General features: G+C 34.7%; 2 protein-coding genes and 1 pseudogene across 2 annotated transcripts; 2 read left to right on the top strand and 1 right to left on the bottom strand.

The window, feature by feature from the left end:
* The first annotated feature begins 6,461 nt into the window (after positions 1-6,461).
* LOC101697566 (olfactory receptor 6C2) lies at positions 6,462-7,409 on the top strand. The gene has a single exon (XM_004861407.4). It carries the CDS (start codon positions 6,462-6,464, stop codon positions 7,407-7,409), a length of 948 nt encoding a protein of 315 aa, XP_004861464.3.
* A 2,954-nt stretch (positions 7,410-10,363) lies between these two features.
* Positions 10,364-13,235, bottom strand: LOC101697202 (protein bicaudal C homolog 1 pseudogene; annotated as a pseudogene).
* A 6,801-nt stretch (positions 13,236-20,036) lies between these two features.
* On the top strand, positions 20,037-26,571 carry LOC101705237 (olfactory receptor 6C2-like). Its single transcript, XM_004861387.2, has 3 exons — positions 20,037-20,046; positions 20,817-20,828; positions 25,631-26,571. Exons 1-3 carry the CDS (start codon positions 20,037-20,039, stop codon positions 26,569-26,571), a joined length of 963 nt encoding a protein of 320 aa, XP_004861444.2.
* The last annotated feature ends 45,518 nt before the right edge of the window (positions 26,572-72,089 follow it).

Below are 72,089 nucleotides of genomic sequence, written 5' to 3' on the forward strand. Positions count from 1 at the left end.
TGATTGGGATAAAAGAAAATATTTCCAAAGTTTAAAATAAGAGAATCTCTAAAGATACAAACACAAGATGCCAATATGAGAAAGAAGGAAAACTCAAAACTTCTCAGCAGAGTAAGCTTAAATATTTGCATTAGGCTGGCAACATCGTCTTTAATACAACACAGCTCAACTCACTAAGGAGCTGTCAGCCAAAATCATGAAGAATTAGGAAAATTGTAAGTACTGCTGGGAAGATATGAAAATTACTTGCCTTTTGATAAATGTTTGTTTGGGAATTATTTTGCAATTTTGTAAGTTTCTTTCAATGTTTTAATATGGAAAATTGTAGTTAACCTATAATTAAATAGTTACACTATTCAGCAGCTCTTTGACAATACTGAAATCATATCCAGAGCATCTATATGCTTCCACATGTAGTCACACACATGCAGCAATTTGTAGTTACCCCTACAGTATAACTTAAAGTACATGCAAAAATAAACCTGGAATATATGCCAGAAAAGAATACTACATTGTTTAAAGTGGCAAATTTTCCTAATTTGTAAAGATTCTTTCATGATGAAAAATTTAAGCAGAAATGATTTGATCTCTCCCACATGTTAGTTCAGTGAAATTGTTCCCTTGATATCTAAGTGAGACAAATTACTTGCTGTTCTGAGGACTCCTTACTGTTGTTCATAGTACACTGCACAAAACCTGTTGATACAGAGATTTTAACCAAGACACTGTTCAGAGAGGGAAGCGTGAAAAATGACACAGTAGAAAGGATTGAGAGCTTGTTCTGCTGAATATGTTTTATATGACCCTGAAGCAGCAGGGAGAGAATTTGTTCTTAGTAAGCCAAAATTAAAGAACAAGGTATAGTAAATTATTAAACACTATTTTACTCATAGAAAAGAGAAAACATAAATAAATTGATGTGGAAAAGTCAAATTTAAATTTTGTATAAAATACAAGGGACTGAGGAGATATGGAATACTTGATATAATTTGAAAACAAGGGATTCTGTTTTTCTTTCCTTGAATAAGCTGTTGATTAGCCTGGCAAGCTTGCAAAGAAACCAGTCCATTTACTGGGGTTAGAGGGTGGTGGTGGGTGTGGTCGTTAATGGTAATGTCTCAGTTTTACAGATTTCTTGAAAAATCTTGAAACTCTTTAGGAAGTAAATACATGTGACAAGCTGACACTGTATGACAATGGCCAATACGCTTTGTGAGTGTATTCATCCTAGTTATGCCAGGTCTGCAACATTCCCCTAGTTTTCTGCCCAAGTAAGTGTCTCTTGAGCACAAACTGAGCCTTGCTGTCATCATCTCATGGGATTTTATAAGACATGGGTTCATAAAAAGAAAGAATGTATTTTTTCAGAACAGAGGAGTAATATTTACAGGAATTTTTATAAGCAAACTGAGCTAACAATCATTCCTATAATAAACAAATTGTTATCTCCTAGAAATGTCATTTCAGTCAATAATGGAGAAATATCAAGTAATCTAGAGACTGTTTCAGACAGCACATATGTCCATTACAACCATTAAAAATAACTAATGCTGGCTGAAGAATCAGAGTAGTTATTGCTCTATGAACAGAAGCATAGATTTTCTCTTGCACAAAAATACATGTGAATCTCTGGGATGACATCAACGAAATAAGACTTTCAATACCAATAAAAGGTGCTGGCTTTGGCAGCACATATAATAATACCAATAAAAGAAGGAAATTATCTTAGTCATCCTTCAGTGTCTAAATTATAATGCAAATACAGAAATTGGGTGACAGCTTCTGGAATAAAGAACAGCATTGATGGGTTTTCTATTTATATATGATAATTTCACTGTGGAACAACAAACTTCATTAACTGCCTAGGTGATTTTTCAAATATTAATATGTATATGAAACTCTGGAGTATCATAGTATAACAATTTTAATTTCTAATTCCTCCACTAGACTCTGATCTTATAACTCAACTATTTCCAGGTGAAAATGTATTACCTGGCTGATTCCGAGGAACCTGTATTTGCAGCAAATAATTTTGATAATTCTATCTCAGAAAATTACACACATTAAATAACCTAGTCAAATAAAAGTATTTCTGGAAAATGAAGTTAGAGCATTACAAAAAATTACTGTGAGGGTTTTAATTTAAATCAAATGAGTGTTATGGTATGGAACCTATCCTGGGCCCTGGCAAACAGTAGACACAGATGGAATAGTTCCATCTCAAATAGCTTACTTCATATTTCCCAATAACCAGATGGAAACAATTCCTAATATACAATTAATTGAATGGTGTTAATTAAAAGGAGGGAGATTGAAGGATCCAGAATGCTTCATTTCTTGGGAAGAGCAGTTCTAAGAAAATATCAGAGTGGAGCACACTGCGAAATAAATGCACACCACCTATAAACTCAAGGAGTCAGAGAAAAGCAAGTTTGGAGTTTAGAGAAATGATTATGGAGAATGAAGATTATAAAGTCAACATTACATTCTCACAACTTTACCTAGCCTGCATTTGTGGAAACATTACTGAGAGAAAAAGGCCTAGATAAATTAGGAGAATGAGAAGATTTTTTTTTGAGAAAAAAATATGTATCTCCTTACTCAAAAACTTATGAAAGATTTAGTAATTGATGTACAATAACTGCACATGTCTTAATATTTAATTTGATGAGCTTGGACATATGCATACACCCATGTAACCATAATGATATTCAAAGTAATCATACACAGCACCTCTAAAAATTCATTATACTTCTTCTTAGTTTTAGGCTTTTCTCTGTTTTTCTTTTCACTTTGTTTTCTTGTTTTAGAGAAAATATTTAGCATGATATACTTTCTCAGATTTCTTCACTTCACAGTACACTATTGGTAATTGTAAGCACCATTTGTACAGTGGATCTCTAGACTAACTCATATTCCATACTGAAAATTCACATCCATTGAAGAAGTCTTGATTTTTCCATCTTTCAGCTGTGGAAATCACTGCTCTCTGTGCTTCAGAATATGACTATTTTATATTGCCTATGAAATAAGTGTAGTCATACAGTCTTTGTCCTTTTGTAACTGACTCTTTTCACTTGGCTTACTGGGTTTCAGGTTTATTCATGTTGTTTTATATTACCAGATTGTTGTATATTCCAACGTATGCATATGTCACATTTTCATTAAATCAATTTTTCTGTTGATGGACATTTAGATCATTGCTATATCTTGAATATTGTGAATTATACTGTTATGAACATGTGAATGCAGACATTTATGATGCACTTATTTCTATTCTTTTAAATATAGAGTACATTTAGAAGTGTATTACTAGATGATATATTTGTTCTATTGTAATTTTGGATAGAAACCTTATATTGTTTTCTATAGTTATTGTACCAGTTTACATTCCCAACAGTGTGAAAGGTTTCCATTTTGTCTACTTCTTCAGGAAAACGTATTTTATGTTGTTTTTAGCCATCCTCAGAGGTTTAAGTTAATATCTCATTGTGGTTCTCATTGGCATTTTCTGATGATTAGTGTTGTTGAACATCTTTGTACATCCTGTTGGACATTTTTATGGCTTCTTAGGAGAAATGTTAAAGTGTTTTGCCCTTTTAAATTGCTTTACTTCATGTTTTTGTTTCTGTTGTTTTGTTTTGTTTTTTAGTTATAGGAGTTCCTTAAGTATTTTTAAGATCAACATTTTTTTCAGACATATGGTATGCACATATTTTCTCCCATTGCATAGATTGGAGAAACTCTGAAAATTATTAGTGTTAATTTCTTCATTTTAGATAATATAACTATCATAACTATTTTTAAATTAATATTGGTACATTTTAGATATACATAATGATCACATTCATCATAGGGAATTTGTACCTGAACATAATATATCTTTTTTTTTCCAGTTCCAGGGATTGAACTTAGGACCTTGCACTTGTGAGGCAGGCACTGTGCCATTGAGCTAAATCCCCAGCCCCTGAACATAATGTATCTTGATTCTTCTTTTTTCCCATTTCTCTTCCTTTCCTCCTGCTTATTAGAAAATTGAATAACATTTTTTAATTTTTTCTAATTTTAAACATTTAAATTTTTCACTATAATAAGGATTCATAACAATGATCCCACTTGCTGGAGAAGAGTAGAATCACCAGAAAAGAGAAGTTTATTTAAAAACTTTGAGCTAATGACCAGAGTAGACACAAAATAGTGTAACTTTCTGTTGGTATATAGAAAGCTTTGCTTTTTTTTAGAATATATATATATAATATATATATATATATATATATATATATATATATATATATATATATATATATGATTGTATTGGGCAAATTAATCTAGTTTTAAACTTGACTGATTGAGAGATTCCTGGAGAGAAGATTGGATCATGGAAGTCCTGTATTCATCATTGGATTAATCCACTGCCTCAAAGCTGAATATGCTCAGAAGGTAGGCCCCAGGGGGAGGTGGGTCACTACAGATAAATGTTGGACTGTGCATCTTTCATGGAAGTGCTTTCTGACCCAGTCTGCTTCTAGATCTTATGAGGTGAGCAGCATTTCTCTGTCAAGTGTTTCCACCAGGATATTTTTGCTTTGGAGCCAGCTAACCATAGGCTGAGCACTTTGAAACCATAAGCCACATGGGTGTTAGGTACTTTATCCAGTATTAGGAGTGCTAATACATATATAAAATGATGCCTCTACATAGGACAGTTTATAAAAACATATAGAAGAATAAGATTACAATGCATAGCATAATACAATGTGATATATTCCAAGGCAAGGTAAGCAACAGATATTTGAGAGATGACAATAGAATCATTTCACACTTTCTAGGTGGTCAAATGAAGACTTTGTTGAAGAGCTGACAGCTAACTGGAATTGTAAAGTACTAACAGGCATTAATTAATTAAAAGATTAGCTTGTACAGAAGAAAGAGAAAGTAGAAATACGAAGAACTGCAAGTGGTCAACAGTAGTGAAATTCAAGGCACTCAAGAAGAAAGGAGAGAATAGGGCATGTGCTGAAATAGAAAAATCAAAGAAAGTACTTGCCATAAAGAGCCTCGTAGATCATACAAAAAAGATTAATTTATACCAAGAAGTGGCACCAGAAAAAGGTAAACATTGGAGGCAGAGAACGTCTTCATCTAGAGCATATGGTAAGTGAGGTATGCATGGAACATTTAACTTGCAATCCATGGACTATCCCAGATTTTTGCATCTTTCCAAGGCCCTCAATAAACTCTGCAGGTACCAAGAAATGACCTCTATGGTTATCAATATATGGTTATAGAAAGTAGATACGGTCTTTGGGGCACATCTTATTAATTAAAAATAATTGGACTAAGTGTAAACACTCCCAGAGAATATGGACTAAAGAGAATAACAAGAAAACAAGAACATGTCTTCTCAAGTGTGTGAGAACAAGAACACGTGTGAACAAGTGTTGGAGGACACTAATACCTCACATATAAATAGATAATAAAGAAGACAGGAAGAGAAACATTAAAAAATAAAAATCTAACACTGAAAGGAAAATCTTGTAGAATCTAAAAAATAATTAGAAAGAATAAAAATGTAGAAGGGTGACTATTAGAGAATGGAGATCAGGATAAGTGGAAGGGGACAGAGAAAGGAAAAGGTTATAACATGGTGAAAATGATCAAGGTACTATGTGCATGTACAAATATGCCAAATGAAACTCACTATTCTCACTATTTGGTATAACTCATCAGAAATAATTTTAAAAGTACATGTAAGACAACCTAGAAAACTGATTGAGTAATATTAAATATAGATTAGCTTCTGGGGCTTTGAGTGCAAATTGGTCAAAATAAAATGAATAAACATAAATGACAGGGAATGAAACTCTTCCTTTTGCAAATATCTTGACCTTTATATTTTCTCACACTTAAAAATAATTGTGCATCAAACTATACATAAATATTATATTTTTCCAAACAAAGAATATTATTGTTGTCACTGTTTTTTGTTTTCCAACAAAAATACATCTAACTTTAAAAACAATAATCAGATAGAAATAATGGAGAGAATTCATGTTCTTAATTACCTGGCTGTGTGTTACATACAAAGTTTGTCTTGGAAAAGAACATATAATGACCTATGAAATGACAACATCATTCTATAATCCATTTGTAAATTCAATCCATGTAATACATAATAACCAACTACATTTGTAACTTTAGAGGCCAAAAAAATTATTTAAAAAATTGGATTGTTTTACAGTAACAGGAAGCCTTAAAGAATTCTTCACTTCTCATCCATGTAAAATTCAGGAAGGCCATTGAGTAATGGTAATATTGATCCTGATGTAAAAGGGAAAAATAAATGCAAATTGACTTTGACTTTATTTGAACAGCTTTTTTTCCTTCAGAATTTGAATATCTATCTCTTCATAAAAATCTTGATTTTTACAAGAGGATTCTTTAAAGATCAAAGGTCAATGATGAGAAACCACACAGCAATAAAAACTTTCATCTTGCTGGGACTGACTGATGACCCACAACTACAAGTTCTGCTTTTTATCTTTCTGTTTCTCACCTATGTGTTGAGTATAATTGGAAATCTGACTATCATCATCCTCACAGTGATGGATCCTCAACTTAAAATTCCTATGTACTTTTTTCTGAGAAATTTTTCCTTCTTAGAAGTTTCATTTACCACTGTCTGTATTCCTAGATTCCTGTACAGTTTATCAACTGGGGATAATACCATCACATACAATGCTTGTGCATGTCAAATATTCTTTGTTATTCTCTTTGGAGCAACAGAATTTTTCCTCTTGGCTGCCATGTCCTATGATCGCTATGTGGCCATCTGTAAACCTCTTCACTACATGACCATCATGAACAACAGAGTATGTACCTTATTAGTTTGCTCTTGTTGGGTATGTGGCTTGATGATTATAGTCCCACCCCTTAGTTTGGGCCTCCAGCTTGAATTCTGTGACTCCAATGTTATTGATCATTTTAGCTGTGACGCAAGTCCCCTTCTAAAGATCTCATGCTCAGATACATGGGTAATTGAACAGATGATTATCCTTGTTGCAGTATTTGCACTAATTATTACATTATTCTGTGTGATTCTGTCATACATACACATCATCAGGACAATAGTGAGATTCCCTTCGGCACAGCAAAGGAAAAAGGCCTTTTCCACCTGCTCCTCCCACATGATTGTGGTTTCCATGACCTATGGCAGTTGCATCTTCATCTATATGAAGCCATCACCAAAGGAAGAGGTGGCCATAAATAAAGGAGTTTCAGTTCTCACAACTTCTGTTGCACCCTTGTTAAATCCCTTCATATACACCTTAAGGAATAAGCAAGTGAAACAAGCTTTCAGTCACTCTATCAAAAAGATTACATTTCTTTCAAAGAAGCAGAAGTTTTGATCAAAGAAAATTTGTACACCTGCTTAACTAGGGCTTCTAACATCACTTTTTTCCTCTATACAATTATTTCAGATAAGCTTTCTCAATGACATTTAATGTTTCATAAAGATCTCACTTTTATGAAACTTTTTGTTCTATCAAATAAAACTCCCAGTATTTTCCCTCATAAAAATGTATTTCCAAGAAATTAAGGTTTTCTTCGTTTTCCTTATTGCTGTAGAGAAGAAAGAAAACCAGTAATATTTTTCTACAGATTTTTAAAAAGACATTTAATCTAGCAAGAACAATACAAAGGGGTTATATAAATTTATTTCTCATGTAACAACTGATTAGAAAAATTCCCGTTTTCAATGTTAACTCCATCTTTCATTTTTTTGAAAAATCCCTAAAAGGACCAAAACTCACAGAAAAATACAATCTGTATATGTTCTATATTTACAGATAACCAGTCACTATTAAGGCGCAGATTGATTAAAAGCTAACATATATTCAAATAATCCAACATTCTGTGCATCATATAACACTGACAACTCTGTATACTGTAGTGTCATATTCTCTTTATTCCATCAAGTGAGAAAAATAACTTCCATTGTTTTTATTTATTTTTAGCCACCCTATTTTATCTATTTTAAGTGCAACTGTTTTCTCTTTGGCATAATAACACATTGTTAATAAAACCTGTATCAACTTGATACTGCATATTCATTCTGTTGTTCTCTAATTTGCAAATACACAGTAGAAAGGTAAGAGAAGAGCTCCAAATGATTATTTTTTTATTTGAGGAAGGTCTTATAAAAGAAATAATCAAATTTCAAGAATTGAGCTGTCGAACAGAAAACAAAGTTGGAACTGTTTCCTGTGCTTGAATGCTTAGCATAACACATTCACATAGTGAGAGAACTCGGGGAGCATCACATGGCCCTCCATCATGTGCATGGGAAGATGGCACTCCACATGCAAATGGACGGACTTGGTTCTGTATCTTTAAGCAGATAAGATTGCGTTTAATTCTGCATTTTATAACAGATGCGTTGTCTATGCCTTCAAGGTCACCAAGGTTCATTTTAAAAAGTGAACATTTTTTTCTATGTGCAAAATATATTTTCAATTCTTGTTCTCATTTTAATTGAAAGAGTCAGTCATGGAAAAAGGTTTGGGCAAATATTTCTTATTCCACATTTGTATAATTTCCCAAAGGTTGTATACGTTTATATAATACCTTCTACTAAGAGCACGTGACAGTGGTTTATATCCACATAGAAAGACTTGAATATTGAACATAAATAAGTCATTACAGGTAATTTACAACATTTCCTATGGGAAAGTTTTGGAAATAATATTGCTTTGAATAAAGAAAGGCACTTTAGTGATTTTCTTCATGAATTGAAAATCTTCATAAATCCACAACAAGACATCTGAAAAGACCCAAGAAACAATGTTGCCCGATTTCTTGGACTTTCACAGTATAAGATTGTAATAATAAATCTAGACTTAGAAAACAGTCCCTTTTTTTCCTTCAGAATTTAACTATCATTATAAATTGTCATCCTGGAGACTTAAATAAAAGCCTTTCCAGGGGCCAAGGATTTAGCTCAGTGGTTTTGCCACCTGCTGCGCAAGCGCAAGAACCCGAGTTTGATCCCCGGTACTGAAAAAAATAAAAAATAAAAGCCTTTCCATTCTCAAGCCTACTTGAAGCAGACAATTTTAGGAAAGTCCTGTGACCATATGGAGCACAGTTAATGTGTACATCATGAGGATGTAATCTTTTTCTTTTCATAATGGCAACAGTGCTGTCTTGTCAGATGGTTATTCGTCTTTTTAAATAAAGTGACAATCTAGGGCTCCAGTTATTGAATGTCATCCATTCTGTACCATAAATCTCTAGCAAATATCAATTTCATCAATTATGCCTTGTATGCTTATAATGTCTAAAAATAAAAGTTTGATATAAATAAATGTCCTTTAGTGACAGTATACTAAATTAAAACAGCCCTTTGCCTTCAAACAACCATTAAAATCATTTTAGCAATACAAGCAGCAGCTAAATATGATGACTGCAAGGGGTTAATATTGAAAACTCCACTTGGTCTGTCTTTGCACCTGTTACAATGAGCTAGGTTCATTGCTAAGTGTTTCTGGGATGCTGACATACATGAACAGAATTGGTCCGTAACCAAGTGGACTCACATTTCCCAAAGTCACAGAATAATCTGCAGAGAAACTAATATCTAGTAACATTTCAAATAAAAATTTGATGCAGTCAGAAAAATGACTAAATCTGATCTGTACCAATATGAAATCAAGAGAAAGAAAAAGAGAAAAATTCCACAGGACAAGAAATCAGAATATGTAAAGTGCTGAAAGGTCTCAATAATTCTTTTAAAGCAGTACCAGAAATTCCACTTTGATTATTTTTTTAAGTTCCCAAGTACCAAAACAAACAAAATAACTTCTAAGTTTTCTGGCATCCCAGATGTCAATTTATCCTTCATTTTAAGTACACACACAAAAAAAAAATCAGTGCATATGTTATATAGGTTAAAAAAAATAAAGCTCTATTTTCATATTGTAAATTCTGTCCCAATGCCATTTTTAAAAAGTAATCCACTCATCCATATTTGGTGTTTGTATGGTAACATAAAAAACATCTTCTCTGTTGTCTTCCTTTCTGCCACAAAGTACAGGTGCGAGTAGATGCTTTGGTCCTGGTACCAGACGCCCAGAGCGGTGAGAACGATGTGTAGTGAAGACTGCTCACAGATCACCCATGTCTAGCTTTACAATCAGGGGCGGGCGTGTGGCTAGAGGGTATCGCTACAAGTGCCCACTGACACTAGCAGTGTCTGAGTGATACTGACAGGGCAGCCTCTCACTTGCTCCACCTTCCAGGAAAGAGATGTGTGCATTTGGTGGTTCAAAAAGCTTTCTTCGGTTTTATTTAGAAGTTCTTTGAAATCCCAAGGTTCACACAATCCTGGCAGCTCTCAGGATCTTGTTGCGGATCTGAACAGAGTCACAAACTGAGACTGTAAGCAGCATTTTCCTTCTGGCACCAAAAGTAGTAATTTCCAGCTCTTTCAGATCCTGATCTGTGAGAGTGAGGAATGTCTGAAGATCAATCTCTTTTTGCTGGAAGACATCTGTGTATTTGCCCAGGCCAAGTTTGCTGAAGAGTTCAGGAAGATCAGAGCCTTTGAAAGAGCTGTTCAAGTTACAGCCATTGCTTCATGTTAGCAAGGAAATGCAGTCCATGTAATTGCTGCTACTGAGATAGTGTTCCATTGATTTGTTTTGTTTATACTTGGGACTGCCAATAGAAGCTGCAAATTCACTGGCACTTGCAGTTCCTATTCCATTTCGGTCTCTCCAGTTGTCAGATTTACTTCCACTTCCCAAATGCTCATGACTGTTAGACCGTGAAAGGAACTCTGATGAGCCCTCATAAGTAGTTGTCATGGTGGGTTTATAGGATACATGATTGGCCCTTCCCAGCTCCTTGATAATTTCAGCTGGCATAGACTTAGAAAACCCCAGGCCACTCCAGATAGGTGTTCTGACCTCCAACACCATTGGTTTCTTTAGCATAGCTTTGGTTACTAATAGCTTCTTTTGTTCATAGTCAAATCTTGCATGTTGACATATGATAGTCGTGAGCCAAGGCGGGCCCTTTCAGAGTTTTGCTGGGCAGTTGCAGCCCTCTCTGCAGCGCATTTGCACTGTCATCCAAAGGGCTTTCTACAGCACTCAGTTCAGGGTCTGAGAGCAACCTGTCAGTGCTGTGTAAGCAAGAGTTTTTGTGTCTTGCAATAGTTCTACTGTCTGTCTCTTGGCACAGGAGACTTTGGAAGGACCCATCATCATCTGTTTCACATCACCAGCATTTCCAGAATGAGAAGGACTTCGAGGCATGCCTACTTCAACAAAAGCATCATTACAACCTTCTGCAGGGCTTGATTTAGAAGCCTGTTCTGTCCCAGTTGTCTGGATGGATGGATCACCATGATTTGCACTTAACACTTTTCTCCAAGTGATGTAGTGGATATTGCACCATATTTTATATTTGGAGACTGTGAGTGTTCATTTAAAGAAGCAGAGATTTTTTTGCCTTCTGTCTTTATACCGTTGACATGGACATAAACAGGAGTCAAGCCATGATGGGGAGATGGTGCTGTGTGCCCATAGGTGTGCACTCCAGATAACAAAATATTGATTAATGTGTCTTGGGCAGTAGATGGAATCATAAGGTGTGGAATAGCAGAAAAACCTGTGGCACTTGAAGTATTAGCAAGTGGTGGTGCCCATAAAGGGGGGCTAGGGGTGCCAGAACTTGGACTTTGCAAAGCATTGACTGAGCTATTCAGAGCATTCAAGAGTGAGTTTGGGGTTGTTGACGGGTTCAGCGATAAGGTGGTGGGCCCCAAGAGACCTAGTGAGTCCAGTGAGTCCGAGGCCTGCAGAAGCTAAGATATCCAGGTTGCAATGTGCCAGGCCAGCAGGGCATGATGCTGGGGTTGGACTGGTTGCTACGGTAACCCCACTGCTTTCAAGTTCGAGTAGACATTTTCTTGTTTCATACATATTTAAGGCATTTCGCTCAACACTTTTCACAATCACAGACTTACTTGGCTATTTTGGCTTTCGTTTAATACTGATGAAGACATCCAGCTGTTCCATCAACTGAGCAATGAATTGTAGATCTACTTCAATTTCTTCCTTCATATCAAACATCAGCACAAGAGGAAGACAACCCATGAGATATTGCCTTGCAAGATAGACAGACTCAATGGTGCCCTGGAGGAAGACGGTGGATTTCTTCTGTGCGTTACTGGGATCGGGAAAGTGGATCTGAGCACCTGTTCTCTGCATGATATGCTTGATGTTGTTCCCATTTCAACCCATCATAAAAAGATGATGCTGAGTTGCTATGTCCAGCTGGGTGCTCACAGGAATAGCTGATGCTAAGCTGCCAGCAAGATGTTCTAACAGCATGGCCAATCCTTCCTTCACAGCACTAGTGTTATTCTGAGACCCCCATACAATTACTGTAGCACCATACATTTGGGAATGCTGTTGAAATGACACTGAAATGTTGTATGTTTGGGATATGTGCTGAATAGAGGGGGAACTAGGATTGGAAACTGGTTGAAGAATTCCAGCAATTGGTAACTCAAACATCAGCACCAAAGGAAGCAGCTCCCGAATCCTAACACGGGCAGATTCTATTCCTGCCAGTTGTCCTGCTATAGATACCTGGTTGCTTTTTTATGGTTGGTTATTTCTGTTGGAGTCTGGAAAGTGGATGTGGCATCCTATTTCTTCCATCACTTTTTTAATATCGTTGCCACTTTTGCCAATTACATGTGAGTGCTCTGTGTGTGAAACGTCCATCTTCAATGTGACTTGATTGCTTTTTGTGTCTAAGACAGACATGATCATTTCCTTGGCTTCCTTAACATCTTATTTCCTTCAAGAAACCTTAATATGGGGATCTTTCTTGGATTTGGCTCCAATATTTAGTTTAGATGGCCAGGCAATCTGTGTATTTGTTTCCTCCATGATCTTTTGAAAAAAGTCTTCCCCACTTCTGCCTTTCCCTTGATCTGCAGCTTGTAATACAGCTTCAAGTTTCTTTCTGTCCACACGGAAGTACTCCTCGCTCCACTCAGGGCTGTGCAGGGGTGCTCCCGCACCCAGGTCATCTTCAGAGCCAGGCATGGGCGAGTGGTGCTGCACTCGCTGTAGGAGCCCAGTCGGACTGTGCCGCTGGGTAGCCAGGCCCATCCTGGGGGACCATGGTGGGCGTGCAGTCCTCAGGCTCTGCATGCGCAGCCGCAGCCGCCACTCAACCACCTGGCTGCACTGGGTAGCCACACCAAGACCCTAGCTCTTATCAAAAGTTATCAGTTGAGAATGAGGGTTCCATTAAAAATTGTACTACAGGACATATGTGTTACACTTTGATAAAATAGCGTTTGTCAAAAATGACATTTTGTCTGTATCCTGAGACTTTGGAGGAGACTGAGATTAATGGGAGTAGATAGATTGATCTCTCAAAGACAATTTTAAGGCAGGCAGCACATTCCAGTTATGGCATGGAGACTACTAGCCAACAAGATTTATAGTAAAAAATCAGGGACAAAGGTAGACCAGATTAATTTGAAAAAAATTAAACTTTGGCTCAAAAAGAACCACATGTAAAGTTGGCAGCAAATGGCATGTAGCTGCTAAGAAGAATAGCAACATCAAAAAGAAACCAAATACATTGTACAGGAGCAAGAAGAAAGATAACTTGAGAGCATCTCAGAAATCAGCAAGACCCCACCCATTACCAACTCATGTAAAAATAATTTAATGTGTAACTTTTTGTATGTTATCCTCAGAGCTTTTACTCTATGTGGGATACAATGGAAAACAAATAATTCTTTAATTTCATTTAGCTGGTCCATTATTATTGGTGATCCTGGAAGAATTATTCTGTTTATTTTATGTTAATTTTAGCACTGTTCAAATAAGAAAGTATATTGATGTGGAGAAATAACAATTTCACTTTACAGGAAAAAAAGGGAATCAAATATGAATGAGAAAATAATTTTTTGGTGTTGAAGTGAAATTAGAGACAAAAGTGTGTTTCTTAATGTGGTTTTTTCTTAGCTTTGTTTTTCTAAAGATTTTGTGAAGCAATTCTATGCTAATAGCATCCTCAAAAAAACAGTGAGGAAATTTCAAAATAACATGGAAACCTGTTTGAAGGCTAAAATTTCAAAGTAATGACTACCAAAGAGAAAAATATTGTCAAAACTTATAGATGTCCTTGAATTATACTGGGGTTATGTCCTGACAAGACATCATAAGTTGAAAATACATTAAGTCAAAACTGATTTTTTGTACTAACCTATTGAACATCGTAGCCTATCAACACCATATTCTAAGGAGTACTGTGTATGGATACTTACCTCATAATTCCATAACTAGATTAGAGTATTTGACAATACAGCACTACCCCAGAAAAAAATCAAAATTCAAGATCAGAAGTATAGTTTTTGCAAAACACTTATTCCTTTCATACTTTGTAAATTTGATAAAATTATTAGTCAAATCATAGTAAATCCAGCACTATAGTTATCACAATAAATATAAACAAATCTGCAACATAATTATAAATAAGGATATGAGTATAGATATTGATGTGAATATGAATATACAGAGAATCATGGAAACTTTGTAAAATTTGAATGCCAAATTATTCAAGAATAATGAGTCAAAGACTTTAAAATGTCCACTTTTAAAACATAATGTTATGAATGAATGCTAAAATTATTAAGTGACATATTGTCAAATTGAGTCTCAAACTATCATTATAATTGAAATTTTTTTTTAACCACAATGGAATCTAATCAATCTATTCAAATAAGTGATCGATATTACCATTGCCAATTACTCTGTAATATTATTGAAAGATGTAATTAATCTGAATACAATCATGAGAAAATAAGCAAAAATGGCTATCATAAACTCTTTTTTTTTTTTTTTGCACTGGGGATCAAATGCGGATCCTTCAACTTGCAAGGCAGGCAGAAGAACCACTGAGCTAAATCCCCGGCCCCTATCATAAACTCTTAAAAAATTATGACTGTACCCTTCAAAATTATCAGCTGTATGAAAGAAAAATAAAAAATCTGTTTTCTATCAGAAATGAATTGTTAAATGTAATATAGATTAATTATGACAACCAAGAAAAATAACCCTAAACTTCATTATTGGCACAATTGAGAAAATTTAAATATGAAATATAATTTTTTCAAATAATAATATTTAACCAATAGTGTTTTGAAATAGTTCAATATGTGTCCAATAAACAAACACTTTATTTAAAAATCATTATGCCGAGTCCCAGCACCCAGAAGGAATCTCCCCCGCCGCCATCCCAAGCTCTTAGGGCAGAGAAAGTCAGCAGTGCGGCCACCAGAAGCACCCTGCCACCCCGCCCGGTGGAAATGAGAAGACACATAAACAAGCCTCAAAAACAGACTTTTGGATCACCTAGAGCAACCCCAAAGGGAAACAAGATGGAACAATATGATAATCAACTACCTAGACTCTCTGAACTGGCAACAAAAGAGGATCTGGGAAAAAATGAAATCAGAAATAATTACTCAGATAACAGCAAAGATTGTGCTCATGGTGCAAGACATGATTAACAAATCTAGAGAGGACACAGATAAAAAAAAATAAAGGATCTGAGGAACATGATGGAATCCCAACATAGGAAACAAATGGAATCCATAAAACAAATGCAAACAAATTTCCAGGAGATTAAAAACTCCATCAAAAGTCTGCACAGCAGAATGAACCAATGTGAGGATAGAATTTCAGATATAGAAGAAAAGATTGCAATTAGTGACCAGGAAAAGAAAAATTGCTTTAAAATTGTAAAGGAACTCGAGAAATCAATCCAGCAGCTGCTAGATGATGCAAAGAAGAATAACATAAGACTGATTGGAGTCAATGAAGAAAGAGGAGAGAGTGCAGATGACATAAAAAAACTGTTCACAGAAGTGATGGCAGAAAACTTCCCAAGGAGGGGGAAAGAACTTGACATACAGATAAGTGAGGCATATAGGACTCCAGCTAGCCTTGATCAAAAAAATCTACACATAGGCATATAATAGTTAGGATTCCAGAAATCCAACAGAAGAACAAAATTCTACAAGCAGTGAGAGAAAAGAAGCAAATCACATTCAAAGGGAAGCCCATCAGAATCACAGCAGACTTCTCAATGCAAACCCTCAAGGCAAGAAGAGCTTGGAGTGATGTATTTCAAGCCCTAAATGAAAACAGCCTCCAACCCAGATTGATGTACCCTGCAAAACTATCTTTCAAAATTGATGGAGAAATAAGATACTTTCATGATAAAGAGCACCTCAGGAACTTCAAGAATATCAAACTGGCACACCAAAAAATTTTAGCCAATACCCTAGGAAAAGACAATGAGGATCACAACCCCAGGAAACCCAGCAGAATGAATCCATTGGGTGTGACAAATTAAAAGCAAGGGGGGAGAATCCAACAAAAAGAAAAAGTCATGACAAGGCTTTTAAAACTTTTAACTTCATCTCCCTAATGAGGGTATAATTCAATCTTGTTATTGTACTGATCAGTATTTTTCTGATTCTAGAGTTGCACACCTTTCCTTGTGCTATACTGGCTATTTATCATCTTCTTATGTCTACTTTTTAATTGGGTTGTCTATTAATGAGCTCCAAGAATTCTTTATATATTCTGGTCATAGGTTATATGCATTGTAAATATGGCCTGTTTAAGGACTACTTTTCATTTTAATGATGTCATTTAAAGTGCTAAATTTTGATGGAATCTCATTTATCAATTTTTTTCTTTTATACATCATGTCTTTTGTATCCTAGGGAGTTCTTGCCTACCCTGAATTCATAAACATTTTCCCTTATAATTTCTTCTTAAAGTTTTATACTTTTAGGCTTTCTTATTTAGGTTCATAGATCCCTTCAGGTTATTTTCATGTATGGAAATAAAGGGTTGAGGTTAATTTTTTATATGTGGATACCAGGGATTCTAGTGCTGTTTGCTGAAAACACTATCTCTTCCTTGGTTCTTGAATTGAGTTTATATTCTATAAAATGCTAATGTTAAATAATCTTTCAAAACTCAGTGGACCATATATGTGTAGTTCTATTTCTAGATTCTTTGTTTTATTCCAATGATCTATATGTCTTTCCTTATACCAACACTGCCTTAATTACTGTAGCTTTAGAAGTCTTAAAATTAGGTACTAAACATCTTCCAACACTATTTTTGTTTTTGGTTTTTTGTGTTTTTTTAAACTTTTCTAGGTCCTTTGTACTCCTACATAACTTTTAAATTTCAATATCCAATTCTTCATTTATAGCACGTATACATAGACCTGAATTTTTATATATGCCTTGTGCTTTCTAATCCTGCCAAATTCAAACACAAGTTCTAGGGGCTCCTAGAGATTTCTTAGTATTTTCTCTGTAGATGATCATTTCATCTACATATAAAGATTTTGCTTCTACCTTGCCAATCCTATCCTAATTGTGTCCTTTTATTGCCGGACTATTTTGGTGGGGCCTAGGTTTCAAAGTTTAATGAACAGATAAGGAGTATGCATATCTGCCTTTTTCCCCACCTTAAGGAGAAAGCATTATATCTTCTCCATTCATATAAGGCATTCTCACTGGAAGTATGCAGTACATGTCTTTAATCTGTTGAGAAGGTTCTGTTCTACTTCTAGTCTCCTGATAGCTTTTACCCTGAACAGCTGTAAAATTTAGTCCAGTACTTTTTCTCCAACTAGTGACAAGATCATATGGCTTTTTCCTTTCCTCTGTTAAAAGGATGACTTTTAGAGGTGGATCTTCCAATGCTGAACCAACACTGCCATCCGTATAACAAAACCATTTTCTACATCCTGCCAGATTTGACTTCTAATAGTTTGTTTTGTTAAACAAATTTCTATCTATGTTCATACTTTTTTCTTCTATTATCTTTATCCAGTTTTAGGATTAGCACAATGTTGAGTTCCTAAAATTAAGGGAGAAGTGTTTCTTCTTTTTTCTGCTTTAATTGTTTGATATAATTTATCAGTTAAAATGTATATGAGACTGCTGTGGTCATATAGCTAGGTTTTCAAGCTAGGAATATGCTTTCTTTAATAGGTGCTATTCAAATTTTATATTTCCTCCAGAGTTAGCTTCATTAATTTGTCTTCCATGGTACTTCTTAGAAGTTGTCAAATTTATTTCAAAAAAGATTTTTGTAATATGCTTTCTATATCCTTTTAAGTTCTGTAAAATTTGTGGTAATGTCTCCTAGATCTTGATATTGTAATTTTAAAAATGTATAATTGATATTGTGTAACAGGAAGAAAAGGTCTAAAGGAGCAGGGGAAGTGGGAGGAGTAGGGGAAGGGAAAAAAGGGAAAAGAAAAAATATAAGAAAAGGAAAAAATTGGAAACACTGTCTTTGCAAATAGGGAAGGGTGGAGGGGGTGAAGGGAGGGCAGGGGAATGGGGAAAAAAAATAAGAACCAAGATACTCAAGTAATGGTACAAGATCCCAGTGATGAATGTAACTGTATTTTATACCTAGAATGTACCAATAAACTTAATTGGAAAATAAATAAATAAATAAATATCATTATGCCTACACCTAAATACTGAAAAGAGTTGGCTATTATTCCAAAGAAATCACCATTTGCTTTAAGTATGAGTATTTTTAATAGAGATTTTACAATACTGGAAATATTTTATTAATATGTTTAATATTTTATTGGTTCTCACCAATAAGGACATACCATCCTTATCAGTACCTTTATACTCCTATTTAAAAAATAAATAAAATAGATGCTGCTTGTTTACAAATATGTCTTATATGTTTACAGACCTGGACTTCTTTTTAGGATAAAAATATTTACAATTTAAAGTACTGCATTGGAAATGTAGCTTTATAAAGAACCAGGGCTGGTAATGATACCTTGAGTAAAGGAGCCTTCACTGACATCAGTATTCTGACCAGTCCCTCTGGTATCAAAAGTTTTCTGCCCCATAAGCTATAGTAAAATAGACACCCTGAGAGTGGGTGAAAAGAATGCATGTCTTTCATAATGTGGGGGGGAAAATCTGAAAGGAAAGTTAAGAAAGAAAAACAGGTTTGACCCCTTGTATTAGTCAGCTTTCCCATTGCTGGGACAAAATACATAATACATACAATGTGGAGAAATTGCTCTATTTTACTCAGTATTTCAAAACATTCAGTTTATGATCAGCTGGCTCCAGCACAGAAACATCAGTGTAGAAGGGTGTGGTTTAGAAGAGCTGCTTGATTCATAATGGACAGGAAGCAGAGCAGGGGCTCAGTTCCAGAGATGAAAGGGCCAGGGACTAGGTACAGTACCCATGATCAGCCTCCATCACTCATCCAGACAGAACCTGAGGTGTATTTTACTAATCCCCTGTGAAGCTCTCAAGCAGGTCAAACTGACAGTCCACATTAGCTGTCACATCCCTAGAATCTATGTGAATCCTTCTATAATGTACTTTAGGAAAGAGAACACAGACAGGAAAATATCCAAAAAACATATTTTATCTTTTGTGCTTTAACATAGCACGTAGTCTGTAGAAGTAAGGTACCAGGTAATTGCAGCTTTGGAAGACACTGTTGGTTTGTTTTGTATTTCTTGAGCGTGGCTTTCTACTTCTTTCTTATCTGCAATTGACTGCTGGACACCGTATTTGAGATTTTACGTCCAAAAAGTGTTTGAAGCTTAATATGATTTTGTCTCCTCCCAATAGAATATTTCTTCCCTGTTTCTCTCCCTCTCCTTTTCCTACCTCCTTCCCTCACTTCATTCCTTTCTTATTTTTTTTTTCTTGCTACAGGTAAGAGAACATTTGTAGCACTCCTGCCTGAAACCTTTATTACACTTGGATTCTGTGACACCATACTCACTGGGATTACTCCTTCCCACCATCCTGTGCTCTTTTCCTACTTATTTCTCATTCCTCTCTATTATTCTGATTCTGTGTGTTGGTTTAGAGTTTTGGATATAAACTCTTTTCTTTCCATACTATGCCCATGGGTATTTTTTATTTTATCTCATGTCTTAAGGTTCCATTTACAGGCTGATAACTCCCAAATCTTTATTTCTAGCTGATATAGTTCTACTGAATTCCAGATCTGTACATGATTGTGTGCTTCATCAAACCCAACAGTTCCAAAAAAATTACTTGAAAAGAATTTTTGTGGACTAGTAATTCTATTCTCACAGACACTAGGGTCAAACAGCTCAATGATATGCTTAACTATTTTGCATTCAAAATGTAGCTCATTCACAAATATTGTAAAGTCCTTCTTCAAAATATTTCTGAAACTTAACCATACCTCATCATTCTCATTAACAATAATCTGGTTTAAAACACCCTTCTTTTTTGTATTTTCCTAATTTTTTAGTATGTAAGATCATTGATAGTGAACTCACAACATATGATAAAGTAGGATTGGCCATCAAAGATATAATATTTATTTTATTTTCAGATTTAACCACTATATTGATAAAAATAACATGTTATGTGACAATTCAAGTATATCACCACAGAGTTTTCTACTCAGATTCTATATTTCTTCACCTTTGAAGGGAATCAGACTTGAGTGGGAAGGTGAGGAGAGAAATTACAAGAGGCCAGTGAACAATTAGCAAGATTTTTAGGGGAAATGGGTGCCGAGTGAGAGAAGAACAACATATAAGTATTACTGTTACATGGGATGTGTGAATGATGAATGTCATCATACTGTATACCTAAAATGTACCAATAAACTTAATGAATTAAAAAAAGAGTATATTTCAAAAAGAGTCAGAGTCAAGTGTTGCAAAACATACGAATCACATGAAACGACTTTATTTCTGTTGCATTCAAATAAAATATTTTGTCAGTTTATTTGTGCTGTACTAACAAAGTATGTGAAGAGAGTTATTTTTTGCAATACATTTATTTCCTCATAGTTCTGTAGGGTAAGAAATCCAAAATCTATATGCCAGCAAGTTGTTTGTCCAGTAAGGGCTGCTCTCTGCTTCCAAGAGGCCAGCCTTGAACTACATCTTTCAGAAAGGAGGACTGTTGCATCTTCACATGGCAAAAGTGGAAGGGTAAACAAGCCAAACACTGAATAAGACTTCTTTCCTAAGAACCTTAAACCCATTCACAAGAGAGAAATTCTCATGGCCTACTCACTTTTTAAAGACCCCACTTATTATTATCACAATGATCATTAAGTGTCAATGCCTGAATTTTGGACAGAGCACATTCAAGTCATAGCAACCAGATAGTCTTTCTCTTTTTCTAAATATATATAGATGCTTTCATTTATTTTAATATTCTATCATCTGTGAATATTTAAAATGTTATAATTATATCCCTCAAACACACTTTGGATTTCACGACTTTATAATAACATGGAAAATTGGGTATGTAGGGGCCTGTGACAGTTAATCTGAATTGTTAACTTGGATGGATTAAGAGACTTCTCCAGAGGTGATAGGATCATGGGGGCAATGTATTCATGAATGAGCTAATCCACTGATAATCACATCTGGATGTGTTCTAGGAGGTGGAATCAGTTGGAGGTAGGTCACGGGAGGATTGCCTTTATAGGTTGTATATCTCGCTAGCACTCTTCTCTCTTGCTCTGCTTCCCAGTTCCCATGAAGTGCATAACTTTGCTAGATCATGCCCTTCTATCATAATATTTCTGCCTTGGAGACTGCTGACTCTTGACTGAAACATATAAAACAGTGATCTGAAATACACTTCTCCTTGAATTCATAGGTTTCATGTATTTTATCCCAGCTGCTGAAAAGCTACTCCAGTACACCACAACTTTTATTTCTTATCTTGACAGATTATTGAGTTGGAAATGTGAAATTATTACATGCACTATTTGGTACATTTAGACATTCTAATTCTAGGCCAATCTAATATTTCTTCTTGTTACCTCAGTCTTCTATGTATTCACTTTCTTTTCCAACTGAGAACATGGATTACAATTATTCACTTACTTTTTTCTTGTATCACAACCTTCCACAGGCTCCCATTTATTGTCCCACCATGTTCTCTTGACCACATCACCCTCCTCCAGAGACAATCGAATTTCAATGGCCAATACTATATTTTTTTTCTTTTCTCTATTGATTAAAATGGATATTATATTATGCATCTAATAATGCAAAAGTAAATGCCAGGAACCCTTTCTTTCTTTAAATCTAGTGGAGATATTACCAGTAAAAACATAATATAAATATGGAGTGAAGCTGAGGCAGGGGAAGTTATCTTCTTTCTGGTTTTTAGAAATTTTGCAAGGATTATAGATTTAATATGGCTCCCTTTCTTCCTTTCCAAATGAAGAGATTAAGATAAATTCTAAAAGCAAATTTGAAGATGAAGCAAAAGCACAATTGTTGCTTGTATTAAGTCACATTGGAAATGACCAATCACTTGGTACAAACCTACATATCTTCATACCTTATGTCATATCATAATCCAGATATAGATGTAATTGTAAAAAGTAAACAATAAAATTATTGAAAGAAAATATAAATAGATATATGACAAAATCATGTTTACTAGAAACGTTCAAATAATGATAATAAATTTTAAAACAATAAAAGGATGCATCTTATGGTATATTAACTGATTTTCTATATATCAATACCATAATAACTAATATTAAATAGAAATTGTGATATAAGATTTACAACATAGAAGACTACCAAAGACAGTAACAACTAAGGATGAAAGGACATAAAAGTAGTATCTTAGAATAGATAAAACTTTATCAGATATGTTTATCCCAAAACAGCCACTTGCAATATTTTATTCAATAAAAATTTATTACCAATAAATATTGGTGAAAATTTTCTATTTCTGATTGTTCAGTGACAACAAAACATATATAAGATAGACAAAAAAAATCAGTATTATTTGGATCATTATTTTTGGCAAGAATTCACTATGTTGACAATTCTTCTTAACCCTGATGTTATTATTTCATCTTCCATTCTCAAAGGAGACTCTCCTAATTCCTAGGTGTATTAGTTAAATTTTCTTTTGTTTTTTTTCAACATATAAATTACAATTTTACTCTCAGTATTGACTTGACCACATAAAACTCTTGCAATGTGTCTGTGGAAAAACACTTAAGAGACCAATTCTGTACTAAGATTGATGGATCAGATACATTTTCAAGAGTCAAACAGCATTTCTGGTTCTCTCTACCTGTTTATTAGTCTTTGCTTCTCGTTAGCCATTCTGATTATTAATGAATAGTTCCTTCTAAAATTAAACCTGAGAATGGGATTCATGACAATTGTTAAATCTAGGGATACTTGAGGTAAGCTTTCTGCATATTTTCACTGCTGCCAGTTCAATATAAAAACATGACTAGATTGTATTCATGTTACTACTAAGAAATCATTGTTTAGTAGCAAATTGCACTAAGGATCTATGTGGATGAAATAAAAACTAATGCCTAAACAAGCCTAAAGCATAAGTATTTTCATATTTCTCAAGCCATTTTTGTGAAATTTGGTAAACTAAAATATTTTGTCATATTAAGATATAAAGATGATATAGATGTCAATAGCTACATATGTGTATAATATTTGTGTATTTTAATTTGGATAGTCCACAAGGCCATGAGAAATTATTTTCATTTCTTGAATATCATTTCTTTTGGATAATTTTTTTCTTAAATTCTTTCATTGGTACATTAGATACAAATTTAAAAGTCTCCAATCTTGTTTTATGATTCACTAAAATATGTTAGCAGTTAGATCATCATATTCAAGGCATATGCAAAAGCTATACCCATACAATGATGAGAATTTCTAAGTAAACACAACACCATAGAAGTTGTCAATACCTCATATCCACAACTTAAGGACTTTATTACCTTCTACTTGTTTTGTCACATGTTCATATGAGATTTAAAAGTCCTTTAAACTTGTGACCAGTGGAGCTTATGAAATGCATAGTCTGAGTGATCATATCATACTGTTCAAAGCTTGTACTGAAGCATCAGGGAAAACATGGCGCCACTTCTTATGTTAAAGCAAGTACATTCAGTGTGGGTTTAGAACCTTCTGTGTGGACCACTGGAGTAAGGAATTTTCTCAAGTAGAAAGTGAAAATATTAGTAAAAATATATTTTCCTGAAAATATGTATAGCATGTTCCTTCATATACCCTAAGAAAGTTACATTCCAGAAAATAGGATATTTTTTGTAAAGATAGGCCCTAAACTTAAGAATATCACAGTTGAATTGGGGTGAGAGAATAGTTAGTAACCAATACAAAACAGCTATAAGATAGATATCATAGCTCTAAAACTGCAATAAAGGTGTACCTAGCCAATCTTAAAGAAATTTGTACCTTAGAACTGAATCTAGAGGAAGTCAAGAAAATGGACTAAAATTATTCAAAACAGAAAAAAATGAAATTGTTACAGTACAAGTGTTTCCTTCTGAGTCTGAGACCAAAGTGATCAGAAATGAAGTATATAGAAGAGGGAAATAAAAATATTTAGTGCATTCATGGTATATTAAGTGGCTTTAAAATGTAGAGTCAAAAGAAAATTGAACATTATCCAGACATGACTAATCAGGCAGAAAAACTTCAGGTAGAAATCCAGATACTTTTGGATTAGGCAAAAATAATGTCATTAATGAGTTAGCCAAAAAGAGTGAATGTGCATTAATGAATAAAAAGTCACATTTTTTTGTTTTGACAAGTAGTAGCTTGAAAAATTAAAGACAAGTCAAAGGGTAGATATCTATAGACTGCTTTCATTTCCCTTTGCTATATAACCAGAAGTGAGATAACTAGATCATATGATTGATCTCTTCATAGTTACTTTGAGGAACCTCCATAATTTCTCCATAATTTCTCCATAATTGCTGTACAGTCTTACCAAGAATGTATAAAGGAGGATAAAAGTATTAAAAATAATGTATGTTATGGGCATGTACCAATTCCCCAAAACAAACATTACTGTAATATATTGCAAACATCTACTAATAAAAAAGGAAGAGAAAGAGAGAAGATGAGGGAAGGGAAGGAAATAAGCTCATTTTGCTCCACCTCCTCATTAGCTTTTTGTTTGTTTGTTTGGTACTGGGGATGGAACTCGGGTCCTTGCGCTTGTGGAGCAGGCGTGGAACCACTGAGCTAAATCCCCAGCCCTGTTTGATTTTTGATAATAGCCATTCTAACTAAATGAGATAACTTACTGGAATTTTTTTTCCATTCCCCTGATTGGTGATTTGTGGTAATTTCCTCTAACTCCTGATCTTGCTAATATGTGTATTTTCTTTCTCTTGTTGGTATGTTTCATTTTACATTATTGGTCTGCCTGCCTAAAGGTTTAGCAGTGTTATTGATCTAAAAAAAAAAAAGGTTTTTATTTTACTGATCTTTTTCCCCATTGTCTTTTTTTTTTTTTTGGTCTCATTTTTATTGGTTTCTGGTCCTTGACATGGGTGGGGCTTATTCACTCTTCTTTTATAGTTTCTTACTGTCAAAGTTTATGTTTCATTTTTTATTTTTCATTTCCTTTCTTCTGTTTAGATACTTTAACCTTTTACACACAGATTGCTTAAAAGATCAAAAGTAGTTATGAGAAATCACACAGCAATAACAACATTCATTTTGTTGGGACTTACAGATGATCCACAGCTGCAAGTTCTGGTTTTTGTCTTTTTATTTCTCACATACATTCTGAGCATAACTGGTAACCTGACTATTATCATTCTGACCTTGATGGATTCTCATCTTAAAACACCTATGTATTTTTTTCTTCGAAATTTCTCCTTCTTAGAAATCTCATTCACAACAGTCTGTATTCCCAGATTCCTATACAGTATATCAACTAGGGATAATACCATTACTTATAACGCTTGCGCCAGTCAGATATTTTTTATTGGGCTTTTTGGGGCCACAGAATTTTTTCTCCTGGCTGCCATGTCCTATGACCGCTATGTGGCCATCTGCAAACCCCTTCATTACATGACCATCATGAGCAATAGAGTCTGCACCATCCTTGTCCTCTGCTGCTGGATCTCTGGGCTGTTTATCATCATCACACCTCTTGGTATGGGCCTCCAGCTGGAATTCTGCGACTCCAACATCATTGATCACTTCGGCTGTGATGCATCTCCTCTGTTTAAGATCTCATGCTCAGATACATGGTTTCTAGAGCAGACTGTTATTATCTGTGCAGTGTTGACTTTCATTATCACACTAATAGGTGTGATTCTTTCTTACATATATATCATCAGGACAATTCTCAGATTCCCTTCAGCTCAGCAAAGAAAGAAAGCTTTTTCCACTTGTTCTTCTCACATGATTGTTGTTTCCATCACATATGGCAGCTGCATTTTCATCTACATAAAGCCTTCAGCCAAAGAACAGGTGAACATCAATAAAGGGGTGTCTGTGCTCACTACATCAGTTGCCCCTTTATTAAATCCATTTATTTATACCCTGAGGAACAAGCAAGTGAAACAAGCTTTTAATGATACAATCAAAAAAATTGCATTTGTCTTACAAAAGTGAAAGGATGCTGTATTTGAGCAATAAATGAAAATGAAAGGTATCTTTACATTTTTCTAGAAGTCCCAGGTAGTTTCTCATGATCCTTTAAAACTTGAATTGTGAATCTACTTTGGTAAAATTATTTATTTTTCTCTTTCATTTTAATTCCAATTGTTTTTATCATTAAATAAACATAAGAAGGGATTTCAAAGAAAAGAATCTTCCTTCATTTTGAATTTGGTTATTATAACATTATTCAAAAAGAAATTGCATAATTTGACAAAATGGCACTTTTAACCCTTGGGAAAATTTGGAGAAAATAGTTTTATAAAACTCTATTAATTTAAACATATGTAGGCTGGAAGTGTAGCTCATTGGTGAAGGACTGGGTTTGATATGCAGGACTACAAACAATAATTACACTTAATAATAATGGCAATAAACATACAAACTTTATGAATCACTTGAAATATAAGAACGTTTCATTTTGCATGAGGGTATTAATAAGACATCTTTCAAAATGAAAAGGTCAAAATAGGCAAATAAAGTAAAATTAAAACCTATTCTAATAGGAGAAAATAAATGCCAATAATATAGAAACAAATATAACATACAAAAGATTTAAGCAAGCCACAATATTTAGATATACTTCAATAAACTAAAGAAAAATTGAACATAGCTGTTTGACAATAGCATGCACACACACGTGCACATATATGAGCAGAAAAATAAAACAATAAGAGGACTTCTTCCAGCTTTGTCAAATTTAGAGATATGTGTTAATGCTGTCTCCCATAAACAGCATTAAAACTGAGTCAATTCTATAAGGAAAGTTTTGACAAGAAGCCTTCATGAGGTCATAATTCACACTAGCTCAACCCACACTATGACTCAAGACTAAACTCAGCATGACGGTGCCTTCTCTGAACTAACTTGGCAAAAATTAAGGCAGCTGAAATGGTTTGCACCTGCAGGTCAAGGTTATATAGAGGAGGGATCTGGACTGAAGATTTCTCTGTGTTTGACAGTCCCAGGTATGCTTGATTAGGGAACCAACAACACATATGTAGGGCAAGTGTAGTCCAGGATTACCAGACATAAATCTAAATGCTAAGATATCAGAGGTCAAGTAGTCTGTGACCTTGGCATTTTGTTCCATGTAGAGTGAAGAGACCTTGAAACCACAGGCATCTACTTGAATGCTACAAACACAGATATCTTAAAAGTAATAGCGACATCCTACAGCAAGAGTTAGTAAACTTAGGTGGGAGAATTAAATTCATCTACCACACATTTGTGTAAATAAAATTTTATTGGAATGTGTCCATGATCATTCTTTTGCATAGTGCCTATAGCAGTTTTTCATGACAGTGTCCAATAGTTTAACAGGGACCTCATGGACCAAAAAACCAAAGATGTTTACTACCAGGCATTTTACAAAAAATTCTTACTCATTTTTGCTATAGGATCTACTTTAAAAAATAAATTTGCATCTTTGAGAAAGAAATTATAAGAAGTAGGATTTTGTGTCACCATATCAACCAGATATTTCTAAAGAGTCATACCTAAGGTTGTTAGTGAGCTAACAAACTCAGTTGATCTTTCTGTAGTCTCCTCTTATCACTCTGAATGTTCTTCAAAACAGATTTTGAAAGAATGAGAATTTTGAGGACATTATCTGTTCTGTCCATGTAGATCTCATGCTGACAATGAAACACAAAACCACGTCAATGTTTTGTAACACATAGGAAACTCACCTGCTTTGCCATGAAAAAAAAAACTCTATTTAACCCATAAATTTCCAGGAGTATTGAATCTCATCCCAGCTCCCACAAAATAATAGATGGTGCTATGTAAATTCAAAACCAAGCCCCACAATGTATATGGCCATTTGATTCTAGTATAACTGTCTGAATGATCTTACCATCATTTGACTAAGATCTTTCACATGCCACAAATGTAACACATTGTCCATGGAGCTTGGATCCTACCTCGAAATACTGCTTAGCTAAAACATCTCAAGTGTGACTGGTCTTGCACTTGCATGAGAATAACAAGTTCACTTTTGAACAAGGGTCTCTTAAGCTGAAGGAATCCACCAAGACAAAAATTGTTTGAAACCCATTCTCATTAAATTCTTGTGAATCACAGTATTCAGGGAGGCTAGAAGGAGGATCACATGTTTGAGCTCACTGTGGGCAATTTAGCAACTTATCAATTTAGCTAGACCCTGTCTTATAATAAAAAAATACAAAGAAAGAGGATGTAACTCAGTGCAAAGAAACTAGGTTCAATCCTCAGTACAAAAACAAACCAAACAAAAAAGAAATTCTACTGGAAAAGTTGATTCTTTTATTAAATAGGTTGTATTACAATATTTATATTGGGTCTTGAATCATGTAAAAAGTGTTTTCCCTTGGCATTTAAAATAGATACTGAAATTTAATATTTTAATTAAAACCAAATTCAAAATTATGTACAGGTATCTTAAAATCAGGACAATTATTACAGTGATTTAAAATTGACATTTGATTTTTCCCTCTTTGATTAAATATTAACCACTTCTGACTTTTATCATCTAGACCTGAAATAGGCAATAACATATACTGTACTTTACTATTATTTCTTTGATTAGTAGTTTCAAATAGTTTCTTTACTATGTAAAACAGAAAAAATGAATAATCAGCTGATAAGGCTGTGTGAGAAATTTGTGAATCAAAATATTCATACTGAAACACATAAGTTTTTTCATGTTATTTAGATAAAAGTTGCTTATTTGGGGCTTTTAAAAATAAAAAATTCTGCAAGTGTTGATTATTAATGACTGAGAAACAACCAATTGTATCTGTTCCATGCAAAATTTTCAAAACTTAGGAATAAAATTTCTGACTAGAATTATGTTGGAAAATTCATCTGATATTCTTTTTAAATGCAAAGAAATATGACCATGATACTGTGCAAATTATTGCATAATTTAGTGCAACATTATATTAACAATACACAAAGTATAACAAAATTATTTCAAAGAATGACAATAAACTTTACTTATTTTACCTCTGTTACTCTAAGATTCACCATTACATTGAAAGCTCATAGAAAAAAATATTGTTTATATTTAAAATATTATAATGTTTTCATACAATGATCATTCTTAGGAAAAAGACAGACAAATAATTCTGACATATAAAAACATCATAAAGTCCTGTAGGGAAAAAAGAAATAGGAGAAATATAATCATTTCAATTGAGCAAAATTATTAATGCTAATTGTAGAATATTCCTGAATTAATAACCACAGGAAAACAATTGTATGTATCTAATCCAAAAATGGTGCTTCTGCAATGAGATTTAAGTACATGCATAGAGATGAAAATATGTCACAGCAGCTTCCCATGTAGCAGCACGGGGTGAGTGGTCCCTGGCCAGCTGGAGCCCTGATCCATCTGGCTCACCACACACGCCTGCAACCAGCTAGATGGTGAGAACACCTCGGCATGCCCACCAACTGTCAGGGTAGCCATGCGGATGCCTGCAAACCACGCCCCCCCCAGCCTCTGGCCTCTTGGCTGTGAAGCTACCTGGTTCCGCATTGCAGAGGCACAGGGACGCATAAAGGCCATTGTCCTGAGCTACAGAAGTGAACAACAGATAGAGGGGTTCTCTCAGACTCCTTGATGAAAATTGAAGCCCACTGGAAAAGTGAAGAGAATCTCCGTAGTGAAAGCACACCAGACCACCATACTTGGTAAGTTGGAGGGATCATCACCTCCCATCAGAACCTGGACTATCTTTAGGGGAACTGGAACCTGCACTAGAACTTTCCAGAGTTCAACCTTGCAGGAGGACAAAGAGCTCAGCTTGGAACTTGCAGCCAGAAATCTGCCTGAATATCATGGGTCTATGACTGGCTTGCTGAGACTCATTGACTTATATCTGCACAATGCTGCCCACATTGTCTATTGTGACAGCAGAGACATACCCTGAAGGAGGCCCTTGATTTTTATCTTTTATTTGTTATTTTCAAAATTATCCCTATTTTTTGCTCTTGTTTTTAAATTCTTTTTCTTTTTCTACTCTTTTCAAATTTTTATTTTTCTCTTTTCTTTCTTTTCTCTTTTCTGTCTCTCTCCCCCCCCCTCGCTCTCTTGCTGTCCCACATTGTTCTTCATCTTCCTTTGTGTTCCTGTTCTGCCCCAATTCATACTTTTTCTTTATTTTTCTTTTCTTTTCATTTTCCTTCTGTCACCTGTGTCCTCTAGCCTCACTACTAACCTTCCCCTATCCTTGCACCTACCTATCCCTCACTTCCCAATCCCTTCTAACTCCCCATACTGAAGGGTAAATTTGCTATATTGAAGAGTTTATTGACTGTAAACATATGTTGGGTTTGTCCTAGATTTTGATTTAATTCACACAGGTAAAGGTGATAGATTAATAACCACCACAAATTTTCATTTTCTAAGATATGCTTGATGCTATGGTATTGCTGATTGTATCACTTGGGCTAAGGTATTGTGATTTATCAAATCAGTTGTCCTTCTTGGTATAATGAAAATGAGATAGCCTCAGAGCCATTAGAGATGCAAAACCTAAGCACCAGCTATATCTAGAAGACACCTCTGAGAAGCAATAATTTCATAAGAGTTCTAACTACAAGCAACAAAGATACTTAGAATAAGCAACTTCAAAGTACCAACCCAGGAATTAAACCATGGGCAGTATCAAAAAGAAAAGTGAGAAGACATTTAATCTAGGCACAAACTCAGATTTCCACCCCACAAAAGGCAAACTCTGGGGGAAACAAGGTGAAAAAGTCTGATAATCAACCACCTGGACACCCTGAACTGATAGTACAGGAAGGAACAAAACAGATGAATGAGGCTTTAGAAAAATTCAAAGCAGACATAATCCCCCAGATAATTACAGAGATGGTGAGCACAGTGAAATCCATGATTAAAGGCTCTAAAACAGAAACAGATGAAAAAAAAAAAAGATGAGCTCAGAAACATACTGGAAGCCATGAATGGCCAGCATAAGAAAGAAATGGAAACCATAAACGCCCAACAAAAGAAAAAAATGGAATCCACAAAACAGATTCAAACATATATTTAGGAGATTAAAAACTCCATTGAGAGTATGCACATCAGATTAATGGAATGTAAAGACAGAATATCAGATATAGAAGACAGAATTGCAGTTAAGGACCAGGAAAACAGAGATGTCTTAAAAATAGTAAGGGACCACGAGAAATTAATCCAGGAGCTGCTAGATGATGGAAAGAATAACATAAACTAATAGAGGTTCACAAAAAAGCAGGAGAAAGTAAAATTGACATTAAAAAAAATGGTTCAAAGAAGTAATAGTAGAAAACTGGCCAGACAGAGGTAGAGAATTGGACATACAGATAAGTGAGGCATATAGAACTCCAAGTAGCAATGAACAAAAAAATCTACACCTAGTCATGTAATAGTCAAGATCCCAGAAACCCTACAGAAGAACAAAATCCTACAAGCAGTTAGAGAAAAGAAACAAATCATCTAAAAGGAAAGCTCATCAGAATCACAGCAGATTTCTCAACAAAAACCCTCAAGTTGAGAAGAGCCTGGAGTGAAGTATTTCAGGCCATAAAAGAAAATAAATTCCAACCTACACTGTTGCATCCTGAAAAATTATTTCTCAAAATCAATGTAGAAATTAGAGACTTCCATGACAAAATCACCTCAGAAATCTCATGAACACCAAACCAGCACTCCAAACAATTCTAAATAATATCCTAGAAAAAGACAATGAAGGTCACAATTCCATGAGTCCCAACAGAGAGAAGCCATCAGGCAAGGTAAGAAACTAAAGGGAAAGGGGGAAAAATAAGAAATAAAAGATCCAACAACAGTAAAACATCATAACAAGGATGAGTCAGTATCTATCAATTATAACCATCAATGTTAATGGCCTTAATTCACCAATCAAAAGAAATAGACTGGCAGAATGGATTAAGAAACAAAATCCAACAATGTGCTGTATACAAGAAACACACCTAACACAAAAAGAAATTCATACACTGAAAGTAAAAGGATGGAAAACACTTCTCCATGTGACAGGAGCCCAGAGAAAAGCAGAGGTAGCAACCTTATTTGCAGACAAAGTAGATTTCAAACCGAAACTAATTAAGGGAGATAAAGATGGTCACTTCCTCCTTGTGAAGGGAAAAATCCAAGAGGAAGAGATACATGCACCAAATATGAATCCCCCCAACTATATAAAACAAATATTAATGGACATCAAAAACCAAATAAGCACTAATACAATTGTAGTGTGGGACCTCAATACCCCACTATCACAAATAGACAGATCATCAAGACAAAAAATTAACAACAAAATTCTAGAACTGAAACAAGTTATTGAACAAATGGACTTAACAGATGTTTTCACTCTGTTCTACCCCACAAAATCAGAATACACATTCTTTTCAGCTGCACACGAGTCATTCTCTAAAATAGACCACATACTAGCTCATAGGACATGTCTAAGTAAATATAAAACAATTGAGATTGACCCCTACATATTATCAGACCATAGTGCAATAAAATTGGAGATCAATAGCATATGAAACCCCAAAATCCCCACAAACACATGGAAATTCAATAACACCCTCCTGAACAAACAATAGGTCACAGAGGAAATTAAAGAAGAAATTAGACAGTTTCTACTTGTAAATGATAATGCCAGTACAACATACAGGAATCTATGGGACACAATGAAAGCAGTTCTATGTGGGAAATTCATAGCAGTGGATGTCCATATTAGGAAAACAGAGAGAACTCAGTTAAAGAATCTAATGCAGAACCTCAAGCTCCTAGAAAAAGAAGAGCATAACAAACCCAAAGCTCATAACAGGAGAGGAAATTGTAAGGATCAGACCAGAAATCAATGCAAAGGAGACTAAGAGAATGATACACAAAAATCAATGAATCCGACAGTTGGTTTTTTGAAAGAATAAATAAAATTGATAAACCTTTAGCTAAGCTTATCAAAAAAAGGAAAGAAAAGGCTCAAATCCATGCAAGAATGAAAAAAGGTGAAGTCACAAAAGACCCAGCAAAAATCCAGAGGATCATCAATACCTACTTCGAGAAACTGTACTCTAATAAAATGGAAAACACAGAAGAAATGGACAGATTCCTAGATACATATGAATTGCTAAAGTTAAATGAAGAAGATATATAAATTCTAAACACCCCAATTACAATGAGTGAAATTGAATATGTAATAAAAAATTTACCAACAAAGAAAAGCCCAGGTCCTGATGGATTCACTGCTGAATTCTACAAGACATTTAATGAAAAACTATCACCATTACTCTTTAAACTCATCAAGGAAATTGAAAGGGAAGCAATACTTCCAAATTCATTCCTGGAAGCAAGTGTTATTTTGATTCCAAAACTAGGGAAAGACCCAACCAAAAAAGATCTACAGGCCAATCTCCCTAATGAACATAGATGCAAAAATCCTCAACAAGATCCTAGCAAACACAATACAGAGGGTCATCAAGAAGGTCATACACCCTGACAAAGTCAGATTTATCCCAGGGATGCAAGGATGGTTCAACATATGTAAATCAATAAATGTGATATACTATCTCAATGGAGTCAAGGACAAAAACCATATGATCATCTCAATAGGTACAGAAAAAGCATTCCACAAAAACCAGCACCCATTAATGATAAAATCCCTACAGAAAATTGGAAAATAAGGTCTTTGTCTCAAGCTGATTAAGGCTATTTATGAAAAACCAACACCCAACATTATACTAAATCACCAAAAACAGAAATTCTTCATACTAAAATCAAGAACAAAACAAGGATGCTCACTATCACCACTCCTGTTCAATACAGTTCTGGAAACATTAGCCACAGCAATTAGAAATGAAAAAGAAAGAAAAGGAATAAAAACAGGAAAGGAAAAAGTTAAACTGCCATTATTTGTTGACAATATGAGACTCCCTATGTATGTGCTGCCTAAGTGAGCACAACATGAGACTCTATATACAAGATCCAAACAACTCTGCCAAAAGAATTCTAGACTTAATTGACAGATTCAGTAGAGTAGCTGGATATAAGGTGAACACTCAAAAAACCATAGCCTTCTTATTCACAAATAACAGACTCACTGAGAGAGAAATTAGGGAAACAATTCCTTTCACAAGAGCATCCAAAAAAATGAAATATCTAGGAATCAATCTAACAAAGAAGCAAAAGACCTCTACACTGAAAACTGCAGCACTCTGAAAAAAGAGATCAAAGAGGATATAAGAAAATGGAAATAAATCCCTGGTAGGAAGAACCAATATAGTGAAAATGGCCATACTTCCAAAACTATTACATAGATTTAATGCAATGCAGATTGAATTTCCAACAATATACTTCATAGAACTAGAGAAAACAATGCAAAAGTTCATCTGGAACCAGAAGAGATCTAGAATAGCCAAAGCAATTCTAGGCAAGAGAGTTATGGTAGGGGGTATCACAATTCCCAACTTGAAACTATACTACAAAGCCACTGTGATAAAAGCAGCATGGTACTGGCAAAGAAACAAACCTGAGGATCAGCGGAATAAATTAGAAGCTGGAGAAACAACTCCAGACACACTCAGCCATCTCATCTTTGATAAAGGAGCCAAACACCCTCACTGGAGGAAAGATAGCCTCTTTAAGAAATGGTGCTGGAAAAATTGGGCTTCAACTTGCCAAAGATTAAAACTAGACCTATATCTATCACCATGCATTAAACTAAAATCCAAATGGATTAAAGATCTAAATATTAAAATAGAAACACTGAACCATTTAAAACAAAGGTTAGGTAGAACCCTTGAAGACATCGGTGTAGGAAAAGATTTTATGAACAAAACCTCAGTTGCCTGTGAACTAGCACAATCAACAAATGGGATCTCTTCTTATCAAAAAGCTTCTGCACAGCAAGAGAAACTACCAGCAGTGTGAAGAGACAGTCTACAATGTGGGAAAAATCTTCACCTGCTCTTCCACAGACAAAGGTCTACTATCTTGAATGTATAAAGAACTTAAAAAGATCAGACCTCCCAAATTTAAAGACACCCTAAAAATGGGCATCTGAAATGAACAGACATTTCTCAGATGAAGAAGTAGAAATAGCAAATAAATACATAAAAAAATGTTCAACATCACTGGTCATTCGAGAGATGCAAATGAAAACAATGCTGAGATTCCACTTCACTCCAGAAAGAATAGCTGCTATCATGAAATCAACCAATAACAAATGCTGGCAGAGCTGTGGGGAAAGAGGAACCCTGCTCCACTGCTGGTGGGAGAGTAGACTGGTCCAAGCACTGTGGAAATCAGTACGGAGATACCTCAAAGAACTAGGACTGGAAGTCCCATTTGACCCTGCTATTCCACTGCTGGGGATCTTCCCCAAAGAATTAAAAGAATCATACCACAGTGATATATGTGCACCCATGTTCATAGCAGCACAGTTTGTGATAGCTAAAACTTGGAAACAGCCCAAATGCCCATCAACTGGAGACTGGATAAAGAAAATGTGGATTTTTTATAAAATAGAGTACTACTCAGCCATCAAAAATGAGAAATTAGAGACATTTATAGCTAAGTGGATGCACATTGAGGCAATACTCTTAAGTGAAATAAATAGGACACAGATGTGTAAATACCGAATAGTTTCTCTGGTGTGAGAAACTGAAAGTGTAAATAAGGACTAAATGTATAATAGGTCATGTGAAATAGGAAGAAAAGTGGCGGAGGGGAAGGAAGTGGGAGGGCTAAGGGAAAGGATAGAAGGGAATGGGATTAATATGAGAAAATGGAAAAATAGGAACAAAATCTTTGTAAATAGGGAGGACTGGAGGGGTTGAAGGGAGGGCTGGGCAAGGGTGAAAAACAAGAACCAAGAGAGACTATGTAAAGGTGCAAATTTCCAAAGATGAATGTCATTATATTGTATTCCTAAAATGTACCAATGATTAGAATAAGTAATCAATAATGTAAAATCGGAAGAAAAGGTCCAAAGGGGTAGGGGTAGTGGGAGGTGCAGGGGAAAGGAAAGAAGGGAAAGGAAAAAATGCTGAGAAATGGAAAAAATGGAAATAAAGTCTTTGTAAATAGGGAAGGGTGGAGGGGGTGAAGGGAGGGCTAGGAATGGGGACAAAATAAGAACCAAGATGCATTATATAAAGGCCCATTTCCCCCCCCCAAAAAAAAGCCACCTATGTTTCATACTAAATTTTCACAAACTGAAATCCTTCACACTAAAATCAGGAAGAAGACAAGGATGCTCACTATCACTATTCCTTTTCAATACAGTTTTGAAAACATTAGCCACGGCAATTAGACAAGAGAAAGAAAAAAAAAGGAATAAAGATAGGAAATGAAGAAGACAAATTGTTATTATTTGCAGATGACATGATACTCTATATAAAAGAACCCAAGAACTCCACCAAAAGTCTTCTAGACTTAATAACCAAATTCAGTAAAGTAGCTGGATACAAGGTCAACACACAAAAATCAATAGCTTTCCTCTACACCAATGACAGACTCAATGAGACAAAAATAGGGCAAACAATTCCTTTCACAATAGCAGCCAAAAAATTGAAATACCTAGGAATCAACCTTATGAAAGAAATCAAAGACCTCTTCTCTGAAAACTATAGCTCTTTGAAAAAAGAGATTGAAGAGGATATCAGAAAATGGAAAAAAAATCCCTTGCTCCTGGGTGGAAAGGATCAACATAGGGAAAAAACCATACTTCCAAAACTGCTATATACATCCAAAGCAATAGCAATTGAAATCCCACCAGCATACTTCACGGACCTTGACAAAGCAATCCACAAATTCATTTGGAACAAGAAGACACCAGAATAGCAAAAGAAATTCTAGGCAAGAAAGACAAGGTAGGGGGTATCACAATCCCCATCTTGAAACTAAACTTCAAAGCTACTGTGATAAAAACAGCATGATACTGGCAAAGAAACAGACCTGAGGACCAGTGGATCAGATTAGAAGATGCAAAATCAACTCCAGACAAACTCATTCACCTCATTTTGACAAGGAAGCCAAACATACTCACTGGAGGAATGTTGGCCTCTTTAATAAATGGTGCTGGAGAAATTGGATTTCAACTTGCCAAAGACTAAAACTAGACCTATATCTCTAACCATGCACTAATCTAAAATTGAAATGGATTAAAGATCTAAATATTAAAACAAAAATGCTGAAACAGCTGGAATAGAGGTTAGGTAGAACTCTTGAAGACATTGTTGTAGGAAAAGACTTTATGAACAAAACCTCAGATGCCCGTGAACTAGCACAAACAATCAACAAGTGGGATCGCTTCTTACTAAAAAGCTTCTGTATAGCAAGAGACACCACCAGCAGTGTGAAGAGACAACATACAATGTGGGAAAAAATTTTCACCAGTGGTCCCTCAGACAAAGGCTTACTATCTCGAATCTATAAACAACTTAAAAAAATCAAACCTCCCAAATTAAAAGTCCCAATCCAAAAATGGGCTTCTGAAATGAACAGATATTTCTCACACAAAGAAGTAGAAATGGTTAATAAACATATGAAAAAAATGTTCAACATCACTGGTAATTTGAGAGATGCAAATGAAAACAAAGCTGAGATTCCACCTCACTCTAGAAAGAATGGCTGCTATCATGAAATCAACCAATAATAAATGCTGATGAGGCTGTGGGGAAAGAGAAACATTACTCCATTGCTGGTGGGAGTGTTCAGTGGTGCAACCACTGTGGAAATCAGTATGGAGATACCTCAAAGAACTAGAACTGGAACTTCCATCTGATCCAGCTATTCCCCTGCTGGGTATGTTCTCCAAAGAATTAAAAGAATCATACCACAGTGATATATCTGCACCCATGTTCATAGCAGTACAGTTTGTAATAGCTAAAACTTGGAAGCAGCCAAAATGCCCATCAACTGGAGACTGGATAAAGAAAATGTGGGGTTTTTTTCTTATAAAATGGAGTACCACTCAGCCATCAAAATTGAGAAATTAGAGACATTTATTGCTAAATGGTTGAACATGGAGGCAATACTCTTAAGTGAAATAAATAGGACACACATGTGTAAGTACCAAATAGTTTCTCTAGTGTGAGAACCTGAAAGTGTAAATAAGGACTAAAAGGTAAAATAGATAATGTGAAATAGGAATAAAAGGGGCAAAGGGGAAGGGGAATTGGGAGGGGTAGGGGAAAGGAAAGAAGGGAATGTAATTAATATGAGAAAATGAAAAAAAGGAAACAAAGTCTTTGTAAATAGGGAGGGATGGAGGGGTTGAAGTGAGGGCAGGGGAAGGGGGAAAAATAAGAACCAAGACAGTATGTAAAGGTGCATATTTCCGATGATGAATGTCATTATATTGTAAACCTAAAATGTACCAATAAAAGGAAGTACAAAAAAAAAGCAGGAGTAGCTCTTCTCCTTGTAGATCAAGTGGATTTTAAACCTAAATCTGAAACGCTTCTGGTCCCAAGAATTTCATGCAAAGGATAATCAATTTGTATGTACAAATCTATTGTGAACAAGTGTTTTCATGCCTCTTAAGTAAAAATTTAAGTTTCTCTGGTGTGAGAAACTGAAAGTGCAAATAAGGATGAAAATGATTAAAATGAATAATTGATAATTTTAAATAGGAAAAGGTCCAAAGGTGTAGGGGTGGCGGGAGGGGAAGAGGAAAGGGAAGAAGAGAAAGGAAAAATTATGAGAAAGAAAAAAAAATGGAAACAAAGTCTATGTAAATAGGGAAGGGTGGTGGGGGTGAAGGGCACATAGGTAATGGGGGAAAAAATAAGAACTAAGATAAATCATGTTCAGGTACAAGCACCCAATGATAGATGAAAATGTATTGTATACCTAAAATGTACCCATTAATATATAAATTAAAAAAAGAACAGAACTATTGGTTCTTAACAGTAATACAAGAAATTTCTATATTTTTTTCTAAAAGGATTTTATCATTTTACATTCACAGTGGCAGTATTCAAAAGTTCTAACTGGTTCACACCTAATCTGACATTTGTTCTTTTCAAACTTTTAATTTCATCTCCCTAATGAGTGTATAATTCAATCTTGTTATTGTACTGATTAGTATTTTTCTGATTCTAGTGTTGCACACCTTTCCTTGTGCTGTACTGGGTATTTATCATCTTCTAGTGTCTACTTTTTAATTGAGTTGTTTATTAACAAGCTGTAAGTGTTCTTCATATATTCTGGTCATAGAGTATAAGCATTATAAATATGGTCTGTTTAAGGACTACTTTTCATTTTCTTAATGATGTCATTTAAAGTTCTAAATTTTGGTGTAATCACATTTATCAATTTTTGTCTTTTATACATCATGTTTTCTATACCCTAGGAAATTCTTGCCTACACTAAATTCATGAACATTTTCCCTTATAATTTCTTCTTAAAGTTTTATAGTTTTAGTCTTTCATATTTAGGTTCATAGATCCTTTCAAGTTATTTTTATGTATGGAAATAAAGGTTAAGGTTAATTTTTTACTTACAGATACCAGGTGTTCTAGTGCCATTTGCTGAAAACACTATCTTTTCCTCTGTTCTTGAGTTGAGCTTATGTTCTATAAAATGTTAATGTTAAATAATCTTTCAAAATTCGGTAGACCATGTATGTGTGGTTTTATTTCAAGATTCTCTGTTTTATTCCAATGATTTATATGTCTTTCCTTACACCAACACTGCCTTGATTACTGTAGCTTTAGAAGAAGTCTTCAAATTAGGTACTAAATGTCTTCCAACACTGTTTTCTTTTTCTTTTTACTTTTTTAGGTCCTTTGTACTCCTACATAACTTTTAAATTTCAATAACCAATTCTTCATTCATACCAAGTATACATAGTCCTGACTTTTTATACATACCTTGTGTTTTCTAATCCTGCTAAATTCAAATACAAGTTCCAGGGGCTCCTCGAGATTTCTTAGTATTTTCTCTGTAGATGATCATTTTATCTACATATAAAGATTTCACTTCTCTCTTGCCAATCCTATGCTAATTGTTTCTTTTTATTCCCAATCTAATTTGGTTTGGGCCTATATTTCAAAGTTTAATAGACAGATGAAGAGTAGGCATGTCTGCCCTTGTTCCACACCTCAGGGAGAAAGCATTGTATCTTCTCCATTCATATAAGGCATGTTTGCTGGAAGTATGGCGTACATGTCTTTTATCTGTTGAAAAGTTTCTGTTCTACTTCTACTCCCCTAATAGCTTTTACCATGAACAGCTGTAAAATTTAGTCCAATACTTTTTCTCCAACTAGTGACAGGATCATATGGCTTTTTCCTTTCCTCTGTTAAAATTACTTTTGGGGGTGGATCTTCCAATGCTGAACCGACACTGCCATCCCTATAATAAAACCACTTTCTACATACTGCCAGATCTGACTTCTAATGGTGTGTTTTATTAAACAAATTTTTATCTATGTTCATACTTTTGTCTTCTGTTATCTCTATCCAGTTTTAGTATCAGCACAATGTTGATTTCCTAAAATGAGGGGAGAAGTGTTCCTTCTTTTTTCTGCTTTAAATGTTTGATATAATTTATCAGTTAAAATGAATAAGAACCTGTTGTTTTCATATAGGTAGGTTTTCAAGCTAGGAATATGCTTTCTTTAATAGGTGCTATGCAAATTTTATATTTCCTCCAGAGTCAGTTTCATTAATTTTTCTTCCAAGGTGCTTCTTAGAAGTTGTCAAATTTATTTTGAAAATGATTTTTGTAATATGCTTTCTATATCTTTTAAATTCTATAAAACCTGGTAATGTCTTCTAGATCTTGCTATTGTAATTTTTAAAATGTACAATTTCTATTGTGTAATAGGAAGAAAATATCTAACAGGGCATGGAAAGTGGGAGGGGTAGGGGAAAGGAAAGAAGGGAAAAGAAAAAAATATGAGAAAAGGAAAAAATGGAACCACTCTCTTTGTGAATAGGGAAGGGTGGAGGGGGTGAAGTGAGGGCAGGGGAAGGGGAAAAAAATAAGAACCAAAATACTCATGTAAAGTTATAAGATCCCAATGATGAATGTAACTGTATTTTATACCTTAAATGTACCAATAAACTTAATAGGAAAAAAAAATATGCTGTTACCTCGAACCAAAAGCATTCAAATATAAGGAATTACTATTGTAACATCTCTCTAAGGAATTTAATATTTAGGAATTTTTGAAACATTAAAAAGTAACACATACTGTTAAATTGAATGTTTTCAATAACTTTCACCTTTACCTTTTCTTTGTTTATATATTCATTTAGACATTTTAAAATGTGTTCAGTAAAGAAATGATTCAGTGATGGAAAAATTTGTTTTTGCCCTCAGGAAAATCTAAGAGAGTAATAAATTAATTGAGTGATCACAATGTGAGGATAGGTGTTATATCTCTATATACTATGCACATTGCTAAATTTATTGAAATATAAATAATAATAAACTTCCTCAGATCCCAAATAATTTAGCAAATTATATCAATAATAAATAAAATAGTTGTTATTGTTGTTTCCTATAAGAGGATAACTATCATGAGAGAAAAAATAGTTAAAATAGCATCACAAAACCTCAGGTAAATAGGCATAGAGTACCACTAATAGCTAATACTCTCCCAATATGTCAGACATATTACTAAGCCATAAATTTAATTACATATTTGTTTCAGCAATCTTATGACAGACATAGTAATAGTTTTTGCCAGTTGCCAAATGACTTGTCAATGATGTCATACAAATAACATGGCTGATTTTGTTTTTAAACAAAAGTAGCATGTCAAAACAAAAATTGTAATTCTGGAGAAGCCCACTCTGATACCACCCCTAAGTGCACGCAGATCCCAATGAGAAGCTGGTGTGGACCAGAACAGTGTGGCTGCAGGCAGGTCCAGCCAGAGCCCCACCCCAAGCCCAGCCAATTGGGTCCAAAGGCCCCAGCCAAAGCCCCACCTGGAAAAGAGCTGCACAAGCAGATAAGCAAGAGAAAGGCCTCCCCTCATACCACTGATAAGTGCACACAGACCATAGCCAGAGGCCTGCCCAGACACCAGCAACAAGGGTGCACAGCCCCCAGCCAAAGGCCCTCCCAGACAATAGCTACATAAGAGGGCAGGCCCTAGCCAGAGGCACCCATAGATACCATCAAAAGTGTGCACAGGCCCCAGCCAGAACCCCACCCAGACAAGAGGTCAGTTCAGGGACCCAGAAAGCAACAATTCTGAACTCAGGAGCTGTCATTGGTGAGCAGCAGACAAAAGGTTTCTTGGTGGCTTGCTGAGAATCAAAGACCACTGGGTGAGCAAAAAGTTGCCTCAACAGAGGCCCAGCTGGATGCATCTGTTGAAATGAGAAGATACATAAACAGGTCTCAAAACCTGACTTCCAGATCACCTAAGGTAACCCCAAAGGACAAAGAGATAAAGATGGAACAATCTGATACTCAACCCCCTAGAACAAATGAACTGGCTACAAAAGAGGACCTGGAAAAAATGAAATAAAAAATAATTTCTCAAATGAAAACAGAGATTGTGAACATAGTGCAAGACATGATTAATAAATCTAAAGCAGACACAGACAAAAAAAAATAGAAGAGCTGAGGAACATGATGGAATCCCAACATAGGAAGCAAATGAATCCATAAAACAGATGCAAACAGGTTTCAAGGAGATTAAAAACTCCATTGAAAGTTTATACAGAAGAATGAGCCAATGTGAGAACATAATTTCAGATATAGGAGACAGGATTTCAATTAGTGACCAGGAAAAAAATTTTCTTAAAAATACTAAGGGACCGCTGGGGATTTAGCTCAGTGGTGCCACCACCTGCCTTGCAAGTGTAAGATCCTGAGTTCAATCCTCAGTACAAAAAAAATAGTAACGGTCCATAATAAATCAACAAAGTATCTGCTAGACAATGCAAAGAACAATAACATAAGGCTGATAAGAGTCAATGAAGAAAGAGGAGAGAGTGCAAATGACATAAAAAAACTGTTCACAGAAGTAATGGCAGAAAATTTCCCAAGCAGGGGAAAAGAGCTTGACATACAGATAAGGGAGGCCTATGGGACTCCAGCTAGCCATGATCAAAAAAAATCTACACTCAGGCATATAATAGTTAAGATTCTAGAAACCCAACAGAAAAACAAAATACTACAAACAGTTAGACAAAAGAAAAAATCACATACAAAGGAAAGCCCATCAGAATCACAGCAGACACCTCAACACAAACCCTGAAGGCAAGAAGAGCTTGGAGTGATATATTTCAATCCCTAAAGCAAAACAACCTCCAATACAAGTTGATATACCCTCCAAAACTATCTTTCAAAATTGATGGAGAAATAAGATTCTTTTATGACAGAGAGCACCAGAGAAACTCTATGAATACAAAACCAGCACTCCAGAAATTTTTTGTAAATATCCTAGGAAAAGACAGTGAGGATCACAACCCCAGGAAGCCCAGCAGAATGAATCCATCAGGGAGGACAACAAATCAAATGCAAAGAAAGAGAATCCAACAGCAAAAAAAGCCATGATAAGGATAACTCAATACATATCAATTAAAACCATTAATGTTAATGGTCCCAATTCACCAATCAAAAGAGACTGACAGAAAGGGTCAAGAAGCAAGATCCAGCAATATGCTGCCTACAAGAAACACTCCTAATTTTAAAAAAAGCTCATAGACTGAAATTTAATGGGTGCAAAACAATACTCCATGAGAGAGGAACAAAAAAAAAGCAGGAGTAGCTATCCTCCTTACAGATGAAATGGATTTCAAACCAAAACTGATTAAGAGTGACAAAGAAAGAACACTACATCCTTATAAAGGGAAACATCCAAAAGGAAGAGCTGACAATCATAACCATATATGCACCAAATATCAGTGTACCCAAGCATATGAAACAAATACTAACAGACATGAAAAACCAAGTAAGCACTAATACAGTAGTAATGGGGTACCTCAATACACACTGTCACAAATAGATTGGTCAACTAGACAAAAAATAATGAAATACTAGAACAAAATCAAATTCTTCAACAAATGAATTTAACAGATGTTTACAGAGTGTTCCACCCCATAAAATCAGAATACATATTCTTTTCAGCTGCACATGGGTCATTCTCTAAAATAGACCATATATTTGCTAATAAAACATGTTTAAGTGCAAAGAAATTGAGGTAATCCCCTGTATATTATCAGTTTATATTGCAAATAATTGGAGATAAATAGCAAAAGAAACTCCAAAAATTTCATAAACACATGGAAATTGAACAACCCACTTCTGAATAACCAATGGGTCACAGGAGAAATTAAAAAAGAAATCAGAGAGTTTCTACAATTAAATGACAATCCCAACACAACATATCAGAAACTATGGGACACAACGAAAGCTGTCTTACAAAGGAAATTCATAGCAGTGAATACGCACATTAGGAAAACAAAGAGAGCTAAAATAAAAACCTGATTCTGAACCTAAAACTTCTAGAAAAAGAAGACTGTGATCAACCCAAAGCTCATACAAGGGAGGAAATTATAAACATCAGAGTAGAAATCAATGCAATGGAGAACAAGAGAATAATACAAAAAAAAATCAATGAAGCAAAGGGTTGGTTCTTCAAAAGAATAAACAAAATTGACAAACCCTTAGCCAACCTTATCAAAACAAGGAAAGAACAAACCCAAATACATGCAATTAGGAATGAAAAGGAGGAAATTAAAATGGGCCTATCAGAAATCCAGAGGACCATCACTACCTACTTGAGAACCTATACACCACTAAGATGGAAAACATAGAAGAAATGGACAGATTCCTAGATATGTATAAATTATCAAAGTTGAACAAAGAAGTCGTACAAATTCTAAGCAAAACAATATCAAGGAAATTTAAATGTAATTAAAAACTTACCAACTAAGAAAAGCCCAGGCCCTGATGGCTTCACTGGTGAATTCTACAAGACCTTTACAGAAGAACTGTTCCCACTACTTTAGAAACACTTCAATGAAATTGAAAGGGAAGTAATAATCCCAAATTCATTTCCAGAAGCAAGCATCACCTTGATCCCAAAAGCAGAGAAAGACCCAACCAAGAAGAGAACAATAGGCCAATCTCACTAATGAACATAGATACAAAAAGCCTCAATAAGATACTGGCAAATAGAATGCAGAAGATCATCAAGAAGATCATACACCCTGACCAAGTGGGATTCATCCCAGGGATACAGGGATGGTTAAACATACACAAATCAATAAATCTGTATTAATAGTGCCAAAGAGAAAAACCATATGATCATCTCAATAGATGCAGAAAAATTATTCAACAAAATCCAACATGCATTCACGTTAAAATCATTTCAAAAGTTTGAATATACAGTCTCTACCTCATCCTGATAAAAGCCATTTATGAAAAACCAACAGCCAATATCATACTAAATGGTCAAAAACTGAAATCCTTCACACTAAAATCAGGAACAAAACAAGGATGTCCACTATCACTACTCCTGTTCAATATAGTTTTGGAAGCATTAGTCACAGATATTAAACAAGAGAAAGAAATAAAAGGAATAAAGATAGGAAATGAAGAACTCAAAATGTCATTATCTGTAGATGACATGATACTCTATATATAGAAGACCCCAAGAACTCCACCAAAAGTCTTTTAGACTTAAAAACCAAATTCAGTAGAGCAGCTGGATGTAAGGTCAACACACAAAAGTCAATAGCTTTCCTATCCACAAAAAACAGTCTCACTGAAAAAGGAACTAGAGAAATAATTCCCTTCACAATAGCATCCAAAAGAAATGAAATACCTAGGAAATTAAAGACCTTTACTTTGAAAACAAAAGCACTCTGAAAAAAGAGATCGAAGAGGATATCAGAAAATGGAAAGGCATCCCTTGCTCCTGGGTAGGAAGAACCAATATAATGAAAATGGCCAAACTTCCAAAACTGCTATACAGATTTAATGTCATCCCAGTTGAAATTCCAACAGCATGCTTCACAGACCTTGACAAAACAATCCAAAAATTTATTGAAACAAGAAGAGACGTAGAATAGCAAAAGCAATCCTAGGCAATAAAGCCAAGGTAGAGGGTATCATACTCCCCAACCTGGAACTATACTACAAAGCTACTGTGATAAAAACAGCATTGTACTGGCAAGGAAATAGACCAGAGGATCAAAGGAACAGATGCAGAAACAACTGCAGATACACTCCGCCACCTCATCTTCGACAGAAGAGCCAAACACCCTCACTGGAGGAAAGATAGCCTCTTTAATAAGTGATGCTGGAAAAATTGGATTTCAAATTGCCAAAGATTTTACTAGACCTATCTCTCTCACCATACATTAAACAGAAATCGAAATGGATTAAAGATCTGAACATTAAAACAGAAACACTAAACCTGCTGGAAGAGAGGTTAAGTAGAATTCTTGAAGACATTGGTGTAGGAAAAGATTTCATGAACTAAAGCTCAGTTGCATGTGAACTAGCACAAACAATCAACAAGTGGGATTTCTTCTCATTAAATAGCTTCTTCATATCAGGAGAAACCACCAACAGTGTGAAGAGACAACACAGAATATGGGAGAAAATTCTTACCAGCTGTTCCTCAGACAAAGGTCTATTATCTAGAATATATAAAGAACTTTAAAAAATCAGACCTCCCAAATTTAAAGACCCAATCCAAAAATGGGCATCTGAAAAGAACATTTTTTCAGACAAAGAAGTAGAAATAGCAATAAACATATGAAAAAATGATCAACATCACTGGTCATTCAAGAAATGGAAATTTTAAAAATGTTGTTATTCCACCTCAGCCAAGAAAGTATGGCTGCTATCATAAAATCAACCAATAACACATGCTGGTGGGACTGTTTGGAAAATAGGAACCCTTCTCCACTGTTAGTGGAAGCATAGACTGGAAATCTGTAGGGAAATACCTCAAAGTACTAGGATTAGAGGTCCCATTTGACCTAGATAGTTCCCTGCTGGGTATCTTCCCAAAAAGATAAAAGTATCATAGCACAGTGATATATTCGCAACCATGTTTATAGCTGCACAATTTATAATAGTTAAAACATGGAAACAGTCCAATTGCCCATCAACTAGAGAGCTGGATGAAGAAGATGTGGGGTTTTTTTTTATAAAACGGAGTACTACTCATCCATAAAGAATGAGAAATAGAGACATTTATAGCTAAATGGATGTACATTAAGGCCATAATCTTAAGTGAAATAAATAGGACACAGGTGTAAATACTGAATAGTTTCTCTGGTGTGAGAAACTTAAAGTGTAATTAAGGGTCAAAATGTATAATAGATAATGTGAAATAGGAAGAAAAGGTGCACAGGGGAAGGGGAAATGGAAGGGGTAGGAAAGGAAAGAAGGGAATGGAATTAACTTGAGAATATGAAAAAATGAAAACAAAGTCTTTGTAAATAGAGAGAGGTGGAGGGGTTTCTCTGGTGTGAGAAACTGAAACTGTAAATGAGGATCAAAATGTATAATAGGTAATGTGAAATAGGAAGAAAACTTCTAAAGGGGAAGCAGAATTTCAAGGGATGGAGGAAAAGAAGGAAAAGAAAAAAATATGAGAAAAGGAAAAAATGGAAACAAAGTCTCTGTAAATAGGGAGGGGTGGAGGGATTGAAGGGAGGGCATGGGAATGGGGAATAAATAAGAATCAAGATATATTATGTAAAGGTACAAATCTGCAATTATGAATATCATTATATTGTATACTAAAATGTACCGATAAAAGTAATTTTTTTTAAAAGTTGTAATTGTGATCAAACTCATTGAATAAAAGACTAATTTTTAAGTGTAATGTTTGGACTCTTCAACTGGAGCAAAAAGAAAGAAAAATATTGATTTCCTGTGAATGTATATTTGGGTGTCCATGCAAACATTATTTCAATTTAATGGGTTCATCTTTATTAGTAACAGGTTATAAGCAATATGACACAATAAGGTAAAGTATTTGAAGAATTTTTTATTGAAATTTTGAGTTGTGATTTTCAACTTACCCTAAAAAATAGTTAAGAATTTAGATACAGTTGCTTTCCAAACCTAGTTCTACAGGTGGAATATTATTTTCTTATTGTGTGAATAACATCAGTGAAATGCAAATCAAACTGCAATGAGATATTACCTCACTCTTGTAAGAATGTATATTATGACAAAACTAATAACAAGAGCAGATGTGGATGTGATGAGAAAGAAATTCCTGCACATTCCTTGATTGGAATGTAAATTAGTGCAGTCATAATGGAAAACATTGCAGATTCCTCAAAATTTAAAAATAGAACCACTGTTGCAGCAATCCGACTACTAGGTATATTTTCAGGCAAGAGAAAACCAGTTCAAAGAAGAAACATCTATGCTACCATGTTTATTGTAGCACTAGTCACAATAGCTAAGAAATGCAAATAATCTAGGTGTCAACTAACAAATAAATAAAATGTAATACATATATATAATATATTATTCAATATAGAAGAGAATTGAATTCAATTATTTTCAGAAATTTGGATGGAAGTGAAAAACTATGTTACGTAAAATAAAGCAGGCACAGAAAAACAAGTACTGTGTTATCTTGCTCAAATGGGGAATATTAAAAAGTAGAATTTTACAGAAGTTGGGAACAGAATGGAGGCTAGCAGAGGTGAAACTAGAGAAAAAGAAAGGGGAACTAGGAAAATGTTGAACAGTGGATATTAAGTTACAGATAAATGGAAGCAAACTTCTGGTGTAATATTGCATGGTAGAATTAACTATAGATAATAATAACATAGTGCATATTTTTTAAAAATCAGAGTGCAGACTGGTGCAACCACCATGGAAATCAGTATGGAGATATGTTGGGAGCAATGCTACATAATTCTAGGGAAAAATCATTTGATTAGCCTAGTTCTCTTGCCTACAGCCCAGCTACAGAATTGCTGCCGTGGCTCGCAGGAGACCAGGACTAACTGCAGAGGTTCTGGTAACGTCCCCTTCCCCTGTCCCCTACATTTGGCACCCAACGTGGATATGAATCGGATCCAGGGGTGAACTCGCCTGTGAGACAAACTTGGAGTAAGAGAGACAGCACACGGATCTCCCAGGACGATTTCCGGACTAGGACGAGGGACACCGGTGGTAAGTGTGTCCAGCTGGGGGTAATTTTCTATCTTTGTTGAGTTATAACTATGGGTCAGTCTCTGTCAACAGAACAGCGTAACTTTGCCAAATTACTTAAGTCGCTATTAAAACAAGCTATGTACCCAGTACCTAAGGGTGCTGTGATAGATTTGGTAAAAGACATACAAATATATGTCCCATCCTTTCCCCAGGAAGGGACAACTAACTTAATAACATGGGAACGTGTAGGTACCGCTCTCTGTGAGGCCTGGCAAAGGGGTAATTGTCTCTCCCCTGAACGTTCCCCTCTTGGGCCTTAGTCCACTGAGGTCAGAGTCGCTAGCCATTATATTTGTGATTGAAAACTTCCCTCCCCAACCTCTTAATATTTTAAATGATTCCTCTTACACAGTTTGGTTGACTCAAAGACTAAGGAGCTATGGTCTACTCTACCTTAGAGCCTAAATTATTAAACTTGTTTTTAAGATTACAAAAGGCCATATGTCAAAAAATTTCTCCTGCCTTAATAACGTGGGGGAGAGGTTTCGCCCGTGCCCTAACAGATAATAAAAAAATCTTGTGGCTGCCCTCCTGGAACGTGAGACCATGGGTCACACTGGTGGAACCGCCAGCATCTCACAAAATCAGTGATAGCACCCTGGCTGAAAGTGATGAGCCAGCTGCACCTCAGGGACCCACCTCACCAGCGACAACCAACAAATCCATGGCAGGGTCCAGGACTGAGATGATGCCCCCAGAGGAATGATAATTATAGGTTTATGGTAAAAAATTTATAAAGGTGGGGGACAACTTCAAAATGCTCCTTTTATATTTACAGGTATAAAAGTGCTTTCATACCTTCTGATTCTAATCTCGAGATCTCTGTTAATTGACTATTCCAAAGTTTTTGACCAGTCATACAATTATAAATCTAATAATCATAAAAAGGATATTACGATTCAATTTGGCTAAATATATTTGAGTGCACTCTAATTTTGTAAATTGTCTTATATGTTTGTCTGTTGTCTGTTGTTTGTCTGTTTGTACAGTTGAGCTCAATTTTTTTTTTCTCTTTTCCTTTTCACCTTTTGAAAAAAAAATTTTTTAAAAAAAGATATTCACCTATTGTTAAATTGGCTTACAGATAAATGTTATTAAATTAAAGGCATGCCTTCCTTCCCAGGTTGCTAACTGATCAAAGTGCCACCGAGATTTATTTTATAAAAGTAATATATATTGTCACCTACATGCAATAATCAAATTGCAATAAGCAGTTGTAAAATAGAAAGATATATATATTCTTATTCTTTGTTTGTCAAAATAGAGACTGTGGGTACTCCCTTTGATGAATAAAGAAGTGGCCACCCAGAAAATAATTATTCTGGTCTTAATTCACTGAAGGGACCCCCTAGTAATTTTTATAATCTTATGGGAGACACACCACAACAAATATTGTCTCAATGTGTTATTATAAATTGATTACATTGGTTATCATTGAAGTTTAAATTCTAAATATGTTATAAATTGATTACATTGGTTATCATTGATGTTTAAGTGCTAAATATGTGATTGTAAAATGTTTACATTGGTTACGTTCTGAATATGTTATTGTAATATGTCCACATTGGTCATCTTCAAAAGCTTAAATTCTGTGTCATAAAAAAGAGTGTTATTAGAAAGATGGTTTTGGTACCAAACTACAGTGAAGAACATAAGGTTTTATGTAACTGTGATATTTATTACTGCTCCTTTTCTGATGTACAAAATGTATTCATGCCCTCTAATTGTATGGATCTTCTAACATTGTTTATGGTAATAACCTTTTGATTCAGGTATTTGCCCTTCTCTTATGCTCCAGCCACCTATGAAAATAGGCACACTTGTAGGCTGATATATTTTCCTTAGATGACGTCCTATAAAAAGATAGCTACTCAGGGATCCAACCACAACAGCAACTATCATTGGCAATAATAACAGTTTAACTATATTTTTATTCCAAAATGCTTATATCCAGGTAAAATTATAATAGTTGAGTTCACTACTCCTCTTACAATGCTAATGTTATTGATCATCTCTTCTGGGTGTTCAACAACCTAAGTTTAGAGACCAAAACTGAAGAGGTATTTGGGCTAAGAAGGCAGCCAATATTTTGGCCCTGGCCCTCCAAGGTCAACAACAATAACAAAAAGATCCAGGACATGAGGGAACCATCTCTGAGATCCTGCATTTTTGGTAAGTCATCCAACCTCCTGAGCAGGGAGGTTGCTGAACACCAAAACAGTAAAGATCCAACAAAAAGTGTGCCAAAGGAATGTCACCTGGAGGAAAAAAATCTCCCATGCTTTCGCAGGAAGCAACATGGTCAAGCAAGGCCATGACATATCCTTATGGCTGACACTGACAGAGGAGCTAAGAGGCTCTATGCATGGTTCCAAGACAGTGCCTGTGGAGACTTAATTGACCTTGTTAGATAACAAGAGATTGATTTTATTTAATATAGGTCTCACCGTAACTTGGTCTTAAACACCCAGTAGAAAAGTATAACTGAAGACAATAGTTATTTGAGTTCAACGAAAGTTTTAAGTTTTTAAACCCAATGTTTAAAAACAAATTGTTAGATTTTTTAATCCTTTTACAGCCCCAATTAAGAAAAATTATGCTTATTATAGACAGCTAAGCCAGTCAAACTATAGATCCTCACACAACATAGGGACAAGCCATTGCTGGGTGTGCTTGCTTTTCAATAAAACTCCTTCACATAAAACAAAAAGAAAGGGAGATATGTTGGGAGCAATGCTACATAATTCTAGGGAAAAATCATTTGGTTAGCCTAGTTCTCTTGCCTACAGCCCAGCTACAGAATTGCTGCCGTGGCTTGCAGGAGACCAGGACTAACTGCAGAGGTTCTGGTAACGTCCCCTTCCCCTGTCCCCTACAGAGATACCTCAAAGAACTAAGACTAGAGGTCTCATTTGACCCAGCTATTCCCCTGCTCGGCATATTCTCCAAAGAATTAGAAGAACCATACCACAGTGATATATGAGCACCCATGTTTATAGCAGCACAGTTTGTATTAGCTAAAGCTTGGAAACAGCCCAAGTGCCCATCAATTGGAAACTGGATAAAGAAGATGTGGTTTTTTTTAATAAAATGGAGTACTACTTAGCTATAAAGAATTATAACCTAGAGACATTTATACCTAAATGGATGTATATTGAGGCCATACTCTTAAGTGAAATAAATAGGACACACATGTGTAAATACTGAATAGTTTCTTTAGTGTGAGAAACTGAAAGTGTAAATAAGGATAAAATAATTAAAATGAATAACTGATAATTTGAAGTAGGAAAAGGACCAAAGGTGTAGGGGTGGTGGGAGGGGAAGGGGAGAGGAAAGAAAAGAAAGGAAAAATTATGAGAAAAGAAAAAAAATGGAAACAAAATCTATGTAAATAGGGAAGAGTGGAGAGGGTGAAGGACACATAGGTAATGGGGGAAAAATAAGAACTAAGATACATCATGTACAGGTACAAGCACCCAATGATAAATGTAAACGAATTGTATACCTAAAATGTACCAAAAAAAGAATTTAAGTAAAAAAAAAAAAAAAAAGATGAGACACATTGAAAAGGGTGTGTAGGCATCCATTTAGTGATAAATGTCTCTAGTTTCTCATTCTTTATGGCTGAGTAGTACTCCATTTTATAAAAAAAATCTTCTTTATCCAGTCTCCAGTTGATGAGCACTGAAGCTGTTTCCAAGCTTTACTTATTACAAATTGTGCTGCTATAAATATGGGTGCACATATATTCCTGTGGTATGATACTTTTAATTCTTTGGGGAAGATACCCAGCAGGGGAATAGTTGGGTCAAATGAGACATCTAGCTCTAGTTCTTTGAGGTATCTCCATACAGATTTACACAGTGGTTGCACCAGTCTGGACTCCCACCAATGATAGAGAAGGATTCCTTTCTCCCCACACCCCAGCCAGCATTTGTTATTGGATGATTTCTTGATAGCAGCCATTCTTTCTGGGATGAGGTGGAATCTCAGTGTTGTTTTCATCTGCATCTCTCAAATTACCAGTGATGTTGAACATTTTTTCATATGTTTATTTGCAGCTTTTACTTCTTTGTCTGAGAAATGTCTGTTCATTTCAGATGCTCATTTTTGAATTGTGTCTTTAAATTTGGGGGTCTAATTTTTTTTCACTTCTTCATATATTCTAGATAGTAGCACTTCGTCTGAGGTACAGCTACTAAAAATTTTTTCGCACATTGTAGGTTGTCCTTAGCTCTGTTGGTGGTTTTTCTTTCAGTGCAGAAACTTTTTAATAAGATGAGATCCCAGTTGTTGATTCTTTGTGCCAGTTCCTGTGCTACTGAGGTTTTGTTCATGAAGTCTTTTCCTATGCCAGTGTCTTAAAGAGTTCTACCTAAATTATCTTCCAGTAAAGTTAGTGTTTCTGTTTTAATATTTAGATTTTAATCCACTTCGATATTAGTTTAGTGCATGGTAATAGATATGTATCTAGTGTTAATTTTTGGCAGGTTGAAGTCCAGTTTTTCCAACAACATTTATTGAAGAGGCTATCTTTCCTCCAGTGAGGGTGTTTGGCTCCTTTGTCAAAGATAAGGTGGCTGAGTATGTCTGAAGTTGTTTATGCATCTTCTAATTTATTCCACTGAACCTCCTGTCTGTTTCCTTGCTGGTACCATGCTGTTTTTATCACAGTAGCTTTGTAGTATAGTTTCAAATTGGGGATTGTGTTACCCCCTGCCATCTGTCTTTTGGCTAGAATTGCTTTGTTGTTCTAGGTCTCTTCTGGTTCCAAATGAATTTTTGGATTGTTTTCTCAAGTTCTGTGGAGTATATTGTTGGAATTTTAATCAGCATTGCATTAAATCTGTATAGTAGTTTAGGAAATATTGCCCTTTTCACTATATTGGTTCTTCCTATCAAGGAGCAAGGGATGTCTTTCCATGTTGTTATATCCTCTTCGATCTCTTCATTCAGAGTGCTATAGTTTTCAGTGTAGAGGTCTTTTGTTTCTTTTGTTAGACTGATTCCTAGATATTTCAGTTTTGGTATTCTATTGTAAAAGGAATTGTTTCCCTAATTTCTCTCTCAGTGAGTCTGCTATTTATGTATAAGAAGGCTATTGTTTTTGAGGGTTGACCTTGTATCCAGCTACATTGTTGAATCTGTCAATTAAGTCTAGAAGTCTTTTGGCAGACTTTTTGGTTCTTCTGTGTAAAATATCATATGGCCAGCAAATAATGACAGTTTAGCTTCTTCCTTTCCTATCTTTATTCCTTTTATTTTTTTCTCTTTTCTAATTGCTCTGGCTAATGTTTCCAGAACTATACTGAACAGGAGTGGTGATAGTGGGCATCCTTGTCTTGTTCCTGAATTTAGCATGAAAGTTTTCAGTTATTGACCATTTAGTATGATGTTGGCTGTTGGTTTTTCATAGATAGCCTTAATCCAGTTGAGATAGAGACCATCTATTCCAATTTTGTGAAGGGTTTTTATCATGAATGTGTGTTGAATTTTATCAAATGCTTTTTCTGTATCTATTGAGATGATCATATGGTTTTGGTCCTTGGCTCTGTTAAGATAGTATATTACATTTATTGATTTATGTATGTTGAACTACCCTTGCATCCCTGGCATAAATCCAACTTGGTCAAAGTGTATGATCTTCTTGATGACCCTCTGTATTCTGTTTGCCAGTATCTTGTTAAGGATTTTTGCATCTATGTTCATTAGGGAGATTGGCCTGTAGTTCTCTTTTGGGGTTGGATCTTTCCCTGGTTTGGGATTCAAAGTAACACTTGTTTCCAGGCATGAATTTGAAAGTATTGCTTCCTTTTCAATTTCCTTGATGAGTTTAAAGAGTAATGGCGATAGTTGTTTAAATGTCCAGTAGAATTCAGCAGTGAAGGCATCAGGACCTGGGCTTTTTGTTGTAAATTTTTTATTACATTTACAATTTAACTCATTGTAATCTGGGTGTTTAGAATTCCTATATCTTCTTCATTTACATTTGGCAATTTGTATGTATCTAGGAATCTGTCAATTTCTTCTGTGTTTCCCATTTTATTAGAGTACATTTTATCAAAGTAAGCATGGATGATCCTCTGGATTTTTGTGGGTCTGTTGTAACTTCACCTTTTTCATTTTTCATTGCATGGATTTGAGCCTTTTCTTTTCATTTTTTGACAAAGTTGGCAAAGGTTTATCAATTTCATTTATTCTTTTGACAAACCAACTCTTTGATTCATTGATTTTTGTATCGTTCTCTTAGTCTCCATTGGATTGATTTTTGCTCTGATCTTTATAATTACCTCTCTTATATGAGCTTTGGGTTTGTTATGCTCTTTTTTTTTAGGAGTTGAGGCTCTGCAATAAGTTATTTATTTGAGTTCTCTCTGTTTTCCTAATATGGTGTTCACTGCTAAGGATTTCCTGCATAGAACTGCTTCCATTTTGTCCCATAGATTCCTGGCATTATCAGTTACTTGTAGAAACTGTCTAATTTCTTTTTAATTTTCTCTCTGGCCCATTGATTTTTCAGGAGTGTGTTATTCAATTTCCATGTGTTTGTGGGGATTTTGCTGTTTCTTATGTTACTGATCTCCAATTTTATTGCAATATGGTCTGATAATATACAGGGGGTAACTTCAATTCTTTTACATTTTCTTAGACATGTCCTATGAGCTAGCCTGAGGTCTATTTTGGAGAATGACCCATGTGCAGCTGAAAAGAATGTGTATTCTGATTTTGTGGGGTAGAGCACTGTCTAAACATCTATTGAGTCCATTTTTTCAATGGATTGTTTTAGTTCTAGAATTCCGTTGTTAATTTTTTGTCTAGATGATCTGTCTATTTGTGATAATGGGGTATTGAGGTCCCACACTACAATTGTTTTAGTGCTTATTTGGTTCTTCATATCCATTAATATTTGTTTTGTATAGTTGGGGCAATCATATTTTGTGCATATATATTTAGGGTTGTCATCTCTTCCTCTTGGATTGTTCCTTTCACAAGGAAATAGTAACCATCTTTATCTCTCTTAATTAGTTTTGGTTTGAAATCTACTTTATCTTCAAATAAGATTGCTACCCCTCATTTTTTCTGGTCTCCTGTCACATGGAGAACTGTTTTCCACCCTTTTACTTTCAGTCTATGAATTTGTTTTTGAGTTAGGTGTGTTTCTTGTATGCAGCACATTGTTGGATTTTGCTTCTTAATCCATTGTGCCAGTCTATTTCTTTTGATTGGTGAATTGAGGCCATTAACATTGATGGTTATAATTGATAGATAGTGACTCATCCTGGTCATGATGTTTTACTGTTGTGGGCTCTTTTATTTCTTATTTTTCCCCCTTTCCTTTGAGTTTCTTACCTTGCTTGGTGGCTTCCATCTGTTGGGCCTCATGAAATTGTGACCTTCATTATCTTTTTCTAGAATATTGTTTAGAACTGTTTGGAGCACTGGTTTGGTGTTCATGAGATTACTCCGGTGTTCTTTGTCATGAAAGTCTCTAATTTCCCCATCAATTTTGAAAGATAATTTTGCATGATACAATAGTCTAGGTTGGAAGTTATTTTCTTTTAGGACTTGAAATACTTCATTCCAGGCTCTCCTTGACTTGAGGGCTTGTGTTGAGAGCACTGCTGTGATTCTGACTGGCTTTCCTTTGTAGGTGATTTGTTTCTTTTCTCTAACTGCTTGTAGGATTTTGTTCTTCTGTAGGGTTTCTGGGATCTTGACTATTATATGACTAGGTGTAGAATTTTTTTATCATTGCTTTTGGAGTTCTATATGCCTCACTTATCTGTATGTCCAATTCTCTACTTCTGACACAGAAGTTTTCTACTATTACTTGTTTGAACAGTTTATTTTAATGTCAATTGTACTTTTCCTGCATTTTCGTGGACTCCTATTAGTCTTATGTTATTCTTCTTTGCATCATCTAGCAGCTGCTGGATTAATTTCTCATGGTCCCTTACTATTTTTAAGAAATCTCTGTTTTCATCATCATTAACTGAAATCCTGTCTTCTATATCTGATATGCTGTCTTCACATTCCCTTAATCTGCTTTGCATACTGTCAATGGAGTTTTTAATCTCCTGAATATCTGTTTGAATCTGTTTCATGGATTCCATTTCTTTCTTATGTTGGGAAATCATGGATTCCATTTCTTTCTTATGCTGGGCATTCATGGCTTCCAGCATGTTTCTGAGCTCATCGATTTTTTTATCTGTTTCTGTTCTAGAGCCTCTAATCATGTCTTTCACTCTGCTCACCATCTCTGTAGTTATCTGGGAGATTATTTCTGCTTTGAATTTTTCTAGAGCCTCATACATCTGTTTTGTTCCTTCCAGTGCTATCAGTTCAGGGTGTCCAGGTGGTTGATTATCAGACTTTTCCACCTCATTTCCCCCAGAGTTTGCCCCTTGTGGGGTGGAAGTCTGAGTTTGTGCCTTGCTTAAATGTCTTCTCATTTTTGTTTTTGGTACTGACCTTGGTTTAATTCCTGGGTTGATACTTTGAAGTTGCTTATTGTATCTTTGTTGCTTGTATTTAGAACCCTTAGGGGAATGACTGCTTCTCAGAGTTTTCTCCCTGATATAGCTGGTCTTTAGGTTTTGCATCTCTAATGGCTCTGAGGCTCTCTCATTTTCATTATACCAGGAAGGACAACTGATTAGATCAATCACAACACCTTACCCCAAGTGATACAATCAGCAAAACCATTCATCAAGTACATCTTAGAAAATGACAATTTGTGGTAGTTATTAATCTATCACCTTTAACTGTGTGAATAAACTCTTCAATATAGCAACTTTACTCTTTGGGATTGGGACTTAGTAGGAGTTGGTGAGTGAGGGATAGGTTGGTAGAAACATAGGGGAAGGTTAACAGTGAGGCCAGAGGACACAGGTGAGAGATGGAAAAAGAGAAGAAAAGAAAAACAAAGAAGGAATATGAATTTGAGCCAAAACAGGAACACAAATGGAAACCAAGAAAAGTGTGGGTCAGCAAGGGAGTGAGGGGGAGAGAGAGAGAGAGAAAGAAAAGAGAGGAAAATAAAAATTTGAAAGGAGTGGAAAAAGCAAAAAGAAAAATTAAAAATAAGAGCAAAAAAATGTGATAATTTTGAAAATAACAAAAAAAAGATAAAAACGAAGGGCCTTTTTCAGGATTTGTCTCTACTGTCACAATAAACAATGTGGGAAGCAGTGTGCAGACATAAGTCAAGAGTCTCAGCAATCCAGTCGCAGACCTGTGAAATTGAAGCAGATTTCTGGCTGTAAGTCCCAAGTTGAGCTCCCTGTCCTCCTGCAGGTTTGAATTCTGCAAGGCTCTACTGCAAGTTCCAGCTGCCCTGACCCTGAAAATAGTCCAGGTTCCGATGGGAGGTGACGATCCCTCCAACTTACCAAGTTCAGTGGTCTGGTGTGCTTTTATTGCAGAGATTCTCTTCACTTTTCCAGTGGGCTTCAGTTTTCTTCAAGGAGCCAGAGAGAGGCCCTCTATCTGTTGTTCACTTGTGCAGCTCAGGACAATTGCCTTTATGCCCCCCTGTGCCTCTGTTCTGTGGAACCAGGTAGTGGTTCAGCCCAAAGTCTGGGGGGGTGGCAGTTGCAGATGCCCATGCTGGTGGGCATGCTGAAGGGTCCTCAGCTTCTCACTGGATGTAGGTGGGCATGGCAAGCCAGAGGGAGCCAGGCTCCAGCCGACCAGGGACCTCTCAGTTGGCCCTGTAATGCTGGTGGCTGGTTGGCATGCTGAGCTGTGTCTTTTCTTATTGTCATACTATAATTAGGTTTTCTGGCCTTTCAGCTGGTTGCCTTAATTTCAGATGTGGATAGTTATTTGCTTATATATATCAATTATATAACTATATAATTCCATCATTTTGCTCTATATAGTTCCATCATTTTGCTCTGCCATCCACAAATTCTTCTTTTACTTTCAAAGGAGTGTGAAAACTTTAAACAGAACTATATTTGATTGGCTTAAAACATAGTCAGTAATCATTTTCAGAGTGACTTGAAGATAACTCGATACATTATTAAAAAGAGGATGTCCTATTATCTTCCGGATAGGAGTGTAACATGGATAAATCAACTCAATTACAAGTAAAATATTAGAAAATCATGAAAAAGAGAAGTAATAAAATCCATGAATAAAGAAATAAAGGTAGAAAGTCAGATGGGAGGGAGAGAGGTAATTCACTGAGAATCAAACAAAATATTAGGGAGAAGAAAGATGTATAATAGAAATTTTCAGATGAAATACTTTGCCTTATCTGACAGATATGCACTCTTTTTATCCTGTAAAAAAACCAATAAAGATTGCCCTTCTCACAAACATATGATGGAGATGAAATATTTGACTAAATTCTTTTGAAGTTTTCATATGAATATGTTACTTCATACTTTTTTATGTCTGCTTTTTAAAATGAGGTTACTAAAATATTTATTCAATGCCCAGTAAACAATAAATCTCAAAAAATATTGTTATATGTGCTATGGTTAAAGAGTTTTTGAGAAAACAGGAAATTGATCACTGTTTGGATTTAAAAACAAGGCAAATGAATACAATTTTCATATGTCCAAAAAACTTTCACTATTTATACATAAAAATATAAAATCAATTTCACATAATGAAACCCTAACTCAAAAAAAAAGAACCCTAAACAAAGAGATTGAGATTCCATCTCACTCCAGAAAGAATGGGTGAAATCAACAAAGCAACCAATAACTGGCGAGGTTGTGGGGAAAAGAGAACCCTTCTTGATTGTTGGTAGAAGTGTAAATTAGTACAACCACTATAGAAATCAGTATGGAGAGTTTTCAGAAAACCCAATCTAGAGGTTCATTTTGACATGGCTGTGCCCCTTCTAGATATCTTCCTGAAAGAGTTAAAAGCATCATTCCACAGTGATATATGCATACCCATGTTTATAGAACTAAAATTTATAAAAGCTAAATCTTGGAAATGGCCCTTATGCCCATCAAAAAGTGAATGGTTAAAAAATATGGTGTACATACAATGAAGTACTATTGTGCCATAAAGAATAAACTTTAAGGCTTAGGTAAAAAAATGCACCTCAAGGCCATAATTTTAAGTGAAATAAATCAAATACACAAGTTTAAATATCAAATTATTTTTCTTGTGTGAGAAACCCAAAGCATAATTAAGGAAGAAAAGGGAGGATAGATGTTGGGAAGTAGGAAGAACATACTCAAATGGGAAAGTGAGGAAAGGAAAGGAGATTTTTAAAAAGACAGAATGGAAGGAAAAAATGGAAACAAAGCTTTTTAAAAGGGGAGGTGGAGGAGGGTTGAAGGGAGGGGAATTGGATGGTCAAAAAGAGGAATCAAGGTATACTATGTAGAGGTACAAATTCCCTATGAAGAATTTGATCATTATGTATGGCAAATACATACTAATAAAATTAAAATAAATCAAAAATATTTTTAAAAGAAAATTATGTTTTTCTAGTAATCAAATTTATATCTCTCAATGTAGAAAATTTAGAAATACATAAGTTAAAAGTTATGCAAGATCAGATTTTCAAACATTTATTTTCTTAGTTTACAACTATTCTTCCAACCATTTTTTAAAAGTAAGTGATACAAGGAAAGGTACTATAACATGCAACATAGGGCATAGAAAGAATTTCCTGAAATGTAAAGGATTTATAGAGGGGTAAACTTCCTCATGGGTTTTTAATACTGTCCACTTAAGTCATAATGGGAAAACAAAGCAGTTTCCTACCATCTTATTGTGATACAGTAAAAAAAGATTTTCTTGAGTTGCCAAAATTCTGGGGATACAAGTATTCTAACTCTCCTGATGATAGGTCCTCAATTTCTGAGAGAACAATATGGACTCATTTGATCATAGAAGAAAGAAATTCCAAATCAAACATTATGTACCCAATATTACTTGTTAATATATTTGCTTCTTTTACTTTAATAATTTTTATACTTTCTTATAAATATTGATAAAAAAATCAATGTCAATAATTCACCTGTATCTGTTAATGATGTTTCTCTTTGGTACTCTTTGTTTACTTAATCAGTTCCCCTAAGCTGGTAAGAAGACACAGATAAAATAAGTCCAGGTCCATTAATGTAACATAGATGAGGAATATTCCTTATTTGTATTATTCAAGTCAATATTTGCAGGAAAATTCAACATGCTGTAATGTCTAAGGAAAACATTACTGAGATTTTTATGGTTACATAATCAGAGAAATGCAAAATATTCATTTGAAAACTTTATGTAAATGCACAGAAAAATGTTTTAGCGAAAGGATACCTGTGAGAAAGGAAAAGCAAACAATCATAATATTATAAAATGTTCCAATTCCAACAATTTTACAATAACAGGAGTTAAAAATATTATGGGTCAGATATTATTAGTCTCTAAGGAAAGAAACATACTTCCAGAGAGCACCAAAAAGTTCCATCACCACACCAGAGAAACTATTCGGTATTTGCACGTGTGTCCTATTTATTCCACTTAAGAGTATGGCCTCAATGTGCATCCACTTAGCTATAAATGTCTCTAGTTTCTCATTCTTTATGTATGAGTAGTACTCCATTTTATAACGTGTAAATAAGGATCAATATTTATAAATGATATTGTGAAATAGAAAAAAAGGTCTAAAGGAGTAGGGGAAGTGGGAGGGGTAGGGGAAAGGAAAGAAGGGAAAAAAATATGGGAAAAGAGAAAAATAGAAACAAAGTCTTTGTTAATAGGGAAGGGTGTAAAGGGTGAACAGAGGGCAGAGGAATGGGGAAAAAATAAGAACAAAGAAACATCATGTAAACGTACAAGATTCCAATGATAAATGTAACTGTATTGTTTACCTAAAATGTACCAATAAACTTAATGGGAAAAAAATGTTCCATCACCACATTTGTTTTCAGAGTACAGAACAAAAACAAAACAAAACAAACTGCTGAACCAAATTTCCATTGGTGAGATTATGTGAATATTTAAGAAATCCAGATGGTAGGATTCCCGACCTAATTATTAAGAAGTAAATAAATTTATTATTCTTTAATATATCATTCACTTTATTTAATCCCTTTAAATATTGTTTATTCATACTTTGTGGACCTTCCACTCTTTTATTATTGAAAAATAATTAACTTTTTATTACTGAAAAAATATTTTAAAAACCCAATGCAGGAATACAGTAATTAGTCTTGAACTGTTCTCTTTTACTGCTTAAGTTTAAATATTATGCTTTGATGGAATTCAGACTCTAAAAAGGCATTCTTTATATGAAAAAATATCTGCTTCCCAGTACGTTATTTTCACCTTCTTCTTGATCATATCCTGTAACAATATTTTTTAAAAATGAATTTTGCATTTTATGAATTCAAATATTTGTAGGCAGTTATTGATTTTAACAAAAGAAATTTCTCTTTTCCTTCTGGCCTTTTCAGTAGAAAAGGGGAAAAACTGTATGAAGCAAGGAGGATTAAAGCATTAACCAAACACCTGTGCTGACAAGGTAAATTTGCCAACAGAGGTGCACTTTTAATCAGATTTGGGGGCTCGATCGGCGAATAAAGTTACTTCACACTCCAAGATTTGAAATAGTTTAATAGAATGAAGGAAAAGATTAAGGAAACACAGGGAATTAGAAAGTCAAACATGGAGTACAATACATCACCAGCTCAGGAAGCAACACTCGTGCCTCTCTCTCTCTCTCTCTCTCTCTCCCCCCTCCCTCTCTCTCTCTCTCCCTCTCTTTCTCTCTCTCTCTGCCACTGCTGTTGCTTTTCTACCATGTGAGACAAAGGTGGCCCTGTGCCAATAGGCATACGTGACTTAGTGCAATGTTTCAACCTCCCGGACCTGGCTGGGCCAGGGTTGAATTCCATTGCTCAGTATGTTTTGTTTTATATCAATACATACTGTTTCAGGGAGGTTAGCCAGTCCTCCCAGGGACAGGCATGTGTCAGGGTCATTCTTCAGTCACATGAATCTGACTTAACTCTCTGCATATGGGTGTCCCTTCAATATCCATGCACAAAATTAAGGAGAGAATACCAGCACGATATTTTCATGAATAAATATGAAGCTTCCAAAGTGAGATTATTGTGACAGTTTCCTAAAATAAGTGGCACCCAGTTTCTGACAAGATATGATGGTAAGACTGAACAAATCCTCTAAGCTTTCAAACTCAATATTTAGGCTCTGTTATATTCTATACTAGTTTTTACAATATTGAGTAAAGGAATAAAACCCAAATACAATATTTTCATCTGTTTTAATTAGAGGCTGAATATTTTACAAATAATTAGATGTTTACTTTTAAAGAGACATTGGAAGAAATGGGTTCTATTTATATGTCATCACCAGAATCTTTTGTCTACAGCTTATAATAGCATAATGTCAATGAAAAGAGATCAATGTTTAAACTCATGTAGTATTTGTTGCACAAATGTAAAGTAGAATGGAAATTTAAAAGGGTAACTGATAAAGAACATATGTTTTTATTTTATTTCACAGTCAATTGATCTTTATACGTATTTTAAGTATATTATGCCCTATCCTCCACTTCATTCTGACTTTTTTTATTTTATAAGGTAATGATTTTTAAAAGTAGTTTGTGTTAGCCTCTAGTATTTAATGAAATGTATAATTATAGAAGCACTGACACAATACAAAAACTAACATGCAGATTTTTAAAGATTACTCTAGTGTTTCCACTAATATCAGGGTTCTCTTCCAAGAACTAGTTCAGGATCCATGTCACATGAAGGTGTCATGTCATCATGACTCCTTAGTTTTGTCCAAGCTCATGTTTCCTCCAAGTCTCGTCCTCAGTCTTTCCTTGTCTTTCATGACCTGGGTACTTTTTTTAGATAACTGGTAAGATATATTATTTGTCTAAATTTTTCTTATGATTAGATTTGGGTGGTGGGTTTATGGGAAGATCACAAAGACAATCAAGCATCTACCCTTTCCATCACAATGTATAACAACATATCTGATGTCCATATGTCTTCTAGCTAGTGCTATCATCATGGACAAATTGGTTAAGTTGGGATCTTCCAAGATCCTGCTCTGTGACAGTTCTAGTTTTTTGATTGATATTCTAACAATACTCACTACATCCTGCTGACAGAAGAGGCGAACTAAATTCTACCTCCTAGAGGAAGCAATATAAAAATGTAAATATGTGGCACAGTATTAACAGGTAATAAATTAATATAAATAAATAAATCAAAAGATCCTACTAATTTAAACATTCATAAGTCAATCTTATATGTAGCAAAATTGTGGGTTTTTTAAGGGTGATTTTCTCTTTGCCCATTCCTTCTACATTTACTAATGTGAATTATTCTCTGAGAAAGAATTCTTCTCCATGACATTTTATTTAATTGCACATTATTTATATTAGAGTGGATGTATAAATATATTTTTATATTGACAATTGTCAACAACTTGAACAAATGAAATAAATGCATTCTGCAGCCTTTTTAAGAACTGAAAAGAAAGGAAGGGGGGAAAGAATACATAAAAGAAAATAATGAGTCCCACAAAGCCCAAAGTACTTACTATCTCACACTTTCAATAGGAAATTTGTCCAATGCCAGATTATGGTAAAATATGCTTGTTACTTTTTATGCTGCTCACCTGTTCCAGACATGTCATTGAGACCTCTTTCAAGTTGGCTGTCACATCCTTTTGACATTCTCTCAGCATTTTTGAGTACTTTACTTTCCAGTATTACAATATATTTTGTGCTTATTTTAAAAATCTCTGTGCTTGTTTTACAACTTGCCATTTCTCCAAATATCTTTGATTCTTTTTATTAAAGAATGACATTTAAAAGCCAGTTTGGGACCATTTGGTGTGCTTCTTGATTCTTGGATGTTACCACTTCTAGATACTTGAAGTTATCCCCTGTATATTACCAGACCATAGTGCAATACAATTGGAGATCAATAACATAAGAAACCGCAAAACACCCACAAACACATGGAAATTGAACAACACCCTCCTGAACAACCAGTGGGTCACAGAGGAAATTAAAGAAGAAATTAGACAGTTTCTACAGGTAATTAAAATGCCAGTACAACATACAGGAATCTATGGGACACAATGAAAGCAGTTCTATGTGGGAAATTCATACCAGTGAATGCCCATATTAGGACAACAGAGAGAACTCACTTAAATAACAATGCAGAACCTCAAGCTCCTAGAAAAAGAAGAGTATAACAAACCCAACCTTGTACAAGAAAGGAAATGATAAAGATCTGAGCAGAAATCAATGCAATGGAGACAAAGAGAACAATACAAAAAAACAATGAATCAAAGAGTTGGTTTTTTGAAAGAATAAATAAAATTGATAAACCTTTAGCCAACCTTATCAAAAAAAGGAAAGAAAAGGCTGAAATACATACAATTAAGAACAAAAAAGGAGAAGCCATAACAAATCCAGCAGAAATCCAGAGAATCACCAATACCTATGTTGAGAACCTGTACTCTAATAAAATGGAAAACACAGAAGAAATGGACAGATTCCTAGATACATATGAATTGCCAAAATTAAATGAAGAAGATATAGAAATTCTAAACACCCCAATAACAATGAGTGAAATTGAAAATGTAATTAAAAACTTACCAACAAAAAAAGCCAGGTCCTGATGGCTTCACTGCTGAATTCTACAAGACATTTAAAGAGGAACTATCGCCACTACTATTTAAACTCATCAAGGAAATTGAAAGGGAAGCAAGGCTTCCAAATTCATTCCTGAAAGCAAATGTTACTTTGATTCCAAAAAGAGGGAAAGACCCAACCCAAAAAGAGAACTACAGACCAATCTCCCTAATGAACATAGGTGCAAAAATCCTCAACAAGATACTGGCAAACAAAATACAGAGGGTCATCAAGAAGATCATACACCCTGACCAAGTTGGATTTATCCCAAGGATGCAAAGATGGTTCAACATCCATAAATCAATAAATGGAATACACTATATTAACAGAGTCAAGGACAAAAACCACATGATCATCTCAATAGATGCAGAAAAAGCATTTGACAAAATCCAACACCCATTCATGATAAAAACACTACAGAAAATTGGAATAGGAGGTCTTTATCTCAACCTGATTAAGGCTATTTATGAAAAACCAACAGCCAACATCATACTAAATGGTCAAAAACTGAAAACTTTCACACTAAAATCAGGAAGAAGACAAGGATGCCCACTATCACCACTCCTGTTCAATATTGTTCTGGAAACATTAGCCACAGCAATTAGACAAGAGAAAGAAATAAAAGGAATAAAGATAGGAAAGGAAGAAGTGAAACTCTCATTTTTTGCTGATGATATGATACTTTACATAGAAGACCCAAAAAATTCAGTCAAAAGTCATCTAGACCTAATTGAGAAGTTCAGTAGAGTAGCTGGATACAAGGTTAATACTCAAAAAACAATAGCCTTTTTATATGCAAATAGCAGACCCATTGAGAGAGAAATTCAGGAAATAATTCCTTTTACAATAGCATCTAAAAAAATGAAATATCTAGGAATCAACCTAACAAAGGAAACAAAAGACTCTACACTGAAAATTACAGCACTCTGAAGAAGGAGATTGAAGAGGGTATAAGAAAATGGAAAGATATCCCTTGTTTCTGGGTAGGAAGAACTAATATAGTGAAAATGGCCATACTTCCAAAACTACTATATAGATTCAATGCAATGCCAATTGAAATTCCAGCAATATACTTCAGAGAACTAGAGAAAACAATCCAAAAATTCATTTGGAAACAGAAGAAACCTAGAATAGCAAAAGCAATTCTAGGCAACAGAGACATGGCTGGGGACATCACAATCCCCACCTTGAAACTGTACTACAAAGCTACTGTGATAAAAACAGCATGGTACTGGCAAAGAAACAGACCTGAAGATCAGTGGAATAGATTAGAAGATATAGAAAGAACTCCAGACATACTCAGCCACCTCATCTTTGATAAAGGAGCCATCCACCCTCATTGGAGGAAAGATAGCCTATTTAATAAATGGTGTTGGAAAAACTGGATTTCAACCTGTCAGAAATTAAAACTAGACCCATACCTATCACCATGCACTAAACTAAGATTGAAGTGGATTAAAGATCTAAATATTAAGTCAGAAACACTAAACTTGCTGGAAGATAAGTTAGGTAGAGCTCTTGATGACATTGGCATAGGAAAAGACTTTATGAACAAATCTTCAGTAGCACGGAAGCTAGCACAAAGAATCAACAACTGAGATCTCATCGTATTAAAAACCTTCTGCACTGCAGGAGAAACCACCAACAGAGCTAAGAGACAACCTACAATGTGGGAAGAAATATTTAGCAGCGGTAACTCAGACAAAGGTCTACTATCAAGAATATATAAAGAACTGAAAAAATCAGACCTCCCAAATTCAAAGACCTAATTCAAAAAAGGGCAACTGAAATGAACAGACATTTCTCAGATGAAGAAGTAAAAACAGCAAGTAAATATATGAAAAAATGTTCAACATCACTGGTCATTCGAGAGATGCAAATGAAAACAACACTGAGATTCCACCTCACCCCACAAAGAATGACTGCTATCAAGAAATCAACCAATAACAAATGCTGGTGGGGGTGTGGAGAGAAAGGAACCCTTCTCCATTGTTGGTGGGAATGTAGATTGGTGCAACCATTGTGGAAATCAGTATGGCAATACCTCAAAGAACTAGGACTACAGGTCCCATTTGACCCAGCTATTCCCCTGCTGGAAATCTTCCCCAAAGAATTAAAAGAATCATACTGCAGTGATATATGTGCACCTATGTTTATAGTGGCACAATTTGTAATAGCTGAAGCTTGGAAACAGCCCAAATGCCCATGGACTGGAAACTGGATAAAGAAGATGTGATTTTTTTATAAAATGGAGTACTACTCAGCCATAAAGAATGAGAAACTAGAGACATTTATAGCTAAATGGATCTATATTGAGGCCATACTCTTAAGTGAAATAAATAGGACACACATGTAAATACCGAATAGTTTCTCTAGTGTGAGAAATTGAAAGTGTAAATAAGGATCAAAATGATTAAAATGAATAATAAATAATTTGAAATGAGAAAAGGTCCAAGGGTTTGGGGATGGTGGAAGGGAAAGGGGAAAGGGAAGAAGGGAAAGAAAAAAATTATGAAAAAAAAAATGGAATCAAACTCTGTGTAGATAGGGAAGGGTGGAGGGGTTGAAGGGTGCACAAGTAATGGGAGAAAAAATAAAAACTAAGATGTATTGTGTTCTGTTACAAACACCCAATGATAAATGTAAATGTATTTTATACCTAAAATGTACCTATAAATAAATATATTTTTTAAATGTTTAAAAAATAAAATAAAATGTAACAATCTGAGAATGGAACATAAAAGGGACACTTTAAAAATTGAACACCTGAAGACAACTTTGTTATAGAATGTTTATAGTAACAGAGACAGAAGGAAAATATTAAGAAGGCTATAAGTAAAATAGATAAACTTTTGATATGAAAGAATTTTATATATTTGCATTGTTAAAATGATACAAAGATAAGATATACAAGACCCAAAGACCTAGATAAGTTGACAAGATGTACAGTATTGATTTATCAAGGAAATATGTATGTTTGCTTGTTGGTTTCAAGTTTTGTATAAAAAGGTTTATATTGAATGAGACCAAAAAAAGGCATTAACCCAGTCCATTTACAGGCATAAAGAGCTTTCATTCATTCTGATTCTAATTCTACAAGAGATCTCTGTTAATTGAGTTACAAAAAGGATTTGATTAGTTTTATTTACAATTATGAACCTAAAAATCACAGAGATATAATTCAATCAAGCTAATTATATTTGAGTGCATCTAGTTTTATAAATTGTTTTATATATTTGTTTGTTCATTCATCTGTTCAATTGTATATGTATTTTCCTTGAGCTCAACAAATTTTCCTTTTTAAAAATTTTTTCTTAGAAGATATGTGCCTATAATTTAAATTGACTTATAGATAAACGTTGTTAAAGTTAAAGGCATGCCTCCTCCCCCCATTTTGGTGATCAAAATGATGTCAAGATTAACTTTATGTTTAATTTTATTTGTTAAAAATAATATTTGTTATAATCTGGTTTTTATATGATTAAAAAGCTTTGTCTAGGTAATTAATGGAGAACCTTAGGTTTGAGGGATACTGCTAAATGGGATTCCTCTTGGTTAACAGAGGAGTAGCCATATGGAAATATTTTCCAGCCTTTGATTATAGAGGAACTTAATAGTTTCTATAGTCTTACAATAGACTAACCTTAATAGTTTTCAGACCCTTATAAGAGACTTACATTAATGAATATTACTCAAATATGTTATTATAAAATCTTTACATTGTTTATCATCAGTGGAATACATTCTAAATCTTATTGTGATGTGTTTATACTGGTCATGTTCAAAAAATTCAATGTTCTGGAGGAAAAATATGTAAGGTTTTATTAAAAAGATGCATTTGGTACCAAACTAAATTAAAGGAAATAAGGGTTTCATATAATTGTGATACTTATTGGTGCAAATTTTCTGATATACTAAATGTAGCCATCCTTTCTGACTCTACAAATTTTCTAATATTTTGTTTGTGTTAATAATCTCCTTTTGATTCAGATATTTGCCTTTCTCTTACACTCCAAACTACTTATGATAACAGGTATATTTATAGGATGATATATTTTCTTTAGATGGCATCCTATCAAGAGATAACAATTTGGATGAGTTTTTTGTTTTTGTGGAAAGATAAGTACATTAACAATGGCTATTTCACACTAAAATGGACATTTAAGTGTGTTACAAAAATAATTTCCTCATTATTGTCATGCTAAAATATTATATATGGTTCTTGATTTAAAGCGTTTTTCCTGTGAACATTCTACAGGAATTCAATTATTAGAACAACCATGATTGATAAAAATAACAGGCTTCAAATTATATTTTATATTTTAAAGTGATTGATATCCAGGTAAAATTAAAATAGTTAACTTCACTAAAAAAAGGGAATGAAGTATTGATATGTTCTATTATGAATGAACCTTGAAACATTATGTTAAGTGAAAATCAAACAAAAAAACTATATATTCTATCATCTCATTTAAAGGAAAAATCCAAAATTGACAATTTCTTAGAGATAGAATAAAGATTATTAATTATGAGCAACTGAGAGTAGGGAGAATGGAATTGGCTGTTATTGGTTTTCTTTTGAGAGTAGTTAAAATTTTCTAAAATTAGATACTGTTAATAACTACAAAAAGCTATGAATGTACTGAAACAGACCAAATTTTTTACCTAAAATGGTAAACTTTATTATATTCACCCATTTAAGTAAAGCTTTATTTTTAAATTAACTACTGGTATATATAACAACAGTGAGGTTCAAAAACCTTAAGCCAAGTGAAAGACAGTTGGATCAAAAACATATATACTGTGCACTTTCTTTCCTATGAAACTCTAAAAAATATAACAGGCTTTTTATAAACTGAATCTGTAATTACTGAAAGCAGTTATTGTTTGTTTGGAGAATGGGGCGGGAATGAATGATGAAAAGAAATATAAAGAACTTTGCACAATGGAATGCTCTGTCTTTATTATGGTACTGGTTACAAAGGCAAATTTGGCAAAATTCATCAAACTGCAATTAAAATGTGTATGTTTATTCATATAAATTATTACCCAAAAAAATTCCAACCCAGTCTTGTTCAGACCAGTCCTTGATTAAATTAAGGTAATAATCCTCACCCTCCATAAAGGAAAAATATGCTCATTGGTAAGAAGTATAGATAAACAATAGCACTCATCTTTTGACTTGAAGGGCATATTTAGTTGCTACTTCACAGGTACTATAAATAAATTCTAATTGACTGAAGAAATTTACTTATCACAATTATTCTGAGAAGAGACCAAAAACATAAAATCAAAAAGGGTTGTAAAAGCTCTTCTGGTAGAAAATTTTCTAATAGCAAAAGAAATGGAAAAGGATCTAAAATAATCTTAAACAAATGAATAACTATGAAACTACATTTTGAAAGGATGGACATTGGGAAAACATAAATTTACAATACAGTATGGCTTAAACTCTGATCTTACATTATTACACTGGGCTGGAGTAAAATGGAATTAAAATGATATATAATAATTATTAAATTAAAAATAGATCCATGTATGTACATATTTAAGACAGTGTGTGAAAAGGTATCTATTTTAACATTCCTACTTTTAAAATTTAATATTCATGCCTTTGTAAAAATTCCACGAGACATATTA

This window comes from Heterocephalus glaber, unplaced genomic scaffold (assembly GCF_053883595.1).
Source record: "Heterocephalus glaber isolate CG9 unplaced genomic scaffold, H.glaber_assembly_v1.0 deba00001569, whole genome shotgun sequence".
Classification (NCBI taxonomy): Eukaryota; Metazoa; Chordata; class Mammalia; order Rodentia; family Bathyergidae; genus Heterocephalus; species Heterocephalus glaber.

Excerpts from the sequence above, each read along its gene's own strand:
- LOC101697566 (XM_004861407.4), top strand. The coding sequence starts at position 6,462 with ATGAGAAACCACACAGCAATAAAAACTTTCATCTTGCTGGGACTGACT.